At 44.3% G+C, this 72089-nt stretch overlaps 1 long non-coding RNA gene across 1 annotated transcript; it reads left to right on the forward strand.

Annotated features, from left to right (window-relative positions):
- The first annotated feature begins 23388 nt into the window (after window positions 1-23388).
- Window positions 23389-57221, forward strand: LOC144374665 (uncharacterized). Its single transcript, XR_013434015.1, has 3 exons — window positions 23389-24343; window positions 24654-24729; window positions 57171-57221. It is a non-coding gene; the product is annotated as an uncharacterized LOC144374665 (long non-coding RNA).
- Window positions 57222-72089: the final 14868 nt, after the last annotated feature.

Below are 72089 nucleotides of genomic sequence, written 5' to 3' on the forward strand. Positions count from 1 at the left end.
GTGGCTCTAAGTGAATGGATAGAAAATTCATACCTACATCTTCAATAGGGTCTTCTTCATTTTGGGGAGGGAAATATGGAAGGCCCACAGGGAAGTATTATGTGAGTGATGTTCAACTTAATTTACTGTGTATGATTCTGAGATGAGTGAAAATTGTGATTGGCAGCCTGGAGGAGAATAGTTTATAATCTCATGAAACACATGCAGGTCAAATTCACCAAAAGGGTGGCAACAGAATCTCCCCATAACCAGGGTCTCAAGGTGCCGTGCCTATTGTCTCCCTCTTTCAGACTAGTTGACGTAATTCAATGCTGGTGCAGAGACACTGTGCATTTTCTGTGGTGGGATTTGACCTATGTGATGGGACACAGTGTGTGCCAGTATGCTTACCTAATTGAAAAGCCAGACGTGGTGAGGAGTGTCCTATTGAAATGGCCAGTCAATGTCATTGGTTGACTGTGGGTACAGATGTGCCAAGCCCTGGGGGCAGGCAGGGACATGTGCTGCAGATTTTGACTCAGCACAGGAAGGGAGGGCAGAGCCTTCCAGGCAAAGCAACCTGTTGGGCAAAGTCTTGGGGCAGGAGAGTCTGGTGCAAGGTCCCTAAAGGGTCAGGGTGAGCCAGGAGAGAAGGAGGAGAGGCTAGAGCTGGGTGGGGCCAGCGAGGGCCTGGAGATGGGTGCTCTTGTGTCCAAGGGCACTGGGGAGCCCTAGAAAGGTTTTACATAGAGGTTTGAATGGGATTTGAGCAGGGTGGGTGTTTGACTTGGGGATCCTGTGTGTGTGTTTGTGACATAATCAGATACAGCTGGCCCTCTGTATCCTCAGGTTCCACACCCACAGATTGAATGAACTGCAGGTTGAAAGTATTCAGAAAAAAATCAAAATAAAAATTACACAAAGGGCTGGGGATGTGGCTCAGTGAGAGTGCTTGCCTCGCAGGTGTGAGGCACTGGCTTAGTTCTCAGCACTGCATATAAATAAATGAACAAAATAAAGGTCCATCAACAACCTAAAAAACACAAAAATATATTTTTTAAAAAAATTAAACACCACAAAACAGCGAATTGAATAGCTTTTGCATTGTAATATCCATTGTAAGTAATTTAGAGATGATTTAAAGTATATGGGGGATGTGTATAAGGTCTATGCAAATCTTATACCAGTGTACACAGGGACCTGAGCATCTATGGACTTTGGTATTTATTTGTTGGGGCCTGGGACCGTCCCCTCATGGAAATTGTGTTTTGAAAAGAGCATTCTGTTGCGGTTTGAAATTCATCCACAGACTCCCTCCTATCCGTGTTTAGACAGTCCTGTTGGTTAGAAACTGACTCCTTGATGCTATACATCTTTAGGTGTCCCATGATGAGCATGGAGGACCTGAGACCTGCTCCTCCCCCTGTTTCTTCTCCTCCTGGCCTTGTCTTTAGCACCCTTTTCAGGGTGGCCCCCAAAGTGTGAAGCTCAGAAGGAACCCAGAGCAGCGGGCAGGTCTGACGGGACTGTGGTACCACCTCTCAGGCTCCAGGAACTGTGTTTCCAGTGCAGCTAAGATCGCATTAATTTTTTTGGCAGTCAGATCACACTGTTGACCTGCGCTGAGCTTACTGACGACTCCAACTCCCCAGCCTTTTCACATAAGCTGCAACTACACACAGCTCCCTCTTCCTACACCTGTGCCTTCTGGACCCAAGGGCAGAACCTTACATTTGTTCCAATTAAATTTTATCTTGTTAAACCCAGTTCATTACTCTATCCTGTCAAAAATGCCTGGAGCCCTTATTAGGTTTTTCAAAATGTATGCTGTGCTCCCACAAGTTTCCACCCATCAATCTGCGGGAGTCTGAATGCCTTCCCGTGTCAGCTCTGTCCTCTGCACTGAAGGTTTAAAGATGTTTCAGTCTCCGTTGCTACCTTTGGAAGCCCTGCAGACATATAAAAAGGCAAATGTGACACAGTGCGTTGGATGTCATAAAAGGGGCCTTGGGTTTTAGGGTCACAGGAGGGAGGCCCCCTGCAGGGGCTGTGTCCACAGCAAATCCTACTTTAGGAGAGCAGAAACACAGGATGGATGGCATGTCAGGCAGAGGGCAAAGACTCAGGCAAGAGAGAGTGGGCCACTGGGGATCACACATGCCCTTCAGATGGAAGGACCGTAAAACATGGTGGAGAAGGTGAGGCCAGGTGACAAAAGGCTGAAGGCTTGGGACTTTGTCCATGGCCACAGGAGATGGTGGTTTGAGCTCATGTTGAAACTTCACTGTACTGTGATGGTCCTGCTTGGCGAGGGCTTTAGGAGATGATTGGATCCAGGGAGCTCCACCATCATTAATGGGCAAATGCTGTTGTAGGAGTGGGTTAGTTAACACAGGAATGGCTGTGAGCTCTGTCTCATGCTGCTATGTTGTGACACCCCATGAGGGCTCTCTCCAGATGTTGATCCCAAGTACTTGGCTTTCTCCTCATTTATAATCATGAGCCAAATAAACTTCTATTGTTTATAAATTTACCTAGGCTGTAGTATTCTGTTATAGCAGCAGAAACAAAATCAGGAACTATAAACCTCAAGGGATGACCTGTGTGAGTTTGAGTTGAAGAAACACCACGTGGTGTGGGAGAAGCGGATGGGCCTGAAGGCATCTCCACAGGTGCAGAAGGCAGAAGAACAGCTTTGGTTTTGCCTCATCAGGGACATAACATGATCCACTTTGTGATTTGGAAAGATCATATTTGCTGCCTTATGGAGGATGTTTTGTAGGGAGACAGAAGTAGAGGTAGAGAGACCAATTAGGACACTGTTAACAATGGCCCAGGCAAGATACGATGGTAGTTCAACAAGGGAAGTAACAGGGAAATGAGAGAGGGTTTTGGAGGTTGAGCGGCTAAGACACATTTGTGGGTTAGGTGTTAGGAAACAGAGTGATCAAGGATATGTCCGGGTTCTGGGCATGGGCATTTGGATGATGGTAATATTATTTGCTGAGATAGGGAGACCTTGGGGGTGGAGCAATTTTTTCTCTTGGTAAGAGGTGGAACTAAATGGTTTGCTTTTTGCCGAGTTAGATTTGGGCTTTCTCTGTGTCATTCAAGACATTGGGCAGGCAGTTGGAGATCTGAATCTGGAGCTAAGGAGAGGTAGAGGTGTTGGTTTGCAGGTGACATATGATTGTTGTGAGCACATCTGGGTGGTCTTCAAAGCCTCAGGAGTGGATGCAAACTCCTGATTAGAGAAAGAAGAGAAGGACTGCAGGGGATGGGGTTTTGTCAAGAACACTGGAAGGAGGCATGGGGAGCAGACAGGGCAGGCTTTAGGAGGACAGGTCAATTAAAATGAAAGGCATTCATTGGCTTTAGCAGAAGACAAGACAGTGATGATGTTCGCCAGAACATTCTAGTGGCACTGGGGTTGAAGAATGAGTGGGGTGTGAGACCATGGAGGAGGGACTGCACATCTTCTTAAAGAACTTTTACTCTGAAAGGAAGAAGAGAGATGTGGTAGTAGCTAAGAGGGAACCAATAATCGGGAAGGGAGTTCCTTAAAAATAGTACAAATTGTAAAAGATGGCAGCCATTTAAACTTGTTTAAGGGCAGAGACAAAGAACTAAGGGGCAGGGAGGAGCATGCAGTTCAGGGTACTGAGAAGACCACTGGTGGGGTGAGGACTGAGGAAAAGCAAGGGAAGGAGGTTCAGGAAGCACATGGTGGGAACAGCCCCTTATGGGGGAGGAAGGGCTTATCCAAAGGGTGGGGGTAGATGTGGAGGTCACCTGATGGATTATAGTTTTCATGGCTCTATTTTCCCTAATCAAGACTTTCTCTGAAAAGGAGAGATGGGCTTGGGGCGTAGACCGTATTTCCCTGTTCTGTCTCCCCTCTCTGGTTTTGGCTACATCTGGCCTGGTCACTTAAAGAAGATAGTAGTGGTGGACCAAGATCTGGTGCCCAGGCACAGAGCCACTATGGGACCTGTGGGCAGCTTTGATCTGGCACAGGAAGCATCAATCTAGTGGCCACAGTCCTGGCAAATGGTTAGTAGTGAATGCCCAGATCACCGAGGAGGTGGCCATGGTGATGGTGCAAACTGGGGGCCTTGTCACAGCAGGACCCAGATTGGCAGGAAGGTGACTGACATTGGTTAGCAACCAAGGGCTGTCATTCCACAGAACCCTGATAGTTGATTTGGGGTTCAACGTCAGGGTTTATGCATTTGGGGAGGAGGCTGGCCAAAGCAAATCTACAGACCCAAGTCTGAGGGAGCTTGGACCAGGAGTTTACTGGAAGAGGTGTTCAGGTTGAGGAGGGAAGCCCCTCTCCCTCATCTGAAACACAGGGTAGAGTGATGTTCTAAACTTAGATGTGAATTGGGGGCAGATTATGAGCCACCACAGCTGCATGGTTTGCATATGGCACCCTAAAGGTTCACATGTTAAGGGTCTGGTCCCCAGGGTAGGACTGATTGGAGGTGGTAGAGCCTTCAGGAGGTGGGACCTGGTGGGGAGTCCTTAGGTCTTTGGAGGCATTCACTTGAAGGGATTGTGGAACCATGGTCCTCCCTCTTTCTCTTTTATTTCATGGCCACAAGGTGAGCAGTTTGCTCCCTGGGCACTTGTTTCCCCTAATTATCTGGTTCACCACCAGAAGCCTAAAGCAATGGGTTGGCTGATTTTGACTAGAACTTCCAAAACTGAGCCAAAAAAATAAAATAAAAACAAATATTTTTCTCCTTTTGAGTTAATTATCTCAGGTACTTTGTTATAATGATGGAAAGCTGACTGACCAATGGCCTAATAAAGAGCCCCAGGAAGTGAGGGTCGTGCCTCAAAGCAGCATTGTTCTTGGGGCCTGGGGGAGGGAGAGGAGTAGGTAGGGAGCACGTAGACTCCGAGAAGGAAGGCAGAACCACAATACCATGTGCGGCCTGACCTCAAAGAACTCTGTATCTGATGGAAAAACAGATGTGAGGCTAAACTGGCCCAGTGAATTCTGGATGAATCCTTACTGCTTCCTGTTTTAAGTGCTGAAATACTTAACATCTTCACGTCTAGAATCTTTCTTGGGTCAACATGAAGCACACTTGTTTGGAGTTTTCTTGGATTTAGAGGCAGGATTTTGATCTCTTTCTCAGAAAACTGGCAAAAATAAGACATGTTCTCAGGAGGTGGGAGTTGGGGGGATTTCACAAAGGGGATGAGCCAGCTAGTACAGAGTCCCTGGAGGGCCCTGACCCACTACCATCCATGCTCCCCTGCTCTCTCCTGGATCCACCAGGCTGGTTCAGCAGGGATATCCCTGAGTCACCTCCCCAGGCTCCAGCAACCAGAGGCATACTCTGCCCAGCAAGGGGCCTCCAGAAATCTGGACTGATGCTGCCACTCAGTTGGCCAGTGCCTTTGCCTTTGATGTTGTCAAATCAATTTGGATCTCACCTCTGTATCTGGTGGTGTGGAGCTTGGCTGGTGCAGCTGCAGGTCGGCTCTTGCAGCTCTTGTTATTGGCTCAGCACGCTAATTAGTAAGTTCATAGAGTTCCTCTGGAATTCATCCAGCTCAGAGATGTGTGCTTTTAGTGTGCCAAGGTGCTCAGGGAGCGTCTCCCCCTCTGGTTCCTGTTATTCGCTGTTAATTCTGTCTTTTTTGGAACCAAGATTGCTCTGACAGGTTCAAAAGAACAAATCAGGAGATGGAGGGATGGAGGGCATTTCAGGTGAAAGGACCAGAAGGAACCCAAGCCTGGGGGCATTTGGGAAGGGCTAGGAGGCCAGTGTGGACCCTGGGCTTGTAGTCTCCATCCAGAGCAGGCATGGAGATTTGGGGGAGAAATAGTCATTTGGGGTCGAGACAGACAAACAAAACAGACCTACAGAACAGCATCAGGCTGAGGAACTTTGTGTTCGTTCTGGGGCCATGAAGAAGTGGGGAGACTTGGGTGAGGACAGAACGTGAAGAGCATCATGTGTGTGGAGGTGGCTGTGGACCGTGGTGAGGAGAGACTGGGGTGGGGAGGCACTGGGGGACTTGCATACCAGTCCAGGAAGGAAGGGGCTGAAGGACAGACTGGAGGGAAACACAGTGGGGAGCTGACAGCAGCCCTCCTTTCCTGTCACTGGACGTGAGGGACAGCCCCTGACTGATGCTCTTGATAGTTCTGTGCCCCAGGCAGTCCTACAGTACCCTTGGAAACCCATAGTGACTTTCCTTGTGTCGAGAAGCCATCACAAGTTGGCCAACTCCAAATTGTGCTCGAGTTGAAGCTTCTGGTCTTTAATGGTTTATTTAAATGTCCTCTTTAGGGACTGTTAAACGTTCTTGCAGTTTTCTGTAAGCTCCTTTGAGATTTTAGGAGTAAATGCAAGTGTTGTTTTAGTCCTTTACTTAGTTGAACCAGGGTGAGAGCATTCTCTCTCTCCACTCTTTCTTGGGGTCATGTTTTTTAAGAGGGCCGTTCACAGTGATGCTCACACATTGCTCATGTGGACAGCCTGTCCCACATCCTACCACATGCATGACACAGACCCCTGGATAGAGCTCTGGACTTCCTCAGGTCACCCACATGCCATCCCTGCTCCCCCATTCCACCCTTTTCCATACTCAGGTATTTGCCTTTTATGTTTTGGAAAAACAGGGAGGAGAAAGATGGGGAGGAACAGCTTGGGATGATGAGAGGCCCCTGCCCTGTCCCTTTTGAGTGGCCTCGTACTCTCCTCAACATTCTTTCCATGAAAAACTGCACTCCGGGACTAAGGTGATAAGCCCCTGCCTGGATCTCGGGCCTCACTACTGACCTCAGAATCTGAATCTGAACTGGTTCTCCAGGTGCCCTGGAGCATGAGCAACAGCAAGATGGCGGCTCTAGGAGAGTGATTTTCAGGCTCTGCTAAACATTAGAACCTCCTGGGGAAGCTTTGAAAGTTCTAGAGGTCTCAGTTGCATTTTGTACTCACTAAATTACAAATATCTGGTTCCAGGGCCTGTTTAACAAGATCTCTGGTGGTGCAAACATCCGGAGTCCATGGACCACACACTTAGGGGCAAGATCAAAGTGAACGTACTAGTCCCTGATTACTATCAGGGGCCATTAGTTATGCAGAGTTGGGGAGAGTCTCTGTAGCACCCAGCACTCTTTGGTCATGGTGAGGAGGGGTGTCCCAAAGGGACACCCTCAGCACCCACATCAGTTTCCCCATAGGGACAGCTGCAAGGGTGGCTGTGCTGCTCCCTTGAAGGGCATATCAGGTGGGGGGTCCAAGTAGAGCCAGGGCCTCCAGGGCTGTCAGAGCTTACTAGAGCCCCCTTTGACAAGTGTTATTTTTATTTTTGATTAATGTTTTATTCAGCTTTTTCGTTGTTGTGACCAAAAGATCTGACAAAAACTTTAGAGGAGGCTTACTTGGCTCAAGGTGAGAGGTCTCAATCCATAGATGGCCGACTCCATGGCTATAGGCCTTAGGTAAGGCAGAACCTCATGGTGGAAGGGAGTGGAAAGCAGCTCTGGACCTGGCAACAGGGAGCAGAGAGAGCTCTGCTTACCTGGAACAAAATATAGACCCCAAAACACAACCCTGGTGACCCACCTTCTCCAGCCATACCCCACCTGCCTACAGCTACCACCCGGTTAATCCACAGCAGGGGATTAATACACCTATCAGGTTAAGAGTCTCCTAACCCCATCATTTTACCTCTGGACTTTCTTGCATTGCCTCACACAATGAACTTTTGGGGTATACCTCATATCTAAGCCATAACTTGTAAGTTGGGAGAACTTGAATTCATTATAATGTGATCCTGTTTTATCTTTCCTAAAGGGTGAGGTCTGACAGATCAGATAATGATTTTAAAAAATTAACTATCTATCTATCTACCCACCTAACCACCTATCTATCCACTCATCTATCTGTCTGATTGCTCATCTACCCACATGCCTATACACATGGCCTGTCACTGTACTTACAGTTAATGAGCATTAGCTTGCTAATTGCTACTGTCCAGAATAGTCTGGAATTGGCCATGCATTGCTAAACCCTCCCATGAGGAGGCTCCCAAGAAGGCACACAGAAAGGAACATTCATCCTCCATGAAGGAGTGCAATTGTGAGGTTGAAACCTCAGTACCATTAAGAAACCACCCCAAACAGCCCCTCCCTGGAGGCCACAGGGCTGAGCTCTTGACTGTCATGCCCTGAATACTTTAAGAATGCTTGGTGTATTGAGGAGCTACATCTTGCTCACCAGGGTCCTATGTCCTTAGGCCCTGTGGAAATTCATTGAGAATTCCATGCAGACATAATGTTCGGCTATGGAAATTAGAGGTGCCTTCGGTGGCAACTGATCCTCATTAGTGAACACAAACGACCCACGCACGGCCACAGATCAGCAGCTCGTGGGCTCTGTGCAGGGGCAAATTGGCCCCGCTGGAAAGGCGTGCTAGCAGGAGCAGCGTCATGCCGCAGCCTGGAGTCACCGGGAGCCTCTCCCCACCCCAGCAGATGCGAGCCCTGCGTGAGTCCCTTGGCATTCTGCGATGCAGATGGTTTAATGGGCACAGCTGCCTGCACAACATGAGGGCAATGCTGTGGATCTCACCACCCAGAAGAAAGGGAACAAAACGCTCCATGCCCTACCAGCTACTCCCCTTCTGCCAGTGTTATTTCTCCTCCTCGTAGGCAAGAACATCCGCTGGCTCTGACTCTGCTGTCACTTTCCTTCCTCCCGTGGCTGTGGCACTATTGTATCTAGAGGCCTGATGAGCTTTACCAACACTGGGGCAGCTGGGGAACACAGGGTGGCTGCTTAGCTTAGGATAGGGGGTGGGGGTGAAAGCTGGCCTTGCTGCAGGCACCAGGCCTGGGGGCATCCCACAGCCTCCTGATTATCTCTAGATGGGATGGGCTCTCATAATAAGGGATCACAGCAGCAGGACAGCCAGTGTGTGGCTGTGGGTAGGCTCAGGCCTGGCTTGGGGGTGGTCAGGTGGCTTCTGCAGAACAGCACCAGAGCTTGTGGGCCAGACTCTAGCTAGACACATGCCCTGGATCCCCTGGGGGAATTGACCGGAATCATGATCAGAGCTGAGGAGAGGGCCTGGGACTGGGTCTGCACACGGGTGCATGGGGAAGGGGGGAGGGGAAAAGCATTGTGGTCTCCAGGGAAGGGCTGTTTGGGGTGTTTCTTAATAGTACTGGGGTTTCAACCTCACAATTGCACTCCCTCATGGAGAATGAATTTTCTTTCCTGTATGCCTTCTTGGGAGCCTCCTCATGGGAGGGTTTAGCAATGCACGGCCAATTCCAATGCATGGCTGCTGGTTGGGTCCCCCACAAAGGATGGATCCAGGTCTGGTTGGCAAAGAGAGCTGGGGGAAGGGTATCCAGAACAGGAGCTGGGACACAGGGTCCAAGGAATGGAAGAGTGGATTCACGCTAAGACCCCAGGGCAGTAGAGGTCACATGGGTGTCCTGACTTTCTCAAGACTGACTCAAAGCTCTACAACAGCATCAGTTTTTATGTGGACTTTGGGACAATTATCTCTGAAAAGTTGAGAAGCCTGAGTGTGGGACATGAAGTACAGGTTCAGACGGAACCCGTCAGTGAGTTCCGTGACTTTCTGTCCTCCTCATTGCCATGACCCCACTCTGGCAGCAAGCTGAGTACATTGGCTCCCCAGCTGCATTCCTGGGGGCCAGAACAGGGACATCACTAGGGGCCAGCTTTGCCCTCCCAGCCCTGCGACTTAGAGCTGATGATTTAACCTCAGTGTGCCTCGATGTCCCTCTCTGCAAAATTGAGACAATGCTAATGACATCTCTTCGTCAAGATTGATGTGATGATTAAATGACATAATACATTAAAGCCCTCAAGTTAATGCACATTTAGCTGTTGCAGGGGCTGCTATGATTCCTCACCCCGCTCCTTCTGCCTTTCCTCCTTCTCCCTCCTACTCCTCCTCCTCCCTCCTCCTGCACACTCCAGTCCCTCCACACTTCCCTTAGCTGTGCTTTGATCCCACAGGTGGCTCCTCTCCTCTGTCCCAACTGTGGCCACATCACTCCGGTCCTTGTAACCTGGATTTCAGATTGACCTCCTCCCCCTTTTTTGAGCCATTTACACTCTGTAACCAGAGAGTTATTTTTAGAAAGTGTAAATCAGATCATGTCATTTGGTCTCATTTTCAATAATTCTACATTGCCCGTGGGACGAAGTTCATGTTCTGTCTGACCCCGAGCCTTCTCCTGAACTCTCTGTGCACCTTTGCTCCAACATTCAAACTCTTGCTCTTCCCCAAACCCGTCTCCATCCATAACTTCCCTTCTACCTGGAAGCAATAAACGTTTCCTTGATCCTCACTGCTTCTCTTCCTCCTTCCCTCCCTCCCTCACTCATGCCTTCCTTCCTTCTTCCCTTCTTTCCTTGCTTCCAAGAAAACTCTTATTCAAACTTTGAAACCGGCATTGAGAGAAGCCTTCTCTAGCTCTCTCAGTGCTACCATCCAGTAGACAAAGATCCTTAAAGGCAAGAACAGAGTCTTATTCATGCAGCAAACCCCTGGGTAGGAAGGAGATGGGTGACTAGAAAGCTAGGCTCTGCCACACAAGGTGGCATGCCTGAGAGGGAGTCATTGGAAATCAATGGCAGCCAGTGATTGACGACGGTGAGAGAGACTTTTCAGGTAGCACTAAACAGGGAGATTTTCCGTTCTGTCTGTAGTGTCAGTTACCTGGCAACAGCCAGAGAGAAACCATTCCCGATGACAGATGGGTACAGAAGAGTGGAACTCCCTACGTCTCAGCTTTTAGGAACTGTACTCTGTCAAATAGGAACTATGCAAAAGAATCAGGAACAGAGCTGCAGATGAGCTCCAGCTCAAGCTGTTGTATGCTGTGAGCTGCTAGGGACAGAGATCCCAGAATTCCCCAAGGGGAGGATGTCAGGCTTGATACAAAGCAATGGCCAAGTCCACCTGAGTTCGTGTTGGATGTGAACCTTGTGGAACCAGAGATAGGAGTGAAGCTGTGGAGTCTGGGGTGAAAAGGCCCCTGCAGGGCAGGGCCAGCCTGCTCCAAGCCTCCGGGAGCAAGTTTCTGGTCATTACTGCCGCTGCTTGGGCCCTCCCAATCCTTGACAGGTGCTCGTGAGTGTGCCATATTGAGCACGAATCTGCACTTAGACTGGGTTCCGTGGGAAAGGCTTGTCCTTGCTCCACGTGGAGGCAACCGGGAGTGGAGAATCCACTCTGGGACGGTGCCCTTACGTGGGTGTCAGCTGGAGCTCCTGGGGGCTGATGGCCAGGGGATGTGGTCTTCCTTCCCGTGGCCTCTCCACAAGCTGCTGAGGCTTCCTCATGGCATGATGGCTGGGATCTGAGCATCACAAGTGAACCACAGGAAGCAGGGTGTGGGGGAGAGCTGGACGATTGGCCCCTGTGCTGGAGAAGGTCCTGGTCTGTTGATTTCTGTGCAGTAAATACTCCTGCCATGGCTGATTTCAGGCTGCTGAACACAGAATTGGGAAGAGATGTTCACAGTCTGCTCTCAAGAGCTGGTATGAGTATTAGCACCTCCCTGGGTGGAAACAGACACAGCCTTAAAGGTCACACAGTGTGACTTGTGCTGTCGCCTCAGATGTGCCTGAACACAAGAGAAAGGAACATCGACCCCGTGTCTCCTCAGGAAGAGCATCAGTGTCTCCTGGGAGAGCTTGTGGGATGGGAGATAATTTTACTGTGATTTGTCAGCCACCGAGTCTAAATGCAAATGCCTAGAGAAGCCAGGTAGAGAATCTAAATTGGCAGAGGGTGAAGGTGTCAGGTGATAAAAGAGGCTCACCTGGGCCATCAGTGTCAGGGAGAAGTAGTGGGTGGAGGAGGCGCTGGCCAACTGGAGACCACCATCGGGAAAGCCTGATAATTCTGGGTCTGTAGGCAGCCCGCGGGCACTGCAGGCAATCTCAGGTTAACTATTTCTCAGCTCAGTGACATTAAGGAGAACAAATTAATCTTTGTATTTTTAAAAAAGCTTATTAACTTGTAAGCTTGGGTTGAATAAACATAATTCCCTTTAGTTACCATTAAAGAAAGTTGCCTAAGTATTTATACATAGTGGAATAAGATTCAGCCATGAATAAGGATGGAATCCTGTTATTTGCAGCAATGTGGATGGAAATTAAGGATATTATGTTAAGTGAAATAAACCAGGCACCAAGCAATCTCACTCATGGGTAGAATCTAAAAAGTTGATTGAACAGAAGTTGAGAGTTATGCTGGGCGTGGTGGCTCACGCCTATAAACCCAACAGCTCAGGAGGCTGAGGCAGGAGATTGCAAAAATCAAGGCACTAAGCAACTCAGTGAGACCCAGTCTCTAAATAAAATACACAATAGGGCTGGGGATATGGCTCAGTTTTTGAGTGCTCCTGAGTTCAATCCCTGGTACCCCCCTTCCAGAAAAGAAGTCGGCGGGTACTAAGTTATAGTTAGATGTGAGAAATCATATCTGGTGTTCTGTTTCACAGTAGGATGGCTGCAGATAATGATGTGATGCATGTTTCAAAAATAAAAGCTAAAAGAAAATGTTTTGAATGTTTTCAACACAGGAAATGATAAATGTTCAGGGAGACAGATAAGCTCACCCTGATTTGAACCTCTCATATTGAATATGCATATGCGGTATTCGTCACATGTGTATAATCTTTATGTGTCCATTTAAAAAAAATTTTTTTTAAAAGGAGGAATAGAAGGAGGAAGGGGTGGAGGAGGATAAAGCAAGCAAGCCACCTGAAATTTGCTTGCAAGATCTGCTGAGTAATAGCTCATGGAATTGTTCTCCAATTAGACCTCTTTTCTTCTGAGCATATTCAGTAGTTTGAAGGCACAGCAAGTGCTTGGTAGGTGTGAATACTACACATACACACTCCATCTGTATACACACACCCATATACGTGTATGTATAGCTAGCCCATGCCACGTGTTCAGGAGTATCTGGGAATTGAATGGAGTAGATTTGGGACTGTGTATCTGCTCCAGGGTCTCAGAATGAGGTGCTGGCTGCAGAGTCAGCTGATTTAGTCAAGGTTCATACACAGCTGGTGACCGTGAGGGGTTGGCTGTTGCTATGAGGTCCTATAATTCCACTCTGTCCTTTGCCACCGCACCAGGTAGTGCCTCCTGGAACCCACTCACGCTTCACTGTTCCAAGGCTAACCAGCCAATTCTCAGGTCCTCCAAACCCTGGCTTTCCCATCTCCTGCTCATGACACCTTTGGCAAACTTGGTCCCTGCCAGAGAGAAAGGAGGGGTAGGAAGAGCAGTGATAGTCACAGTGGGAAATCTCCATGCTGGCAGGAAGCAACTACTAAAATTAAATATATGGATTATTTGTGAATTTCATTATTCAGTCTATTCCTGTTCCCCACTGACACAGATAATTGGAAATTGACTATCCCAGCTCTTTGAAAAGATTACGGAAACACAGTGAATGATTCATGTAGCTGGATGAAAGGGCACGTGGGTCTTCTGATTTTGTATGTGTGTGCTCATAAAAGTTTTCAGTGTGTAGCTTTCAATTAATAATTACGGGGAACCTTCTCCCTTTAGTTAGGGGATTTGGAGAAGGAGGCCACAGGCCCTGGCCTCTAGGGAAGCAGATCTTCCCATGAGAGGTTATATAGCAAAACAGTGAATTGGTAGCCACTTCGTAGAAGGCTCCGAGCCAGGAATGAGCTAGTGCTTATTTTGGGCCTCTAGGCCAACACAGGCCTGGTGCTTTTGCTCTGTGGTTTCCTGTACTCCTGACAACAATTATGAGACCGGGCTTGTGAACCTCTTTCTCACTGACATAGAAATGGGGGCTTGGAGGTTAAATGACTTGGCCCAGACCCCCTCAATTCGCACAGCCAGGACTCCCTTTCTTCACTACACCCTGCTGTCTGAGTTGTCATCTGTGACGCTCCAGATCCCGTCCACACATATTGGCCCCTGCCTGCTACCACAACTGAGCCCTTCTCTGCCAGCTCCACCCCTAAAGAGCTTGGGAAGGCTCAGTCCTGCATGGGGAATGTTGATATCATGACAGCACAGGAAGTGAGGCAGTCTGGGCTGGGGAGGTGAGAGAGTGATCTAGTCAAAGAGGCTTGAAACATCCACCAGTGGTGGCCACACCTGTCATCCCTGTGACTCAGGAGGCTGAGGAAGGAGGATTCCAAGTTAGAGGCCAGCCTCAGCAACTTAGGCCTTAAGTAATGTAGTGAGGCCCTATCTCAAAATAAAAAAAAAATAAAAGGGCTAGGGATGTGGCTCAGTGGTTAATCACCCATAGGTTCAATCCCCAGTAATACCTGCCCCTCCCCTCCAAAAAATATGACAAGTGGCCTGTGGAAACCATAGCTCAGGTGGAAAGCAGTTTGAAGTAATGTGGGAGGGCTGTGCTGGGCTGGCAGAGCCGAGGAGTAGTTAGGGAAATGGGGTGGGCGGGGACATGAAGAGCCTCCCTGGGGCATAGGGCAGCCAGAGCAACACCTCAGAGCAGGGAGAGGAGGCATCAGGTTGTTGTCTTTGAGATTCTAGTGTTTCGAATTATTTACTTCTTGACCCCAAATGGATTTATTATATTGAAAGATCATTAAAAGAGTACTATTATTTTTATTTTTACAAATAAAGAAAAAAGACAATGTTTGTACCTGGAGACCAATGTAGCTGGGATGGAAAGTTCTGGAAGGTGAGTAATTGGCAAGAGGGTTTGAATAGGTTAGTTGAGTCAGATGATAGTAGACCCAGTAGCCAGCTCAAGTCTCAAAAAGTTGTTCAGGGACAGATGTTATTTTCAGGAAAACAAAGGAATGTAACATGTTTTGCTGAGGCCAAGGTGCTCATATATGAAAAAAATAATGTCAAGTTGCTTACTTAATTTTTTGAATGTGCGTATGTTACAAACATCCAAAAGGTGCAAAAGGTACATAGCCTAAGTTCAGTTTCCTGCCTACCCCTGTCCACGGCGATCCAGCGCTCTAGAGAGAACCCCTGCTAGCAGATTTTGCTAGGAGCTCCTGCTACAGCAACAGGCTAAGATCAGCAGAGCTTTGTGGCACAGAGACAGCCATCTTTACGTGCCCCCTTCCAGGCAGTGCCGGATTTTTCTATTCTCATGCTGACTGCAGCCCAGAGCCACCTCTGTGTTCGAGGAGCACTGGTCACATGAATTGCCAACACTATGCATGTGCCTGTCATACTTGGTACACAAATATACAAGGATTCTTTTGTGTCTCTGGGTTCCAAGGTGCAGAATGTGGTCAAACCAGCTAAACCCAGGGGCAGTTTTGTATTGGAACGAGAGCTCACAGGACCAAGGACAGGCGTCCGGATAGAAGCAGTGTCGTGGGAACTTCGGCTGGGCACCGGCATCACAGGCAGGTTTACGTGGTCCTTCTCTTTCTGGCCGTGTGCTGCTGGCCTGCCTGGTTCTGTCCTTTCTGTAATTAGTCTTTTTTGAAATCTGGCTGCCCATACACGACCTCTGAGCTCCAGTGCTCACCACCCTGATGGCAAGGACTTGTACACCTCCATCTCAGATGTAGGTGAGAGTTGGATTATTCTGGTTTATCTGCTTCAGCCAGCCACCCAAGCCTTAAGTCACACTGGCTGTCTTTGGATCACATCTGAGCTGTTATTTGAGAAGGTGAAGGTGAGGTCAAATGGCAGGTTGGAGGTCATTTCCAGGTGGTGCACAGTCACCCCCCTGGCTCTTTCCTGTTCCCTGTGCTGCGTGGCAGGCTGGGTGAGGACACAGACCCCAAAGGCACCTGGCTGGGTGCTCAACACATCGTTTGATGCTGGGTAACTATTTGTTGGTCTTATTGATTTCTGCCCCCTTGCCATAAGGAATGATCCTTGAGAAAAGATGGAGAAGTCTGCATTTTAGAAATTTATTCAACTGCCATTAAGGAGTGTGGTGAAGCAGATAGGACTCAAAAATTAGTTACTGCCAGGAGGTAATGATTTGGAACTCTGTGTTCCTCTTATGAACAGGATCAATAGATTATTTTCATTAGAAAAACAAGACAAAAAAAATCCCACAGAAGCAGAGCAACTGTAGTCTAGGATGCGTCCTCCAGATAGAATTTAACTATATGTCGACGCGGGCCTTTAAAAGTGTGACAGAGTAATAAACTCTTAATTGGAATATCTTGGAGGGTGGCCAGCCTCAGTGAGTGAAAATTGTGAAATTATGACAAGTGTTTAGCCAAGAACAAGGCCTGCTTTAATGAACAGATAAGAATCATCAATAAGAGCACAATGTTTACATGCAAACGATGCTGATAAAGTGATTGCCAAACATTCAGAGTTAATTTTCTTACTAAGATTAAACATTCCCCCCTCCAATTTTGTTGGAATTGATAATTTGATTTGCAAACATATTCCTAAAATCACTACATATCCCAGATGAGCTGATTTTGAATGTGTGTTTTATTGGTTTAAAAAAATATATTTATGATCAACTTGTGAATTTATAATTGACAAAAAATCGCATTCTATTTTCATTATTTTACTGAGAAAAACACATTATACAAGGGACGTGCGTAGCTGCGTGTGAGGCACTTATGTTCTGCTAAGGTATATGTGTGTCATTTACATTTGGTACATATCAGGAAGTGCCATCTGTTGGGAAGCACAGGGGAATAGGATTCTGGAAAACCAAGTCCTGATGGTAGCAAAGGTGGCCAGAATAATCTCTCACCCCAAGTTCGCCCCAACCCATCAGGATGGGGAATGTTCAGGCCTTTGACTCCAGGTGGGCCCTGTGACAGCTTCGATGATTAAAATGCAGGCAAGTGACTGTCAGTCCTCATACATCCCTTTGCCAGCCTGTCAGCTTCCATTTCTTGCTGCTGCCGTAGAAGTGTGTCTACCATGATGTCCCCACATTGTAAAAAGTCAAAGCCATGTGGAGAAGCCCTGGAGGGTTAGACACCTCTCAGGGAGAGAGGCCGAAGCACCAGGCAGCACGCCTGTGAGTGCATAGGTGCATAGGTCGTCCTAGGAATGACGGTCCCTCCCAGCTGGAGCCGCATGGGGCCAAGACTTCCTGACCCACGGGGGTGATTAGTCCCTTGTTCCTTCTGGGACTTGATTCATCAGAAAAAATGATTGTGGTATCTTTTTCTCCCCGTGGGGTTGGTTTTGGAGTTGGCACAAGGTCCTACTGATAGGTCAAGGATACTAAGAAATGTTCGACAGCTGGCAAGCTTGACCAATGATTAAATGTCTGGTGTAAAATCCCCTTCGGGCTGCCTGTGTGAGATGAATGTGAGACATCAATGAAATTCGGGTTTAGACTTGGGTACCATCCCCAAGATATTTCATGAGGTACATGCAAATATTCTAAAATCTGAAAATATCAGAAATCTAAAACACTTTGAATAAGGAATACTTGACTGTCAGGTGGAACCAAAGACAATAAATGGTTGGCCCATGGAGTGGGCACTGCTAAGTGACAGCTTGGATGTAAATTCTTGCCACCTGAGTCAAACCCAGGCTTTTGTCTTCACCTGACTTCCTCAACTTAAGGAGAAGCATGAGACTGGGCACATAGCTCAGTGTTGGAATGCTTGTCCAGAATGTGTGAGGCTCGGGTCCAACCCTCAGAATCGCAAAAATAAATAAATAACGTAGAGGCCTTCTGGGAATGCTCTGCTCTTCACTTCCGAAGATCACTCTACATTTCCAGGTCTCTGCTTTGAGACTGTTCCCCATTTATTTTCTGCATTCCCCCCCACCCCCGTCCCCCGTTGTCTACATGTTATCCCAGGTAAAGAGTAAGAATTCAAGTTCAAGGTGTAGGACCTGAGGTGCTCACTCTCCAACATAAACAATGCCACTGTCCTCTTCCTGTTTCCTTGCCTACAACCTACACCTGATCCTGGGTCCAGTCTGATATGGTTGTTTGGAGGCAGCCAAAGTGCAGGTCTCTGGGAAAGGCCAGTCACCACAGAGGCTGTCGCCACAGAGGCTGCCAGTGCTGTCTGGGAATCAGCATGCTGAGGAACGTTCTTCTCGCTATTGTGAAGAGCATGCCGTGGAGATCCTTCAAGCATCCTGGTGTCCTGTGACCTGGATTTCAGGATGCTCCCATTGGAAAGACAATTTTACTGACTTTCCTGAGTCGAATGTCCAGGGGCTAGATAGGGCATTTATGATTAGAATTCATTATCCTTTTTCATAAAGCAGAATTTTTGCATTTTAAAAATGAAAATGTTCAAGAAAAGAGTCTTTTAAACCCTCCAGCTCCCCAGTCAGTGCAAGGTATTATTATGACATAAATAGTTGTTTTCAAGTACATTCTGGAATCTGTGTCCTTCAAAAGGGACTAGAAGACGTATTCTCTGTGTCAAAAGGAGTCCTGTTCTCTGGAGAGAGCTGAGGCAGATGAGCTAGTGAGACGCTTTTATACCAGTGCCTTGAGATTCTTGAGACCGTAGGAAAAAAAGCAAAGGTCAACAGGGAAAAGAAGCACTAAGAAAAAAGGCATCTAAGCCATTTCACTCTGTTTTTCCTAAGGCGCCAGGGATTGGACTCGGGGCATTGGACTCACACCTGCTAAGCACATGCTCGACCACTGAGTTATTCCCCAAGGTTCATTTACATTTTTTGGACAGAATTCCTGAACTATTGTTTTGTGGAATTGTGGAAGTATGGAAGATATTTAGATTCTACTGAGGCATTTGAAGTCCTTTAAATTTGAGAATTGGATGGTACGGCATGGCAGTCGGATGGATTCATAAGAAATGGAACATCTGGACCTGGAAGATGTTGATTAATGAATTCATACCTGGGCATCGGGGCTCAGGGGGGCGAGCGACAGGTCTGCTGGCAGGGTGACATCCCAGTCAGTGTTTTGGAACCTGTGGCGTCAGCGTTTACAGAAGGGTGACCCTGTTCACTTTTTTCTGGATGAAGTGCTGGAGCATCTGATTCCTCTTGGGAGGCCTGAGCGGTGGGCTAAACCTAAAAATGTGGAATTTAATTGGAATCAATATGGAGTTGTGTATTTTCACTCGAAATCCGTCAGTTACAGCCTGGGAGAGAGCTGGTCGAGCAGAGTGTGAAAAATTCAAGGGTTTCAGTTGATTATCAGTTCAATATGCGTTGACAGCATGAGGGTTTGCCAACGAGAAGGAAAGGGATACCCACAACGAGGGAGGCAGCCTCAGTTCAGGTTACTACAGGCACCTGGGCTGATGGGGAAAGGCGACAGGCTCGCCCTGGGTGAGTACTCAGCGCTCAGTCTTGGCCTTGCTCTGAACTGTACCTGGTATCATGGGGTATAAACAAGCGAGGGAGCCCCGTGGGTCCTGCCCACTGGGTGGGATGTTCTGCTGTCTCAGCTCCCAGGCAGTTTTCTGCAACAAGGGAAAAAGACTTTTGTCCACTCAGCACATATTCTCTGAGATGCAGCAGAACGTGTCCGGGGCGCATCTGCTTTGAAGAAGTCCATGAAGCTGAGACGTTGAGCTAGCTCCTCTCTTGCCCAGACTTGCATTTGATACTTTCAGGGCCAGAGACTCTGTACTTTTCAGGGAAGCCAACTTCTCAGCCTATAGAACCATGAGCCAAATAAACCAAATGGACCTTTATACTGCATAAATTACTGTCTACAGTATTCACTTATAGCACAGAGAAGGGGACTAAGATGGGTCTGTGCCTGCTCAGGCATCTGTAAATTGACCTACTGAAGGGCCACCGTGAGCTCTAAGGAGGGAATGTTTGCAAAGTGAACCTCACGGTGCCTGCTCTGGGATCATTGCTCACCAAATCTCAGTTTTTGGTGTTATGCAAGTAATAATAAAGAAATAGGTTCATAACTGTCTTAAAATAGCACCTGCTCCCCGACACCTGCTCCCCGACACCTGCTCCCTGTCTTCCACACATGATCTCTTTCAGTGAACACCTGATATGTGCCAGGCAGTGGGTCAAATCTAACAGCCTGGTGGCACTATGTTACTTAGCAAACCGAAGGCAACATATGCAGTTACATACCTCCCCTTATTCTTCCTCAAGTGCTTCTTAATGCCACTTTCAGCACTGAAACATTGGGCCTGGAAGAAACATTGGTCTGAATGGGAGAGGAAATTCTTGGTCATTTATGATGTCACCCATGAAGGCCTTGGACATGTCAACACTTCATTCTTATCCAGAGAACTGGTCTCCTTTCACTTGCTGGTAGACAGTGGGCAGTCGGTCCATTGTTGTGTTCATGAGTGATGTTTTAGTGTTGTTAGCCCTTGTTATTTTACATATTTCATTTGGAAAAATATCTTTGGATACATCCAGCCAGGAATAGCAATTTTATTTGTATTGAAATTAAAAAAAACATGCATAGGAATCACAAAAAAATTTTGCTTAACCTATGGAAAGAATGAAGGAAGGAAATAAAGGAAAGAAGGAAGGAGAGAAAGACTGATTATGCATTTTCCTTCTGCCACAATTCATTCTGGAACTGCTAGACAGCTATCAAGAAACAAACTGGAACCTGGTCTATGGGGTAGAATGGCTCAGTGCTCACAACGGAAGAGGTCCAATTTGCACTGAAATTTGGTAATTGCCCACTGGATGTCCTATCCCAGTCCTCTTGGTACTTACTGGACCCCCTTCACCTCCTTTCCTTATTAGACCGGAATTTGGAGTCTTATCACTATGCACTTTGATTTTTTAAATTTCTTCAGAACAAAAGCTTCTCCATGGCTAAGGAATAGCAAATATAGCTTCAAATTTTCTTTCTTCCTGATCATCCATATGCAGAGATTTCAGTAGAATGGAGGGATAGTTTTTTTTTTATTGGTTGTTCAAAACATTACAAAGCTCTTGACATATCATCTTTCATACATTAGATTCAAGTGGGTTATGAATTCCCATTTTTACCCCAAATACAGATTGCAGAATCACATCGGTTACACATCCACATTTTTACGTAATGCCATATTAGTAACTGTTGTATTCTGCTACCTTTCTATTCTCTACTATCCCCCTCCCCTCCCCTCTCCTCCCATCCTCTCTCTCTACCCCATCTGCTGTAATTTAATTCTCTCCCTTGTTTTTTTTCCCCCTTTCCCCTCACAACCTCTTATATGTAATTTTGTATAACAGTGAGGGTCTCCTTCCATTTCCATGCAATTTCCCTTCTCTCTCTGGAGGGATAGTTTTAAAAATGTTATTCTATAGGTTTTACAGATCCATTGTACAGCATGCTGACCATAGTTAATAATGCAACATATTTCAAAATTGCTAAAAGAGTATATTTTAAATGTTCTTGTCACACAACATTTAAATGGTAAGTATGCGAGGTGATGGATCTGTTAATTACCTTGATTTAATCACTGTTCAGTGTACACATATATCAATACATCATCTTGTACCCTATAAATGATTATTATTTATTAATTTAAAAAGCAGTTAGACTTGTGACTCTAATATAGAAATTTAAGAATATAAATGTTCACAAATTGTATCAAATGTTTTAAAATCTGAGTTATTGTATTTATAAATTTGGTTAATTGGATTTGTGAGTCACTTAAGGACCAAGTGACCTTTCTTGTTGGATTAGTGAATCTTCCTCTTTAAGAACTTGAAATTTTGGGAAAATACTTTCAACAATGCATAAAATGTTTGAAGGAATTTAACTGAGTTTGTGAACAAGATTAATTTTTTGGAAATTTAATTTGAAAACCCTATGAGAGAATGTATACTTAATGTCTAAATATGCCAAATTAATTTTAAATTAATGAAATTGCAAATAAAATGTTTCTCCAAATCAGAGCAGGGGGCTGTTTCCCTTCTCCTCCCCCTTCCTCCCTTCCATTCTCTCCTTGCCTCTCTCTTTCATTCACTCTTTCCTTTGAAACAATGTTGGAGGGAAGTTGAAATGGACATAATGTTTATGCCTCTCCCATTCATGTTGAGATCCTCACCCCAGGGATGATGGTACCAGGAGGTGCCTTTGGACCATGTGTCAGTCACCTGTTGTTGTGACAGACTACCTCAAACCATCAACTTAAAGCAGGAAATGTTTATTTTGGTTCACAGTTTCAGAGGCTTCAGTTCATGGTCACTTTGCCACTGTTTCTGGGCTTGTGATGAGGCACAACCCTGTGGTGCGCCATCAATCGATCATCCACTGATGAGGGCACAGTCCATAAGAGCCAATCGCCTTTTAAAGGTACTAACTCTAAAGACTGCAACGGGAACCAAGCCTTCAACACGTGAGCTTTTGGGGGACATTTCACATCCAGTCATAGCAGGAAGTGATTAGGTGAGGAGGGAGGCAGAGCTCCTGGGAATGGAATTGGTGCTCCTATCAAAGAAGCCCCAGAGACAACCTTCATCCTGCTGCCATGTGAGTCACAAGGAAAAGATGCCTTCCATGAGGAACTAGCCCCTGCCAGCTCCTAGATATAGGACTTCCAGTCTCCAGAACAGTAGAAAATTAATTTCTGTTTATCAGTTGCCCAGGTTATGGTGTTTTGCATAACAGCCCAAACAGATGAAAACAAGACTGAGTCATTTGCTTTGACATTTATGAAAAGAAACTAATACACAGGAGATGGGGACAACCTGGGAGGAGGGGCAGGCCTGGGTAATCCTGTTCCCCATTGGAGGTCTGCAGGATGTTCCCTTCTAGTGCTCTTTGGGGTTGGCTTACCAACTCCCTTTGACCCACTGACACAGCTCCTACGGGTGGCCTAGTGGGTCTACCAGGTCCTGCAGAGAGGCTGTAGCCGAGCTGTGGAGAGGCCATGGGGTGGGCTGCATTCATGTGAGCTCGCCATACAAGCGTAGGGTCCGAGGGACTGTGGGAAAGGTGCCCACCTTCCACGTAGACAAGGTTGCTCCACGCAGCCGCGGGCAGAGCAAAGACCATCCACTGACCTCAACCTCCCACTTCCCAACCTGTGCAGAGGAAGTGGAAGCGGGGCAGACCTGAATGGAAGTCCCCACTGGAGCTGACCAATAGCGTTAGAGCTTCCAGACCCTAATTAGCATAAGTTTGGACCAGTAGCATTGGTGCTTCTTTCAAACCCTCATTAGCATCAGATTGGACCAATAGCAGCGAGCCAAGTGTTATATAAACCCTTGGAGCCTCGCATTTCGAGGGAGAAAAGTTGCAGTCGGGTCTTCTCCTGTATGGAGGGTCTCCGGTTCCTGTTGTTGGGTGAATTCTGGTCTCAGGCTCGCTTGTCTTGGGTTGTGTATTTCATTTTTCAAATTCAGGCGACAAGGACCCTGACAGAGGAGGGAATTGTGGGTGGGCTTCTGGGGTTTCCTGCCACACTGGGGGCCATGCCACCTGCCTCAGAGGCCGGGAGTCGCATTTCACCTCAGAACTCGTTTTCACTGTGGTGGTGGAAAGCTCTGTGTCCACCAGGTAAGTGAGGAAGCGCTGAGTCCCCCGGCGCTCCAGCTGAGACCCCGCCTCGGACCCAGAAGTGGGAAGACGAGAGGGTCAGGGAACCGCCGGGCAGCGGTCCAGGCAGAATCCCGGCGGCCTGCTTAGTTGGGTCGCTGGACTGTGCATTCCCTTGGCCTCAGGTCTCCTGAAGCCAACAGACAGATATGCCTTCCACTCACCAGGGTGCGGAGGTTTGGATGTGAGAGTCCCCCAAAAGCTCGCTTGGGGGATGCAGGAAGGTTTGGAGGAGAGATGATTGGGCTACAACCTTGATGTAGTCCATTAATGAATCCCTGGTGGGGTTGATTGGAACCTGGTGTCCCTTGGGGGCGTGGCAGTGGGTGTACAGTTCCTGTCTGGGAATTGGGTTCTCTGCTCCCTGAGCGTCCTGTGAGCCGCTTCCCACTGCCATGCTCTTCTGCCACGACGTTCTGACTCACCTTGAGCCCGGGGAATGGGGGACTGAAACTGAACCTTCGGATAAACTTTTCCTTCCCTCTAGTTCTGGTCACATCTTTTGGGCACAGCAGTGAGACAGTTGACTAAAACACAGGGTGAATTACCCAGGGCAGGTTGGGTGGGTGTGGCCAGTCAGGCATTCCCTGGGAGATGGGGTTGAATACTTTGGGGGCTGGTACATGGGATGATTTGGCCCCAGAGCCTGGGAAATGGTGGCAAGTGTGCCAGTGAACAGGGACCTTTGTCTCTATGCCTGAAGAAAACTTGGGGTTGTTGCCTTCTGGGAGAAGCCATTTCCCATTGGCTTTCACTTATCCTTAGACTACTGTCCTTGCTCTCCTCTCAGATGGAGTGTTGGTGACATCGACAGGGCTGCTGATTCAAGTTCAGACTCTGCTTGTTACTGAACTGTATGAATTTGGAGAGTCATTTTCCTCCTAGGCTATGCTTTCTTCAGGTGATATAAAAAATCCCCGAATCAGGGCTGGGGTTGTGGCTCAGCGGTAGAGTGTTCGTCTCCCATGCATGGGACCCTGGGTTCAATCCTTAGCACCTTGTAAAAAATAATTGAGTGAAACAAAAGTATTGTGTCCAACTATAAAATAAATATTTTTTTAAAAATCCTCGAATCCTTGTCTTCCCTGCTCACTGTGGAGTTAAATAAGCTGAAAAACTTCACATGTTGTGCTTGAGGCCATTCTTGGCAATTCTTGGTAAGTAAGAGCCATTCACATCATTGTCTTATGTGAATTTCTTTCCTTGTTTAGGTTGAGGGGTCCCTCCCACCACCATAAGAAAACACCAGGGAGCATGCTGTGGAAAACTGGGATGACTGCTAAGAAAGTAAGTTGAGGATACTGAAGATGTTTATGTTTATTCCTTCTGCCTGTTTATTTCCCTTGCAAGAAGGAGCTTGCCTCTTAGATCATTAAACCAAAGAGGAACCAAAATCGCCTAGAGGTCCCATTACTGAGGCCCTGATGTTGCAATTCATCGTCCCCCCCCCCCCGGGGCTAACCACATGCTGGGACCAGTGGTCTTCCCACCTACCCAGATAGAGAGCTATGACCAGGGGAAATGGGACCCCAGTGAAATCATGGGGAGGGAGCACCAACATTTTAAAAAATCACTGGGGAATAAGTAGCCAAAAGGGAAAGGATGGTAGAGTGCTCAGAGAGGCAACATGGATTTCGAGGAAGAAATACTATGGCCTCTATGGCATGCAGAATGGTGGCCTCCAGAGAGACCTTCTCTCTGCCTCCTCTCAAACTGTGAATATGTTACCTTGTGTGGCAAAGGGGACTTTGCAGACAAAATTAAGGATTTTGAGATGGGAAGATTATTCTAGATTGCCTAGTTGGGCTCAGTGTAATCAAATGAGTCCGTATATGGAGAACGGGAACCATAGACCAAGGAACGTGGGCAGTCTCTAGAAGCTGGAATAAGCAAGGAATGGATTCTCTTCTAGATCCTTGAAAGGAACCAGCTAATGACTTGATTTTAGCCCAGTGAGACTCCAACCTCCAGTTAATGAAGATTTATTTATAATAAAAATAGCAAATTTGCATTAAGCCACCAAGTGTGCAGTAACTGAACATAGTAGCAGGAGAAGGCCGACACAGGGGCCCAAGGTATAAAATGCCCCAGGAAGGAAAGAGTGGTTGACTGTCCAAAATCCCAGGCACACATGTGGTGGCAGAATGGACATCCCTCTAATCAGGGTAGGATGTGTAGTTTTCAAAGAAAGGTGGAAATGACAGGTTGTGAAGATGAGGCTCAGGAAGAAAGGTGACACTTCAGTGACCTGGGAAAGGAATGATAAGAAGCCAGGATGGGGATGGAGCAGGCTTTCCACCTAGCTGCAGAGATGTCAGGGGCAGATAAAGAATGGGGGAAATTCCTAGATGCTGCCCAGGCTGTATAAGTAGATGGGCAGTAGCCAGTAACAGGGCACTTGGGAAGCTGTTGGCCGTACCAGCTGGACATTTCTGAAGGCTTCCAACATGAAGCAGGCCAAGTCACTGGCTAGGGTGGGGTTGAGTCTAAGACGGAACTGGAATATCAAATAGGTGACCAAGAACTGTAGTAAAACAGCAGTTAAAAAGGTGAGAATCCAGGGTGATACTGTTTTGGGGGAATAAGATACAAATCTAGGTACCAAAATAGGTTCCAGAGAAGGGGAGGAAGAGCAGCCTTGGCCTTGGGAGGCTGAGGCCAGACATCAGGATACTGACTTGGAGGGGTTAGCTCTCTTGGTACCATTAGGTGTGGCCTTGGCAGGAGGGGAACAAACAGAGCAGCAGAGCTTGGGGTCAGCAGGACCCACTGTGGACAATAGAAACAGGGTCAAGGGCTGGGGTTGTGGCTCAGTGGTAGAGCGCTTGCCTAGCATGTGTGTGGCACTATGTTCAATCCCCAGCACCACATAAAAATAAACAAATACATAAAGGTATTATGTCCATCTACAGCTAAAAAATAATTTTTAAAAAAGGAACAGGGTCAAGATATTGGAGTAGGCAGTAAGAGCAAAGCATAAATAACCAAGGGTGAAGCTCTTCCCCATTACTCTTCCCACATTCCCAGTTGAGCCCCCTAATCTATAAGAATGGAGCAGATTAGAAGGTCAAAGTGAGGAGGAGGGAAGGTGGGTGGGTGAATGCCACCAAGGGAAAGCCATCTACTTCTCTGACGACCTTGTTTCAAGGTGAGGATGCTTGCCCAGAGTCCTGATGCTACTAAGTGGCAGAGGCAGAAATGGCTCCGGGTCTCTGCACTGCCTGGCTTGGGCTGTTTCCCTGCATGGAAGCCAGCTCTTCGACAAGGCCAGGGCATGATTTGCACTTGGCCTGGGCCCACATGTGAATAGTTTACAAGTGAAAAGCAATCTTGGCTCTCCTTCAGCAGGGAACATTCTATTTATTTGAATACTTGAGAACTGGACACCAGGTTTTGTAAAGCTGTTGCCTTTGCTGTATTGGCTGAGGGTCAGTGGGAGTGGAGATGAGGTGGGAAAGGACTGGCAATAGAGCCAACAGGTCCTGTGGAGATTTGCCTTCTGCATTTTCTCTCTGTTTTAATTCAAATGAAATGTCCTCCCATGGAATATTCTGTGATGAAAACCTCTCCAAAGTAGAAATCATTCACTCTCCATTATCACAGATGGTAGAGTGAGATGCAAAAATAAATCAATCTGCAAACCAATATTTGTTGAGGAGCTGTTGTTCTGAATGGGGTCACAGCTAGCTCACATTTGGTACTATTGTCAATCACACACTCCAGGTCCCATCTTGAGACATTCTGTTGAGATAGGTTTGCATGGGGCCCCTTGGGCCTCCAATGGCCTTTCTGATGCACATTAAAGATTGAGACCAACAATGGTAAGATTTTTGTCTATGACAATGTCACTTTTGGGGGTTTGATCATCCTTGCCTCTACAGCATTCTAGCTTGCTGAAATTGCACAGAGGCAAGAATGAGACACCAGTGAGCCTAGCAGGCTGCCCAGAGTTTGCACACTGCTTGCTAAGTCTCTGCTTGGCTCTGCCTCATTAAGGGTATGGAGTTATGCTTCATTTTTTGGAGAAATGATATGCTGGCATAGAATTCATGAATCTGAGCATGTGAATGTTTCCCTTGACAGTGTTAAAAGCCTATCACCTAAGTCTTTCCAAGTTCTCTCTCGCTTATGTGCCACATGTGGGCTGCACTTCCAGAATAAGTCATCCTCTCTTTGAACATGTGATTCCCATTAGCCTGCTGGATTCCTCTGATGGGGTTGCTCTGGGCGGTAAATGAACCTCCCTCCTCTTGTTTTACCTGTTTGGCGTAGGGGAAAGGAGCAGGCACAGCTTTTGCTCTCTGATGATGGTGGACTATTTCCAGATGCTAAGTGTGTAATCCCTTTGGTTCTGCTGTGCCTGCCAAGTGAGAGCATAACAACTGCGTTACAGAACAGAACAGAGAGTAAAACAAAAGTGTGACAGGACAATTCTCTGAGCAGGCTGTGCTCAAGGAAAATGAGCACAATGTCATTAGCGTGCATGCCAGCCCAATCTTCCCCCTCTATGTGTTTTAAAAGAATTCTGAATGAGAAAATCATTGAGGGGAAAGGTAAGTTATGGCTTGATAGTGCAAAAAATATCTATGTGTTTCTCTAGCTCCAAAGCAAGGAGGCCGGATTTCTTTGAAAATTGTTGCTCAGTGAATAGGCAAGCATTTCCCCCAGAGGTGGTGGGGCAGAACTTAACGATGCCCTGTCTTCTGTCTCTGCCTTCCTTGTGTTGCCTCCATGGGGGAAGCTTTCTGGAAAGTGGGAGGTGATGTGTCACATGCAGAGAGGTGTGGGGGAGAGAAGTGAGCATCTCGTGCTGTGTGTAATGGAGTCATTTCATCTCAACTATGGATGGTCTAGGAATCCTTCAAGGTATCCTGAGCCCAGCACTCTGCCTCACTCTGAAAGTTGGCCACTTGGCGGACTTCTCTGCTCTTGGGCTCTACCTTTCCAAAGGACCTTTAAGGGTAGCTCATGGATTGCCACCTGCATTCCAGCCTGTCGCCTGCCTCGTCACATTTCCCTCCAACTCTCCCTGCCACTGTTGATCTGTTTGTTCCTGGCTCTTGGTCAGGTTCAGCCCCAACCCTTCAGGCTCTGGCGGTATCCCCAATCCTGGCTTGTTTGGCCTCCATTTTACACTACCCTGTAACTAGTGAATGCTTGATCCGCATGGTTTCTGTCTTCACAGTAGTCATGAAACAGTTCTGGGAACCTGGGTTTGGGAACTTTAAAGTATGGTTCCTGACTGTTCCCTGTGTCAGTGATTTATCCAAGAAGGAGACAGGAAGTTCATCCTTATACCTTTGCAACTAGGTGGACCAGATAGTCAAGGAATTAACTGATGTCCTGGTGTCTTTATTGAGTCTGTGTGTGCTGTATTTTCAGGATCTTAAACCTCTCTGAGATAGCAGGCATCCTCAAAGAGGGACTCGAATGTGTGGTTCAATTTGGAGTGTGCCTAGGATGTTTCAATAGTATTTTAGAATGTCATCTGTTTTGAGTGAAATGATGTTGTTCAAACATCTCACTTCCATTTGTAGTATCATAGTCTTCTGCGTTATAAATCCACTTTGTCAAGTCATTAGGCAAACATTTTTGGAGCCCATTTTCACTTCTGTCCCAATCTTGATAACTACTATTTGATAGTAAGTATGGTTCAAGGGTAAGAAGAGATGACCAGCATTTCTACAAGTTGGAAATGCAGCCAAATGCAAGGTGACATGCAGGGGTGAATTTGTATGTTGGAAGGAAGCATATCAAGTCTGGGGTTAAAATAAAGTACCAAATGTACCATGTAAATAAGGGCATCCTTTCTGTTCCACTTTGGCTAGAGGGAGAATAATTGATTTTGAAATCACCTATGTTAAATTCTTTGGAAAAGTTATGGCACATTTCAAATATTCTCTTTGTTTTAAAGTTGGAGAAATACCCCTGTAATATTTTAGCCTGCACCTTTAGTGAAAATAAAACTGGCAACTTATAGAGTTTATCCCATTAGTATTCAATTATATTTCCCAGATAAACAGCTGGAGGCCATCTCTTCAGTGACAAATGTGTTTGATTTGACTTAATCACCACCACAAGGCACATCATTTACTAACATTTGCTGTAGTACAATTTTAACAAGTAGGGTGATTCACCCTGGGAGGAGAGAGAGAATGCAGAACACCTAGAGGCGATGAGAGAGGCAAAGGCAAGCCTGGGGTTAGAAAGGTACTTGTGCTTCCAGCATAACCTCACTTTTATTGAATTGAAACCTCCATGTAGAAGAAGCACACTGATCTCAAGAACTACTCCTATTTGAGCACTTCTAGCACCCAGGTCAAGAAATGGAACATTGCAGCAGCCCACAGCCACCCTTCCATGCCTTCCTCCCCTAAAACAACAAGGATCACTCTGTGTGTTGACCGATGTTTTCATGGCTAGGGTGTTAGATTTGGGGGACTCTGTCCTGAAGTTTACAAGTGGCCAGAAGTGGAACCAAGGGATGTGAGTCCTTTTCCTTGCATGTCCTGGGAAGCCACAGGAGTCTGTTTCCTTCTGCAGTTCACCTCTTTGGCTTAGACATGGGCAGACACCTGATCTGGGTCCTTCCTGCCTGGGTTGCTGCCCGGCTCTAATGACATAATGGATGTGAAAACACTTTGAGCAGGATGAAGCATTGTACAATTATTGCACCCTTTAACTAGTGTAGTGCAGACACAATAGTAGCATGGGGAGTTACTCTGAAGAGGAGGAAGTTACGTGCACATGTATCCAAACCCAAAGAGGTATGGAGCCTAATGGTTATAAGTGGCCTTGAATATTGCTCTGAATCTGGAGAAATGCCATTAATTTAGCTCTTTAGGGCCTAACCCTAATGAGTCTAGAGTCAGGGAGTATTCTCCATATGATCTAATGGAGTTTCTTCTGTTAGATAGCTGTTCTGCTTTCCCAGCTACGTCTACTTTATCAAAAATGGGAACTGTTGGTTATTCATAAAGTGAATCATAACCTAGCAGATTATGATTAGATGATCAGGACAGGAATTAAAATATATTACCTCCTAGTAGAGGACCATCTTTACAGGGAGGGTGGCATCTCCGTACCTGGGCTGTGAAGCAGCAGGTCCTTGTGCTTTCTCTAGAGGCCTGTGGAACCTGGGTTGGTACTGCATAGCTCCTTCATTCAGCTCTGGCTATGTCACAGAATAATAGCAGTGTCCCCTGCCCAAAGACATTTCTAATTTCTCAGAAATGTTTTCTTATCTCATTAAATTCCCTGCTTATTTTGTTATGTTTTCATCACAGTCAGTTCTCCTGGCTTTCCATTCCTGTGTCAAAAAGGTTGGTTGTTGCCTACCAAGAATACGATTTCTAAAATATTTATGTCAGTGATTTGCTCCTGCTGAGTCTAGGCAGGGAAATTCTTTCCCACTTGTTCTGCAGTGGCATTTCTTTGGGCTTTCTATTATTTTTACTGGTATTTATTAATTTGGTGGTGGTGTCTCCTTGCTTGTCCTCAGTGGAGGGAACTGTGTCCAGCTGTGGCATTTCCTCATGGCTGGATATGTGCTGGTCTGCTGCAGGCACTTCTGCCCTGGGCCATGGTCCTTTCAGAGTCCCCAAGAGCTGCATGGAGCTCTGGAGACCAGTCCCCAGTGTGCGTGTGCGGCAGATTCACGCTGGGGAGAGATTGGGTCTTTCACTATGTGCCCTAAGGTGCTGAGGCCTGTGGATGTGAAACCCTGCCTCCAGCTCCCAGGGTGCAGTGCTGCAGGGGTTGTCTTCAGTTTTACCTTCCCAGGTCCATCATACTTGTGTGCTACCAGCCCAGCCCATCTCTGGGAGTGGCAGTTTCTGACTGAGTGTTGAAAAAGAGTCCCCAGTTGGACAAGGAGAGGGGGAGTTGTGGGGGAAAGTGTTTGGATTCTGATGGCCTTGAAAACCAGCGTTCCTAAAGGAGAGGGGTTGTTCTGCTGCTCCAGTTTCCCATGACATAGACCGTGAACTGGAGAGCAGATGTTGGAGAAGGGAGAGTGGTTTGTGTCTGCGTTCAGCCCAGGCCAGCCCTCAACTCTTATTTTTCCATCCTGTTCCATTGGCTTCCTAGAGCAAAATCTCCCTAGTCTTTCTAGAATATGATTATCCTGGTTTTTCATGGAGTTGTGATTTTTTTTTCTGTTTTCAAAGGCATTTTAATTAAAAGTTGGGAAAGGCTGTTTTAGGACTGCTAAGTACATGACATATAAAACCAGGAGCTGAATGCAGCCTATTACTGCTTAATGTTATAATCGTTATATTTATCCTTTTCCTTCAACCTGTCTTCTTTTCTGCTTAATGAAGTTCTTTGTTTTTTCCCATCAAAAATATTATTTCTGTTAAATAATTGGAGCTTTTCTATTTCCACTTAAATATAATTGGAAGAAAACTTTTCCTATCAGCCTAATATTCTTTTGTAATTAAACCTATTTAACTAAATCAAATTGTGTATTCTGTTCTTGACACATTTGGACTGGCAGCTCTGTTCTGAGCCCTGGTTTGGTGGTGGGTTGGAGAATCAGCACTGGCTCCCTTCTTCCTGATCTCCACTGTTATACTTTTGTATCTTGGAAGCTTAGTGTTTTTTTTCTTCCTTCTCTGTAAACCTTTCAAATAAAAAAAGACACTGTACAATTTTTAAATTACCTATTTTAGGTGCATTTCATTTTTTAATGGGTGATTTGATACAGTAGGGCCAACATGATAGTTGGCCCTCTGTATCCCTGGATTCCACATCTGCATATTCAATCAACCTCTGATTGAAAATATTTTGAAAAAATATTGAACCTGTACAGACTGTTTTGGTGATTATTCCCTACATATTCCAGTAAAACAACTATTTACATAGCATTTGCATTGTACTAGGTATTATAATTAATCAAGGGATGATTTATAGTATATGGGAGCATTGCGTAGGTTATGTGCAAATGCTATGCCATTTTACATAAGAGATTTGAACCTCGGTGGATTTTGATGACCAAGGAATGGCTGTTTCCTCCTAAAGTGGTCTTGACAAGTGATACTAGTAGGTGTTGGGCTTCTCCCAGTACTCAGTAGCCTCCATGCATCATGAACCCATGGTCAGTCTCTATCCCAGTCTCCCCTGAAGTCCAGGCCTGTGTGTCTAGCCATTTGGTTACCTCCTCTTCAAAGTTGAGCGGTGTCTCCAATTAAAGTCACTTGGCCATTCTTCTTTTCCTGCCAAGATTGTTCCCAATTTATATCTTTTTGTCTTTCCATCTCAGGGGCCCCAATCCACCAGTTGTCTAGCCCCAAACTTTGGAACCACTGTGGACTTTTCCTTGTCACATTGTGTTCGATCCATCAACAGGTACTACTGGCTCTAATTTCCAAATACATCCTGAGTCTGTGCCCTGTTCACCACCACCACCTCTGCATTCCTGTTTCTCCGTCTCTACCATCCCTTCTAACTGGTGTTCTTATTTCCACTTTTACTTCCTGCAGCACGGTTTCCCCCACCTCCAGCAGCCAGAATGATCCATCTAAAAGGCAAATCCAATTATGTTCCTCCTCTTGCATCTCCCCAGTTCATTCAGAATGAGATGCACGGTCCTCTGTGCTGTGTGATCTTGCCGTAGCACCTCCTCTCCTCCCTCGCTCCACCTTACTCACTGTTCTTCATGCCTGTCAGAACAGTATTCCACCTACTATGTGCACGGCTCAGCTCCTCCATCCCTGTTGTGTATCCAAACATCACTTTATCAGAAAAAGTCTTTCCTAACCACCTGTGATAATGACAACCTAACCACCCCACCTTTTGGCCCCACTTCCTGTCTCTTGGTAGCACTTGACACCATGTGTATGTGTTAGTATATGTGTTGACTGCTTGTCTTCCCTCAACTTTGTTCACTGCTCTCTCTCCAGTGCCTAGAATAGCTCCAGGCACAATCCATAGATGACAAACCGATGAATGAATGGACTTCAATACTTTAGGATTGTGCTTCTCAGTTTATTAAATACCTTCATCTGGTTAGTAGTTTGCAAAATATTTTTCCACTCTATAAAATTGTCTACAAAGTCTCATGAAGGAGAATAATAATGTACAGTGGGTATAATCGGAGCTACTTAGTTCAGCGGAAGGGGCAGAATGAGGGCAGAGCTGCACTCTTCTATCTCCAAGCTCCTCTCAGCCCTTCCCTTCCCCATCAAAGCCCAGATATGCTTAAAATCTGCAAGTATAGGTCATCTCACTCAATCCCCAGAACTACCATAGGAGATGGACAAAATCACCCTGCTTTCATAGATGAGACAAATTGTGGGATGGAGGAAGTTAGCCAGGATGCTGTGGTCACTTAAGCCATATGGCCACGATGTGGCAGAGCCCAGTGCCAAGCCAGGTTTGTTACCTCCAGATTTCGATCTCTTCCCTCTGTAATACTTCCTTGCTCCCTTGATTCTCTCCCAACTAATCATCCTTTGTCTTCATCCTGTTTTCTTTCAATATCTTTCTCTCTATACTATATTACATGCTTTGGGGCTTTTCTTTTATGGACATTCTTGGCCAGAATCCTGAGAATTTTTCTCTCTTTCCCTCTCTCTTTCTCTTTGCTGAGATCTCTCTAGATCTGGGAAATATTTTTTTCAGTTATTTCCTTAATTATGATTTCAAGGTTACTTACCTTTCCTATTCCTTCAGGGAATTCTATTATTCAGTTTGCATAATTTAAATCTATTTTTAGGGGCATCAAATTTTCCCCTAAAACATGGAGGGGTGTTTGTCGAAACCTTTTGTTTTGACACAGAAACCATTATAGTAATGCCCCCTTATCTGCAGTTTTGCTTTATGTGGTTTCAGTTATCCTTAGTCAACTGTGGTATAAAATATTAAATGGAAAATTCCAGAAATAAACAACTCATAAGTTTTATATTGTGCATGGTTCTCAGTAGCAAGACACAATCCTGTGCTCTCTTCTTTCATCTCATCAAGGGTGAAAGTCACCCTTTTCCAGTGTGTCCACACTGTATATACAACCTGCCTGTTAGGCACTGAGGAGCTGTCTTGGTTATACCTGACTGCAATGTGCAGTGGTGTGATAGTGCTTCTGTTCAGGGAACCCTTGTTTTACTTAATACTGGCCCAAAGGTGCATGGATGGTGATAGTGGCAATTTGGATTTGCCAAAGAGAAACCATGAAGTGCTTCCTTTAAGAAATGAAAAGTTTATCACAGGTTTGTATGTATAGGAGAAAACATAGCATGCATAGGGTTTGGTCTTATCTGCAGTTTCAGGCATCTACTGAGGATCGTGAAACTTACCTTCTAGAATAAGGGAGATTGCTGCATTTGCTTTTTATTGTGTTTTCTTTCTTCTCTGAATTCTTTATTTTCTCCACTGAAAGTGTAGCCTGGGAAGCTCCACCTCTATCTTCAGTCTTCACCTGTCACCTCCTGGAGGTGTCTCCACGTGTGTGTGTGTGTGTGTGTGTGTGTGTGTGTTTTCAGATAAATAGGATAATTACCCTTCAGATAGAAATTGTTAACACAACTAAATTTTCTTTTTTTCAAACAAAATAAGTAAAATTTTCTTTTTTCTTTTCTTTAAGAGAGAGAGAGAATTTTTTAATACTTATTTTTCAGTTTTTGGTGGATACAACACTTTATTTTATTTTATTTTTTATGTGGTGCTGAGGATCGAACCCAGCGCCCTGTGCATGCCAGGCAAGTGCATTACCGCTTGAGCCACATCCCCCGTCCATATATTTTCAATTTTAGATTCTAAAGCAATTTTTAATTTTTTATTCTTTAACTGGCAAATAAAAATTGTCTATAATTATGGTATGCAACATGCTGTTTTGATATGTGTATGTTTTGCAATGTACTACAGAGTTGTAGTAATCAAAATGACACAGTGCTGGCATAGTTGATTGTCTTGTCCAAGAATTGTAGCTTTTCTTAATTGCTGCTGATGTTTTGTGTAGACTCATTCTTTTGAAAATATTTCTGTATTTCTTTTGTAGTTTTGGTCTCTCAGAAAAACCCATGCCTAGCATATGGTAACTATCTTTTTGAATAGGATGAGAAGAAAATTAACCTACACATGATCACATAATTTAAGGGCATAAACATTTAAACATTTTAAGTTGGTAAATCATAAACTTGAGAGCTCATAGTTTTTAGAAACATGATTGGCATCTCACCACAAAAGCTCAGACTTCCCAAGATTTTTTCCAGTGTTCTATTGTATAAAATTTCAAACTTGTAGCCAAATTGGAAGAATGTTACAGCGATGCTCATGTTCCCACTACTTTGATTTTACCACTAGCATTTTATTCTGTTAGCAAGTACCTATCTACTCACTTTGAAGATGAGTTTTAAGCACTAAGAATGACTGATTTTTGATAGAAGAGGAACTGAAGTTCTTATGAGTAAGTTACTTCTCACTGCCCCTCAAAATTTCCTCCTCTGTATAATAAGGGTTTGTAGTAAATGGTGGTTTTTGATCTGAGTTTCAAGGCACCTCCCAATTCTGTGGAAAGGTCTGACACAGGGACACTTGGGAGGCATCCCAGTTACTATCACACACCTCCTGTGGGGGTGGGAGGGAGAGTATTCAGGAATGAGGGCCCTTTGAGCAGCCCAAACCCCAGGATACACCACGGCTTCAGTCAGAGCAGCTAGGCTGGGTTTTAGATTTAGTGTTTTTGTGTGTCTTAGTCTGTTTTCTTTTTCTATTAAAGAACACCATAGACTAGGTAATTTAAAAAGAATAAAGATTTGCCAGTCTCATGGTTTTGAAGGGTAGGAAGTTTGAAATTGGGCAGTTGCTTTGGTAAGTTCCTTTGAGCTGGTGGGGAGTCTCTCCCGAGTGCTGAGGACATAATGTGACAAGAGGGCATGCATGTAAGAGACAGAGCCAAACCAGTGGTTATGGTAGCTCCACTCTTGGGAAAATCCACAGACCCACTGCCAGTCTCTTCATGAGGGTAGAGCTCTCCTTGCCCAGTCACCTCTTAAATTTCTCACCTCATAAGACCTTAAAATGGAAACTAAATTTCAACATGAGTTTTTATTTTTGGGTTGGGGGGCATTCAAGTCATAGCACCATGCGTTTGCAAAGGGGAATTGTGCAGCTATTTATATTTTGAAAACTCGGGATAGCATTATTTTAAAACTCATTTTCTGCTCACTGAAAGGATGTGTCTGGTCTAACTATCTTATACATTTTAAGAGAAGATAAATAAACTCATATTTGAGATCTTTGTATGTGTCAGGTATTTTGCCAGATCTTTTTTCATTGCTACTGCATTTGCATCACATAGCAACTCAACAAGACAGGGATTGTTAACCTTACTTGAGAGAGGCCACAATCTGGGGCTTAGAAAGTGACTCACTCAAAATCACTTGTCCTGCAGTTGGGGGAATTGAATTTATAGTGGTGCACGGGGCCTCCATCTGGTAATGAGAGGCCCTTATCTGTTGGAACACTGTAACCATGTGAGCATCTCACAGTACTATCTCAAGGTAGGTCATTTAACTCTTGGTCAAGAGATCTTCTGTGTTTCTGCCTTGGTAGGCTGTGAATACAGAATTATCTTTTCAACTACAAAAGTTGTTATAGAAAAAGCCTGTGGCAGGAGATTCTGAGGCTGAGAACTCTAACTGTGAAAAAATACAGCAGGATGGGAGAGGCAGGGTCAAGGTCAAAGCAAATCTCTGTTATCTCTTTGTAGAGATTTTTGCAATCTTTGTTTTTGGATTCTGGCATCCACTCCTATTTCTTGTTGGAGAACTCTCTCCTTCATTTGATGTTGGACGATCGCTAGCTTCAGAAAAATGAAGGCTTCCATCTTGGTTCCTTGGTGGCCATGCTGTGGTGTGTGACCTCTGATCAGACCATTGGGTGCCTCCTCCTGAGTTTTTGCCTTGAGAAGTGAAACAGGATAAGGACCAATTAGAATTTATGCTTGGAAGCCTCTGTGGAGGTTTCTAATGGTAGCTTCAGCAGTGACCTCAGTTAGCAGTGAGGTCTGATTATCCTCTTCAGAGATGGCTATTTTATACTTCCTGATCCTTAAACATATTGTTTTCTTTTCATCTTAAGATGCACAGTGGGTTCTGCCAAAAGTAACAAAACTTACTACTGCAGAGTTTTTGCTGTTCTTATGTTCTGATATGAAACTGGGGAGAGTGCCCACTCATCTACTCTCTTGTGTTGTGCTTTGTCTTCTAGTATGAAAAGAGCACATTTCTATTTTACTGTCCCTTTGTAGTCTTTATATCAGTTAGATTATGCTGCAATAACAAACACAACCTAAATATTAGTGGGCTTAAACAACAGTGATTAATTGCTCCCTTGCAATTTGTCCACTAATGATCAGCAGAGAGTTGCTCTGTTCATTGTAGTCCATCAAGGACATAGGCAGGTGAGACATAGACAGTAAAATAGAACAAGGACATAGACAGTAAAATAGAAATACCTGCAGGTTATGAGGAAAGAGGGCCTGGGTGGGTCTTCACCAGGAATTAAATGCTCAACTTGGAAGTGATACACGTCTTTTCTATTTCCACTTCACTGGCCAATACTAATCACATAACTCCATTCAAACACAAGAGACCCAGGATTACAATCTACCACATGCCTGTAAGTATTTGTGGAACACAACCTTCACAATCTTCAGATTCTGGCCTTTTCTGTAAAGACTTAAAGATATTAAGGAATGGCCAGTTTCCATATCAGTCTCTTCATCGTTCTCCTTTCCACTCATACGTGAACTTGTCTAGAGTTTCTTCCTCTTCCTGTCGAGTTGCACTACACAAACACTGCTTTATTCATGGCCCTTTGGATGTTCATTTTCCTACCTCACTCCTGTCACAGAATTTCAAAGTCTTTCAAAAGAATCCAACTTCTCAGAATTTTGAGAAGCAATACAGACTTGAATGAAGATTTTGGAGGCGGAATATTGGATGGTATGTTGCAGAGATGTCTATGTACCTGAATTTGGTCTTTGTTTTCATAGGTAGATCCCACTTCAGGACCTGACTTTAAAATTTCCTTTTACCCATCAAGTCCCACATGACTTGTTTTGGTAAATTTATGTGTTAGAAGTGAAGTGATTTCTTTATTTAATTATCTTATTTCGTGGTCCTGGAGATTGGGGCCTTGTGCATGCTAAGCAAGTATTCTACCACTGAGCTATGCTCGCAGCCCAATGTATGTAATTTCTGAGCATAATTTTTAAAAAGTGGTGTGCCTTCCCCAGTGTCTTGTTTACTTTCCACCAGCTGAAAGAAAACCCTCAAAGGCCTTATGTTTGGCACATCCACAGGATAGAAGCCATCAGGATCTCTTAATTACCACATTACCGTAACTGACATAGGGATTCATATCGTGTGACACTCAGCCAAGAGTTTAAGAAACTCTTCTTAGTGATTTTCCTTCTCAGAAGTCCATATCTGGGAAAGCTGGTAACTCTCCCCCACACCCAGTCCTTTGCTAGGTACAACACAAGCTTCCTGTTCTATTCTTGGTTTTCTTCCTTCCCCCTGGACTATAACCTTCCAGTGGAATTGCATTTTTCTGACCAATCTTTTAAGTAAAGCTATTCTGTCACAGTTCCTGAGCCTGAATTTTATTTCTGTACTCAAGAAAAAAAACTCAGAAAATGTCCATTTATCAAGATCCATTATTTGAAGAAATTTGAGAAACCATCTTGAATTCCTCGAACCTGACTTTTCAATTTAAAACTGTTCTAAAAGAATCATCAACTATTTCTTCCTCACATGTGACCTGTTGACCCCAGTGGCATTTCTGGTGAGGGTTTTGTATTCTTCATCTGGTGCATTTTCTGATGTGGAAGAACACATACGCGTGGAGTGACAGACACACCACCAACCAGGGAACTAGTGGACAGGGCTCTAGGCCCAGCTCAGCCCCTTAGCAGCCCTGTGGCCAGTGGTGGGCCTTCCTCTTCTCTGGTTTCTATTTACAAAGCTGAGACCAGCAGAACTCTTTCCACTCCTGTCCTTCCCACATTTTTCATGTGTTCTTTGTTTGTAGCATGGCCGACACTTGACCCTCTCCTAGATCTTTTCCCAAACACCAAAAGGACATAATGCTAGACCCAACTTAAGATGTGGACTCACAGAACATGGTTATGTTGACACATATCAGCTTTATTGCTTTAAGAGGAACGTGCAAGGACACTTAAGTTTTTTTTTTTTTTGTGTGTGTGTGTGTGTGTTTTTTTGTTTTTTTTTTTGTTTTTTTTTTTTTAGTTTTTGGACCTTTATTTTCCTCACTTATTTGTATGTGGTGCTGAGAATTGAACCCAGTGCCTCACATGTGATGCAAGCACTTTACCCCTGAGCCACAGCCCCAGTCCACAGTCCCCAAGGACACATTTTTTTGTTAGCTTTTTAAAAACATGCTGAACTTTCCAGGTTCAGCATGTTTTCCCAGGTCTCAGTGCTTTCTTCTTTCCAAGTCTGAGTATTCCACCATTGTATGGATGGACTCCATCTTGTTCATCCATTCCTCTTTAAAAATTTTTTTTTAGGTGTCTTGGAGAAACAAAACTAGAAAACTTGTCTTTGTATATTTCTCTCTCCTTTGCTCTGACACACACAGGCTGGCTGCCTCTGGTTTTTGTTAATTTAGGCATGCTTTTGGTGAGTGACACTGATACTGAATGGGGCTTCCCAAGATAATAGGATGAATGAAGTGTGGAAAAAATCACAGAGAGAGAAAACTTCTCAGAAAACTTCCAAGGAAAAAGTTGCTGCCTCACTTGGGCTGTGTGCTCCTGCCTGTGGTGGCCACTGCAGGGAATGGTCTTAAAAACTCTGGAGAGACAGAGCCTCCTGAGCACGGCTGGCATCAGTGAGACACCTACAGCTACAACTTCATTTCACAGCTTGACAAAAATTAAACATAAAAGACTCCTCCTGCTCCACAGAAATAGAAATGTATGCTGTTTGGAATTGAGAAGAGCTACCTCTAAATTGAATCACTGACTTCCAGCCCTGACTTCTGAGTAATGGTCCACATACCACATTGGAGGCAAGATTCAACACAGCTCCTGGTGCATCATATGGGATCCCTGCTTGTCTGCATGACCCCAGGAAGGCCTCTCACCACTGTGGTTCTGACTCTGCAGGGAGTCGTGTACTCCAGTAGTGGGGCTTTGTGATCCTGGAGCAGATCTCTGCAAACCTTTTTGGCCTTGTAGGGTTCTGCCCAAGGTGAACTAGCATGAGACTACATGGACAGGAGTAAGTAGAGATGGGCTCCTTCCTGTGTGCTTCCTACCTGATTCCTATGGGTCCCCCCAACCCCTGCTTCCTCTGGTTTTCCTCCTTGAGTCCTGTGGACTTCCTTGTTTTCTATAGACTTCCTCCCTGTTTTCTGGGAACTTCCTTCTTGATTCCTGTGGACTTCCTACCTGCTTCCTGTGTACCAACTTGCTCTCTGGGTTTCCTACATGCTGCTTGGCTTTTGAGCTATGCATGCTGCCACTTCCAGGCTGTGAGGTCATGAACTCCCTGGACACTGATCCAGGGCTGCACGTTTTCTTTATTCTGATAAAATAGATATAACATGAAATTTACCATTTTAACCATCTAAAAGAACAAAGTGGGAGCATTCAGCACATTCACAGTGCTGTGCAACTCCCATCATTCACAGCTCCAAACCATTTTATCATTGTTCAAGGATATCCCATACTTACTAAGTAGGCACACGGTTTTCCTTTGTCCTCCCAGCCCCTAGTAACCACTAACCTGTGGATCTGCCCATTTTGATATTTCATGCAAGTACGATTACACAGTATGTGGCTTTTTCTGTCTAGCTTCTTACCCTTAGCATGAGACTTTCCAGGTTCAGCATGTTTTCCCAGGTCTCAGTGCTTTCTTCTTTCCAAGGCTGAGTATTCCACCATTGTATGGATGGACTCCATCTTGTTCATCCATTCCTCTTCAGGTGGACACCTGAGCTGTTTCTGCCTTTTGGCCATGGTGAATTGTGCCTCTGGGAACATGTGGGTACTAGTTGTTGCTTGACCATGTTTTCCATTCTTCTGGAATAAAAGCTACTGGAATACAAGGGTAGTTTAGTGAAGAACCATCCAGCTGTTTTCTCTAGGGTTACATTTTGGTTCTTGCTTCATTTCTTACCTCGGTCTAGGGCAGGGTATATGAAATGGAATCAACCAATCTATGCATGCATCCTTAAAGGCATTTATTTGCTTGACTAATCTTTTTCCCTTCCTACCCCTTTTCCCCTCTTTCACTCATACATATTGAAAGATTTGATTATAAAGCTTTTACAGTTAGGATTTATATAGAAAATAATAAATTTTGTGGTGCTTCCTCGCTCTTAAGTCATTTTATTTGAGTCATTAATTTGAGATTTAAACCAAACACTTATATAAACGGAACGAGGCTGCTGATAATTCTAACACCATAATACGGTAACAATTTCTGCTTTTAAATTCTGTTCCAGTTGGTCCCTATGCATACATTTTATAGACTTACAATTAGAGTGTATATATATATATATATGTATATGTATATATATATATATATATATATATATTCTACATTTTTTAATTAATGCTTTTCCAGAAAATTTCCATGTGATATGGTTTTCATCATTATTTTAATGGCCCTGTGGTACATCGTCAAGCTGATTTCTCATAGCAGACTTAGCTATTCCCACAACTTAGATATTTTGATTGTTAGCAATTTCCCAATATTAGAAATAATTCTGAACTCTTTATTTTAATGCACATAGTTTTTTTTTAAATCTTAAAAGTATCTCTTTAGGAAAAAGAATCCCTTGAGTGGAATTATTGGGTTAAAGGTATATTTATTTGTGTAACTTGTAGTGCACAAAATGTGACATCTTACAGAGTATTCGTGCCAGTGCAAAATGCTGTTAGCAGATGCTTGAGAGCCCTGTTTCAGCACATTTTCATTAAAATCATCCTCCCTTGCTCCCTCCCTGCTGCACTTGGCTGTTGCTGTCACTAGCAGCCCGTATCACCCCCCTCCCCGCTTCAGAGATGCTGTTTATTTCCAGTCCAACCTGAGATGAGGAGGTGAGGAGATGAGGAGATGGCCAGGTGGCAGGTGGGAAGATGGGAAGGCTCCTGCAAACTGTGCGACGTTTAAGGGGATGTGAGGGTCATTGTCACAGAGGCAAGAGAACACAGCACAAACCAGAGGATGATAGGGCTGCCTGCTTCCCATCCAGAGGGTGCCCTTCTCATCTGCCCTGCCAAAACAAAAGCTAGAAGGAAGACGGGGACTTCTCATTCTTTCAGATCCTGGTTTTCATCAGGCTTGAAGCAATTTTTTGTTGTAGTTTGAAGTGATTCTTTTGTTAAGCCTGAAACCTGCCACCCATTCCTCTGCAGGGTGAGGAGGACCAGAGGGCCTGCGGTAAGTTAGACGTGTAGGAGCCTTACTCCCAGGCTAGTGTGAATGAAGGATTGGGTGACAGGCAGTTAATGAGTTGCAGCTGCAATTGCTGAATGCAGGGCTCTGCCTCCTAAGAAGAGCAGCTCTACAGTGTAGCTCCCTGACCTGTGTGACTCTGCCCAGGAGTGCAGAGGATAGGGCCACACACAAGGGTTTGTATTCTGCTTCATCGTAGGTGCAAACTAAAGCACTAACTTCCATCTCAGTTCTTCTTTTTTAGTTGTTGGAAAATATACAAAACATAGTTTGCCATTTTAGAATTTTAAGTGTCAATGCTTTGAACACACTGACACTCCACCGCCATCTCCTCTTCATCCCAGACTGAAACCCAGGTGTGCACTGATCAGCACTCCCCATCCACCCTCCTCCAGTCCTGGTAACTGCTCTTTTACTTTCCAGCTTTGAAAGTCTGACCACTCTCGGTTCCTATGTCAGTGGAATCATATGGTTTTTGTCTTTTGTGGCTGGATTATTCCTTGGCATAACATCTTCATGATTCTTTCATCTTGTAGCACAGGTTAGAATTTCCTTTCTTTTTAAAGGCTGAATAATATTCTTTTATATATGTACACAGGTTGCATGTGCATGCATGTGTTTGCATTTACACGTTATGGTTTAGATGTGAGGTGTCCTCTAAAAGCTCCTGTTGATTCAGGAATGTTCAGAGGTGAAATGATGGGGCTTATGAGGGCTGAGACCTAATAATTCTCTACTAGTGTGAATGCACTGGCTGGGAAGTAACTGTAGGCAGGTAGGTCCTGGCTGAAAGAGGTGGGTCAGTTGGGATATGCCCTGGAAGGGTGCATTTTCCCTGTAACTACTACTCTCACTGCCTCTCTGTTTCCCGACTTCGCCATGAAGTGAGCAGTTTTCCTCCTGTGGGCCCTTCCACCATGATGCTCTGCCTCGTCCCTGGCCCAGAGCAATGGACTTGGCCATGGATGGACTGAGATCTCTGAAACTGAGCCCCAAATAATCTTTTCTTCCTCGGAGTAGTAGTTCTTGGATGCCTTGGTTAGAGTAATGGAAAAGCTGGCCAAAAATATGTGTATAATATTCTGCATGTGTATATACACATGTTCACATACATGCACATGCATGTGCACCTAGACATATACATGTATATATGTGTGTACACATACACACATGTATAAACTTACATATACTTCATGTGCATACATGTGCCCAACACCAATTATCCCCTCATTCACTGGTCCATGCTTGGGGTACTTCCATGTTTTAGCTGCTATGATTAACACTGCTGAGAAAATAGTGTGTGAATCTCTCTTTGGGCTTCCTGCTTTCAGTTCTTCTGGGTGTACCCACAAGTGGAACTGATGGCTTACAGGTGATTTTTTGCCTAACTGCTGTACTGTTGTCCATAGAGCTGCACCACTTTACATCCCCACCAGCACCTCACAGGGAGCTGCCAATTCTGAGCTGCTGGGAGGATGTACATATGGCCCACAGGAGGAAGCTGGCCTTCAGGTGGCTTTTGTGATTAGGAGTAAGGAGACTGCCCACAGGCAGAGGTGACAGGCCGAGTCAGCTGGGTCAAAAAAACTGATGAGTCTCCACAAAATTCCAGAGCAGAGGTGCCTGCAAAGCAACACTGTGCTTCTTATTTGACACTCGCACAGTGGGGAAGCAAGAAGAATCTGTTACAGAATGCTGTGGTTTTCAGAGTGTTTTAGTCTGTATATCATGGTGAATTAGCTGGGACTATGAGGAATCAGGCCTTGTCCCTAGCTCTGGATTCTAGTGGCTTCTGCTACAGGCTGGGTCTGGTATGTCCCCAGAGGCCCACGTGGTAAAGTCTGTTCCCTAGATGATGCTTTTGGGAGGGGTGGCGTCTGTAGGCTATGTGGGCCTATGGGAGGGCTTTAGTCCACTGGGGACATGACCTCCCTGGGGGCAGTGGGACACTAGCTGCTCTCCCCTCCCCATTGCTGTTCCTGAGGTGAGTGCTTCTGCCCTTGCCCACACTCTTGCTATGCTGTGCTGCCTTGACATGGGCCTAAAAGCAACAGGGTCCATCACTCATGGAATCAAAACTGTGAACCAAAATAAACCTTTTCTCTTTTTAAGTTGGTTGTCTTAGAAGTTATTATAGAGATGGGAAACTGACTAGCTAGCATAGTGGCCAAAAGCGTATTTTTAATGATTACTTGTTCAGTGAGATTATAAAAATAGTGCCCGCTCATACTCTCTATCTCTGCTTCATCTTCCTGAATATTTTCCCAAAGTATGTTCCTTAGAACACCAGCTCTCCAGGACATTAGTAGACTGTACATGTAAAAAAGGATTTGGTTTCAGAGATTTTTGTTTAAATATTCAAATGCTTATGTGGTTTTTAAAATGGCTTTATTTTTGAGCATTGATTCAAAGTCCTAGTATTGTGTGGGGCCTTTTGAGACACATTGTTCCAGACAAATGAAGCTTCATATATTCTAATTTTTCCTTCTATGGAAATTGACGTTCTATGGGGGAGCAAGAGGACATGTTACAGACTGGGCGGAAGCAGGTCCAGTTCTCCCTCAGCTGCTAGCTGCACGCATGTGGGGACTTCTGCAGTTTCTTTTTATTTATTTATTTTTTTAGTTGTTGATAGACCTTTGTTTTGTTTATTTATACACGGTGCTGAGAATGGAACCCAGTGCCTCACACATGCCAGGTAAATGTGCTGCCACTGAGCCCCAGCCCCAGCCTCTTCTTCAGTGTCTTTAAGCTTCAGTTTCCTCCTTTGTGAAACGGATGAATCTTAACTTCTTCAGCATTAAGTGAGATGTGGACTCACCTGCTGTGTGCTGCCTTGTGAATTGCAACCTGCAGAGAGCATTGGGGTGCAATGCTTTGTAGTTTGTTGTTAGAGACAACTAACCCCTTTCTTGGATTATACTTGTTTAAGTTTCCAAACCTGTTAACTAACCGGCTCAGTCCAGGCGCTGTCAGAACAGCACTCATGAGCTGGAGGGGTCCTGTCCATCAAGCTAGCTGCCCATCAAATGGCCTACTCTAGAGAAGTCTGTGGTTGCTTTCATCGCAGGCTGCTGACTCTTACACAAGTTCAGTGCTTTGCCTCCCCATCAATCCTGCCTACTCGTATCTGATGTTAACTTGTAAAATCTGATTTCCAAGTTTATTCTGAAGACATCAGGTGTCTCCTGCTATGTGGATCCAGGATCTTCTCTCTGCTACGTCTTGCCTGCCCATCCCCCAAGGGCTTCGTTGATCACTCCTGATTTCTCCTTGGGCCCTTCTTAGGCCCTTCTTCTGCTCCCTGAACCTCTCTGAGTGTTGGCAGCTTGTAGAGACCTTGCTTCCCCTGCAGACAGGCCGGGACCCATCTGTCCAGGTACGGCCTTGCCTTGCTCACTGTTCTTCCACACTGTGCCTCTACATCCTCCCGAGTTCATCTGACAAATACTCAACTGCGTGCTCCATGTGGCAGAGGGCTGCCAGTGATGGCCACCAACACTTTCTACTCTCTCTGAATGTCTGCACTGCTCCCGCCTACCAGGAGTGGAGCGTCCCCTCTGACTGGGTCTTTGCCAGTGGTGACTTGGTCTGAGTTGAAGTGCTGCTGTGCAGGTCCTAGGCCTGGAGCTTGAGGAGCTTACTGCTCCCCCTCCTCCTCCTCTTCCTCCTTCCCTTCCCTCCCCCTTTTTCCTCCTGTTCCTTCTCTTCCTTTCCTCTTCCGTCTCCTCCTTTCTTCCGCCTCCTCACCTTCCCAGCAAACTTTTTCTGTAAAATGCCTGATTGTTGATAGTTCCGGTTTAGTAGAAGGGCACTGTGGTTTTCAATTACTCGTCTCTGCCACTGGAGAACAAAGGCAGCTGTAGATAATTTGTAAAAATGAGTGTGGCTGTTTCTCCCCCCCTACTTTTTCTCCTTTTCCTTCTCCTCCTCCTCCTCCTCTTCCTCCTGATCCTCTTTTCCTTGTCCCCCAACAACCCCTCGGTGGTGTTAGAGATGGAACCCAGGGCCTCTCACGTGCACCTTAACCTATGACCAGCCCTGGCTGCTTCTGGTTTTGCTCTCTTGGAAGTTTCGATAAGGAAACTTGTGATGGGTAACAAATGATGAAAGGCTGAAGGTGGGACAGAGAGAGAGAGAGACAGAGAGACAGACAGACAGACAGACACACACACACACACACGCTGGCTGAGTGCATGGAGGAGGGTCCAGATGCCATAGCCAGCTGCACCAAAGCCCAGACTTGTGAGCGAGATATCCTAGTGTTCTGGTGCTGGCCAGGCGCAGATGAATACAGCCTCATGGGTGAAATACACTAAGCCAGGGATCAGCAAACTTCTTTGGTACAGGGTCAGATTGCCAATAGTTCCATCTTTGCGGAATGGCATTATGGTCTTCAACTACTCATCCCTGCCACTGTAGAACAAAGGCAGCTATAGATAATATGTAAATGAATAAATGTGGCTGTTTCTCATAAAATGTTACTGACATGACAAGCTGGCAGGCTGGTTTTCTGACCCTTGTGTTAAGCCACTAATTTCTGGGGTGTCTTCAGTGATGTGATAGATAACCAAGAGTGCCTACTCATGAGCTCCAGGTAGTCCAGTTCCTCACCAGGCTTTCCAGCCCGAGTGCATCCTTGTTTCAGTTGGCTGAATCCCTGTTCATTAGCTCTATTTTCACACTAAATTTTGGGGCTTTATGAGCCCCCTTGCAATCCTTATCAGCTACCACCAGATTTCTCCAGGACATCATTTACCCTGGGGTCAGAAACATCTGGTCTGGTGGTCTCCACCCTTATTTTCTCACTTTATCTTCTTATCAGGAGAGGACAGCCTGCCAGAGTCTTCACTCTGTTTATCAGAGTAAGGGGAAGTCATTGTCTGAGGTCATACTTGAGGGTTTCAAACTGGAGTTTTTAAAATGGAGTTGCTTAGGCTCAGGCCTAAGGCCATTCTCACCATTCACCCACTTGATTCACATTGTACATCCTGGGGAAGGGGTGCCTAAGTTTGGCACTGTGAATCATCCATTCCATTGGCCAAAGGCCAGACTTCACATATGTCCAAAAGTCACTTCTCATTGTGGTTTTTTGCATTGTTCCATAACCACCAATAGTGACCATAGTTGAATTACATCTGGTTAAAACCAAAGTGTTTGCAAGGTACCCAGGGATTGAAATGATAATATAATCAAAATCAAGTGGTATGATAGGGTTGAGACATTTATAAATTTGTCTTGCCTGTAAGTTCCAATGAACTAATTCTGTTACATTGTCCCAGTTGATTCTTATAGTCACTGTAAGGCTCTCAAACTCTCTGAGATACATTGAATCCAAATATTGACTAAAATACAAAAATGAGGGTGGTTCCTGTAATTATATATACATAGGCATTGCAATTCCAACTTCCATCATTCTGTGTTTATTAAAAGTGGGACTCTGTCCTCAAATCACCTCCTGGGAATGATGTGGGCAGAAAAACAAAAGATGGAGTTCTCACTGTTCCATTATAAGCTCAGGATTTAGATCTCCAATGGCTATTTTTGCTTAAAAAATAATGTGACTTTCCAGTGTTTTGTACCCTGTGAATGACTGTTGCAGGCTTTCAGAAACTGTGAGAACATGGGTCTGTTTCCCAGTCCAGCCACATACACACCCCACAGCCTTGGATAATTACTCCAGCAAACCCCCTGCTCATTCCACATCTGCCAAGTGGGACTTATGCAGTTCTGTATCCTATGGTGGAATTGGGGATCAAAGAACAGGCTGTGGGGATGAGTGGGAGACTCCACATAACCGGAAGCCTTGTAAAACCAAGGTATGCCTGGGAGGATTTTGGGCCTGAAAGACATTAGTTTGCCATGCCTGGCCCGATTGGCTTCTGGGGGGAATTTAGCAGGAAACCTACTCTGCATTTAACATGCTTGTTTTGGTACCAGTAAACTCATAGAGAGACAAAGGGGCAAGAAAAATCAATAATAAAAGCCAACATTAAGTTCTAGAAATTGCTCTAAACCCTTTAAATGCTTCATATCATTCTATAATACCACACTGGTGTGTAGGTGCTATTTTAGTCCCAGGGGATAGAAGAGGAAATCAAGGCCTAGAGAAGCAAAGTAATTTAACAAGATCACATAGCTTATAGGTGGCAGATGATCCCAACAAGGTCCCTAACTGCCACCTTCCAGGGTTAGTGAGGATCAGCTTGTCACACGGAGGTCACAGTATGTGTTTGCTGTTGTTATTGTAGTGGTGGTGGCTGTATTAGTTTGCTAGAGCTGCTGTAACAAGGATCACTGATTTTTTTCTCTCTCTTTCTTTCCTTCTAATTGAATGACTTAAACAATCAAAAGTCTGAAATCAAGTGTTGGCAGAGGTAGTTTCTGCTGAGTCCTCCCTCCTTGGCTGTCTCCTCCCTGTGTTTTCACCTGATCTTTTTTCTGTTTGTGTCTGTGTCCTCTCCTTATAAAGATACCTCTCCTATCGAAGTATGGCCCATCGTCATGACTTTTTTTATTGTTGTTTTTCCCAGAAATAAACTTGCTTTGTAATCAATGTAATTTATGGACCTTGGAATCTAACAAGACACCTGGAACCCAAAGTTCCCTGTGAGTTTAAAACTGTGCAGGGGATCAGGAGAGACCCAAGGCAGGTGTGGAAAGAAGGAGGAAGTAGACTTTGGAGTGATGAGTTCTGTCCTGAGTGGGGGTGGGTAAGTGGAAAGGGAGGAGAAGTGTGGGCACACCTGTAATCTCAGTGGCTTGGGAGGCTGAGGCAGGAGGATTGTGAGTTCAAAGCAGCCTGAGAAACTTAGTGCGGACCTAAACAACTCAGTGAGGCCTTGTCTCTAAACAAAATACAAAATAATGCTGAGTGCCCCTGAGTTCAATCCCTAGTACTAAGAAAAAAAAAGAAAAAAGAAAAAAAGGGAGGTATTCAGCCCTGAAGTGATTTAGCCCTGAGAGTGGGGTTGGCTATCCCCTAGAATGTATGGAGAGTCACATGCTCAGCAGTCACCAGGACACAGTAGTAGAGGCAGAAGTGTCCAAGGAACATCAACTGAATAGCATGGGGGGAGTGGCTCTTGTTTCATGTACCTGTGGCAGAGGAAGCGCAGCTAGTCCCAGGAGAATTAGAGGGTTGTAGAGGCCTAGGGGGAAGTTGGAGGCAGCTGTTCTCTTCTACACTGCCCAAATGCCCACCCTCTGAGCTTTTTTACTCAACTTTAAAGATTCTGTCACCAAATACAGTCACATGCTGAGGTACTGGGGGTTAGGACTCCAAATAATGAAATTCAGAACAGGTATCATTTGGTCCATAGTGGTGAAAAATGTGATTTCCTGTTACCATGGCAGAGACAGAGAAGGAACAGGGTGGAGGACAGACAGCAGCTGCCCAGATGCCCCCTTGGTCCTGCAGGCCCAATGGTCAACTCTGCAGAGCCAAGGAAGTCTGAACACCATATCAGGGCCACCTCCATGAGGAAGAAGCCTTTGGGGTAGAGGCCTTCACACATCTGGGCCTAGGATGGAAGTTCATGCCCAGCACTTTGGGGATGGTTTCCCTAGTCCTTGCCTGTCCTCAGGGTTGGACAGGGTACCGGGCTCCACCCTGCCAGTCATGCTTTCTCCCACAAAGTTGGACCAAGAGCATGTCTCACAGGCCAGGAAGCCTCCTCCTGCTCCTGTTCTTCCTCAGGAAGTGCTTTCTTAAGGCTCCCTGGGGGAGAGGGCGGCTCAATGGTAGAGATCTGGACTAGCAGGTTTGAGGCCCTTGGATTCTTCCCCAGCATCAAAAAAAGAAAAATGCTGCCCCTGGAAGGAAATGAAGACAATAAAAAGGTTTTTCCAACCCCCTCAGGAACCCTGGGCTCTTCAGCCTTGGTTTTTTACCATCTTACACCAAACCTGGTTTTGGACAGCCTAGGAGTGTTGGCTGAAACACTGCCCTAGTGTCCCACCAGCCACAGTGCTGGCCCTGGAGACTTCTTCTGGAAGGAAAGTCCTGAAGCCAGTATAGCCAGGTCTGGGCTCATCCTAGGGTCTCATGTCTCTTTTTCTCCCAAAGATATCTCCTTCCTTCCAACTAGCCACCACCTCCCTAGGGCTGGCTGCCCCTGCTTTCTCCTCCTGGATGGTGTCCGGTCTTCTCCTGTGGATCAGCTACCAAACAGCCAGCGGTACCTTCTCAACATACACCTGACCATTTTGCTCTGCTAGGAGCACAAAGACCAGGGCAGGAGGAGGCTGGTGCACCTTTCTGGGCACTGGGGATGGAAACCAGGGCCTCGGGGGTGCCAGGCAAGTGCTCTATCACTGAGCCCCAGCCCCAGCCCCAGCACCAGGACTACACTTTGTTCTTTTTTCCCTCTCCACTGGGGACTTGGTCAGAGTTCCTAAGGGCCTTGAGGGCGGGTCGTTTCTTTGGCAAAGCAGGGATTAACAGTGAGTGCACCAGAGTCTATCTAAAAAGAAGAGATTTTTAAAAAATAGAAGAAAAAACAACAATAAGTGCAGCTATTTGTTCTGTGGTATGAACAGCCCTGGGCTAGATGTTGTTCTGTGTAACCTTACCCCAGAACGGGGGCCAGCTGATGGGCAGACAGTCGCTAAGGTGGTATTATTGCCTGAAGTCCAGACCAGGATGGTGGCCAACCTCGTGTCCTTCCAAAGGTAGAAAAGTTTGGGCATAAATGCACAGAAGGTGAAATAATCACTGAGGGTCAATAAATGTTTGAAAGAAGGGAAATTCAAGGAACACGGATATCTGGAGAGGCTCAGAGCAAGAGAGGACAGTCAATCAGAGCAGATTCCTGAAAAGACAAAGCCATTTGACAAGACCCCTTCTGTTTTTGGAACCTGACAAGATCAAATGGAAGCCTGCAAACCTGGTGACCTAGTTCTGGGAAACATTTTCATATGTCTGAAGGGTGGTTGAATGAACTAATTAATAATGATTGAATGGACTTCTAGTAATACCCATGTCTTCTGAGTTGTACATCACCTTGCAGTAAGGAATTTGTGTTTGAAGTCCACTGACTGTGATATTGTGGTTGATAGATTGATTGATTGATTGATTGATTTGTGTAGTACTTGGAGTTGAGCCCAGGGGTGCTCTGTCACTGAGTTACATTTGTGGCTCTTTATATTTTATTTTTATGAGGCAGGGTCTCACTAAGTTGCCAAGACTGGACTCCAACTTGGTATCCTCCTACTTCAGTCTTCCTTAGTTGCTGGGATTATAGGCAAGCGCTACCTCTCCCAGCTGACGTTATGATTTATAAATAAAGAAAATATTTTGGAGCCATGCATGGTGGTGCACACCTGTAATCCTAGTAACTCCAGAGGCTGAGACAGGAGGATCCTAAGTCCAAGGCCAGCTTCAGTAACTTAGCAAGATCCTGTCTCAAAATAAAAAAGTACTGGGGGTATAGCTTAGTGATAGAGCACCCCTGAATTCAATCCCCCAGTACTATAACTAACACACACACACACACACACACACACACACACACACAACACACACACACAAACACACACTCATTTTGATCTTCATACCCAGTTCCTGGCACAGAATTCCTAAAGGCTTACAATTTTCTAGGTGATAGTGGTGTCTTTTGCTTTAATGAAGTGACTTTCTTGGTAGTTTTCTGGATGGGGACTGGTCACCAGCATGATCTAGCCATAATTAGAAATCTGGATCTTTCCATGTCAGTCCTCATCCTCTAGGGAAGGGAGAGGGGCTGTAGATTAGGTTGAAAATAAAGCAGGCCTAGGGCTGGGGTGTAGCTCGGTGATGGAGTGTTTGCCCAGTGTTCAAATCCCAACTCTGCTCAATCAGCCAGTTGGTCATACCTCCAGGATAAAACACTCCTAAACATTCTGAAATCTGGGGACTCAGGGTATTACCAGATTGGTGAATACCTCCATGTGCCAAGAGGGTGATGCATCCCAACACCACAGGACGCAGCTCCTGCCTGGAGGACTTGTTCAGAGCTCTAACACCAACCCCCCAGCCCCAGCCCCAGGACTACACTTTTGTTCTTTCTTCTCTCGCCTTTTTTATTTTTGGCTGTTCATCGATGTCTTTTATCATATCGTTTAATGAACCAGGAGGCAAGTTCCCCTGAGTTCTCTGAGCCCTCTTGTTTAGTTATCAAACCTGAGGTGGGCACCGTGGAAACCCCAATTAATTATAGCCAGTTGGTGTGACATACAGGGGACAACCTGTGACTTACAAGTGGCACCTGGATTGGGGAGTGGGCAGGCTTGTGGGGCTGAGCCCTTCACCTTTGAAATCTAACTTACCTCTCAATGGTGTCTCAATTGAGCTGAATGGCAGGTCACCCAGCAGATGTCCATTGGAGAAATGTGTGGTGCAGGAAAGCCACCCCCACACATGGCCACAGAAGTCCTCTGTGCTGGCCGTTGAGAATGCAGGAAGAAAAAAAAACAGTTTGCTTTTTCTGTTATATAAGCACTAAGTGTGCTCTCACTTGCTGTCAGCTCCTTCAGACTCCCAGGAGCCCTCCTTCTCCAAGGGCTTTGATCATCTCTGTTTTCTGAGCATACATGCCAAGACTGACCGTGGGCCAGCATGCCCACATTCCCAGCATTCTCTGTAGCTGGGCCTGGGTCTTTAGGACTCAGTTGGTGGAGAAAACCTATCTCTTGTGTTCACACCAGGACTTCAGAGAACCATGGAATGATTTGTTGAGCCTAGACACATCTGAGCTTCAAGGTCTCCCACCATTGAGCCACACTGGCTACTTGAGAATATTTTAGCCAGAACTTGGGACTGAGCCTATGGCAGGGAATAGGGGTGTGACCACTCTGCCCAGAGACTCACACCCTCTGATAGGCTCAGTTTCCCCCAACCCTCCCTGGACACCACAGTAGCCCCTAGCTCTCCTCCCAGGGCTCATATTTCCTAAAAGGAATGGTCAAAGTCATTGTATTAGTTTCCTGTTGCTGCTGTAAGGAATTTGCACAAATGAGGGATTTAAAGCAACACAAACTTATCTTACAGTCCTGAAGGCCAGAAGTCAGAAGTGGGCCCCAAGCTCCTACTCTGCCCTCCAGTGTTGGCAGGGCTCCATTTTTTTCTGGAGCATTTCCGGCCCTTTCCATGTCCTAAAGGCCTCTTGCATTCCTTGCCTTGTGGCCCCTTTCTCCATTTTCAAAGCCAGCATCTGCAGATCTCTTCCCTCCTCTCCTCTTCTGCCTGCTTCTGCTACTTCAATGGACCCTTGTGATTACACTGCCCCCGACCCCCAGTGTAAGAAACCAAGGGCATCTTTTTATCTTGAGGCCATCTTAGAGAAATCTTGATTTTATCTGCAACCTTAATTTCCCCTTGCCACTTTATATAACTATATTTACAGACTTCAGCAATTAGGTCATAGATGTCCCTGGGAGGCCATTATTCTGTCTACCACAGCAAAAGACACCATGCCTCCCAGCACTGAATAAAAAAGAAAAAAAGAAAAGAAAGTGAAAAAAAGTCATCATGCCCCAGTTAGAAGGCACAGGTGGCAGTTAAGATAGTTGGCCCTGGAGGCACTCACCTGGGTTCAAGTTCACCAGCAAAGTGACCTTGGGCAAGTTGCTTCTCTTCTCCAAAACTCAGTCTCCTCATTTTTAAAATGGAGGATAATGTGATACATCTATACAATGGAATACTACTCATCAGTGAAATGGAATAGATTATGACTATATCATAGCAGGGTGGACAAATTTTTATGAGTGAATGAAGCCAGATTTTTGTTAAAAGCACATATTACAGGATTTTGTTTATATATAATTATAGAAAATGTAATCTATTTTATAGTGTCAGCAAATTGGTGGTTACTTGTGCTCAGAGGGTGAAATTACAGGGAGCATAAAGAAATTGTTGGGCAGAGTACAGTGGTGCACGCCTGTTATCCCAGACACTTAGGAGGCTGAGGCAGGAGGATCATAAGTTTGAGGCCAGTCTGGACAATTTAGTGAGACCCTCAGCAAAGACCCTATCTCAAATCAAAAAAGGTAAAAAAAAAATAAAGGGGTTGAGAATGTAATGCATTGGTAAAGTACTCCTGAGTTCAATCCCTGGTATCAAAAAAGAAAAAGGAATGAGGATGATGAGGTGATGGAGAAGTTCACTATCTTGATTGTGTAGATGGTTTTGTGGATGTATATAATAAATTGTTCACTTTAAAATATGTAGTTGATTATCTGTCAAAAATATGTATTTTGGGGGCTGAGCTTGAGGCTCAGCAGTAGAGCACTCGCCTAGCACGTGTGAGGCGCTGGGCTGGGTCCTCAGCACCACATAAAAATAAGAAAACAAATAAAAGTAAAGGTATTATGTCCAACTACAACTAAAAATAACATTTTAAAATATGTATTGTTGATTGCACATTGTTTAACCCTCAGTAAAGCTGTTTAAAAGTGAATTCTGGGGCTGGGGATGTGGCTCAAGCAGTAGCGCGCTTGCCTGGCATGCGTGTGGCCCGGGTTTGATCCTCAGCACCACATACAAACAAAGATGTTGTGTCTGCCCAATAACTAAAAAATAAATATTAAAATTCTCTCTCCTCTCTCTCGCTCACTCTCTCTCTTTAAAAAAAAAGTGAATTCCACTATACCAACATCCATTAAATCCCACAATGTAATTATGTGAATATCTTCCCGATACTTTGGTCATGTAGGCCAGCACTGGCCACAGTCATTCATTCATCAAATGTAACCTCCATTAAACAGCCCCAGTGGTAGGACATAAAGATGGACCTGCTGGGTGCCTGGTCTGAGGAGAAAAATGGATGAGGACACAGGTCCACATGGTGAGGAATGGGCCCCTGAAGACCCACACACAGGAAGCCCCCAAGGCAAGGAGGAATCAGGGAAGGCTTCAGAGAGGAGGAGGCAACATTTTTATGAGTCTTGAAGAATGTGTAGGAGTTTGCCATGAGAAAAAGAGTTATCTATTGCTGTGTAACGAATTACCCACCACTTACAACCAACTTCAAGGAACCATCTTATTATGTTCTTAAGAGTCTACAGGTCAGGGGCTGGGGCTGGAGCACAGTGGTAGAGTGCTTGCCTTGCACATGTGAGGCCCTGGGTTCCATCCTCAGCACCAAATAAAAATAAATAAATGAAATAAAGGTATTGTGTCCATCTACAACTAAAACAAAACAAAACAAAACAACAGTCAGTAGGTCAGGAATGTGGGCAGGGCAGAGTGGAGGGAGCTTGTCTCTGCTCCTTGGAGTCTGAGATCTCAGTAGGAAAACTAGAGACTGGAGCAACTTAAAAACTGGAGGCTGCAATGATCTGAGATCTCCTGTGTCTGGCCAGGATGACCCAGAGACTGGGAGTGTCAGCCCCTCTCCCACAGATGTGCCATGGGCTCTTTCCCATCAGGGTGCCCCGGAGAGGAAGTATTGCACTGGAGAAGAGGCTCTGCACTGCCTTGTGTGACAGCCTTGGAAGTCACAGGCAGGACTCCCCCTGCATTCTATTGGCTGAAGCATCCTAAGCCCACCCAGATTCCAGGAGCTCGGATGGGGGAACTGCTCCACTGTGTTCAGGGAGTGTCGCTGATGATGAAAACATCTGATGTATCCATGGAGCACTTACACAGGCCAACGCCATTCTGAGCACTCCTTATGCAGAAACTCATGGAGTCCCCCCATCATCCCGAGGCATGGGGAACTTCTACAAAATCAGAAAGTGGGCAAGCAGGAGAGCTGAGATTTGTACCCAGGCAGCTGGCTCCAATGTCCAGGCACCAGCCATTATACCACACTCCCTCCTATTAGCAGAGACCAGCGTGGCTGGACCATGTGGCGCCAGTAGGGAAGGCTGAAGCTGCATCTGTAGGGGGACAGGGGGCCAGGGCCTGAAGACCCCTGCCAGACACATGGAAGAGCTTGGAGTTCAGGCCATGAACAGTACGGAGCCGTGGAGGGGACTTCTGCAGAAAAACAGTGTGACCAGATCTGTGTCTCAGGTTGAGCCCTGCAGGGATGGGCAGAGCGGGAACTGAAGGGGCCAGAGCCAGAGATGGTGGGCAAATCAGCAGTTGTTGCAAGGGCTCAGGGAGGACCTTGAAGTGGGGAAGAAAGAATGGGCTCTATGAGGGGGTCAGTAAGCGCTGTCCTTCGCATGGTCTGCAGTCGTTAAATATCTTGCATTTGAATAAAATTCTTTCTTTCTTTCTTTCTTTTGATGCTGGAGATTGAACTCAGGGGTGCTCAACCACTGAGCTACATCCCCAGAAACCCCCTTAAAGACGTTTCTTATTTTAAGACAGGCTATCTCTATGTTGCTGAGGATTTCACCAACATGCGGAGGCCGGCCTTGAACTTGTGATCCTCTTGCTCCAACCTCCTGAGTTGCTGGGATTATAGGCATGTTCCACTGTGCCTGGCTGGAAGAAAATTCTTACAATATATATACAATTAAAAAAATCTAAATAGTACAATACATTTAACATTTTAAAACATGTGAAGTATAATAAATAAAATGTTTATATATTATGTAACAATACATAAATACAGTAATGTAAATATACAAATAACATAAATATAGAACATAATATTGATGCATAAATAATGTATAAATATGTAATATATATATAATATATATGTATATATGTATTTGTGTGTATTTGTGTTATAAAAGTTATATATATATATAATTTTATGGTGCTGGGGATGAACCCATGGCCTTGCTCATGCTAAACGTGTGCTCCTCCACTGAGCCACACCCTCAGCTCCTAATTTATATTAATTATAAATTATAACAAGTTAAATTATAATCTATATTATTATGCTTTTATAATAATATGTATTGTATATAAAATGTGGGATATAAAATTTCTTACAATGTATTTTAAGCCCAGCTTAAAATAGAAACCTCAAACTGTACTCTAATTTATTTCCTTATTATCTATTTCTTTATTTTGGTGCTCTCAGGAAGAGCCTTAAGTGTGCTGAGCAAGTGCTCTACCATTCACTGATGGACATCCGTCTCGTAATCTCAATTTATTTTATTTTATTTATTTATTTTGGTCCTGGGAATTGAACCCAGGGGTGCTTTACTACTAAGCTACACTCCCAGCCCTTTTCATTTTTTTAAATTTTGAGAAAGGGTCAAACTAAGTTGCTGACACTGGCCTTGAACTTGCTGGTTTTTTGGTGTATTGCTGGGATTACAGGTTTGTAAAACCACATCCAGCACCTTGATCTTTATTTATTTATTTATTCATTTTTGTATTTGTGGTACTGGGAATTGAACCCAGGGAGTGCTGCACTGAGATACATCCACAGTCTTTGGTTTGTTTAAAATGTACTTACCTCCTGTGCAGTTTACTCTCCTCTGACCTCTACCTACTCTCTTCTCCTCTCTCTCCTCTGGCATTCCTAATACTGCAGATCCCCTCAACTGGAATCTTCTCTCTTGGTTGTTCTTAGTACCTCTAGGTAAGGCGACAACTCCTGGTGGCCCTCCTGCCACAGCTCCAGCACTCACTGCATTCTGGCAACACCCCTTCTCACCCCCCAAATGATACAACTACACATACACACATACACACACACATAAATACACACACATACACACACACACACAGGTCTAGATGGAAACACTTCAAATTGTAAATAGCACTTATTTGATTATTTTTTAGTTGGACCCAATAACTTTATTTTATTTATTTATTTTATGTGGGGCTGAGGATTGAACTCAGGACCTCACACATGCTAGGTGAGTGCTCTCCTCTGAACCACAATGGCAGCCTGGTATTTTGCATTTATTCAGATGGTAGGATTAGAGGCATTATGCTATAATTTCTGCTTTTCTAAATTTTTTGCAATGAACTCCTATAACTTTCATAACTTAACAAAATAGCATTCTGGAGCTGGGATTGTGGCTCAGTTGTAGAGTGCTTGCCTAGCATGTGCAAAGCCCTGGGTTCCATCCTCAGCACCACCCAAAACAAATAATTACAAAAAGTCGTCATGTCTCTTCCTCCCGCTCCCCTCTCTCTTGGATCACTGGCTCTGGAGGAAGTCAGGGGCCCTGTCATGATGACACTCAAGCAACCCCATGGAGAAGTCAACATAATGAGGAACTGAGGCCTCCTGCCAACAGCCCAGAGAGCGAGCCACACCGCAGCAAATCCTCCAGCCCCAGTCCAACCCTCAGACAACTGCGGTCCTGCAGCCTCATGAGAGACTGATCCAGAACCACCCAGCTGAGCCACTCTGATTTCTGACCCAAAGCCTATGTGGAAGAGGAGTCAACATATTGTGTTAATGCCACTTTTAAGTTCTAGGGTCATTTGTAACCGAGAAACGTCACTAATAGAGCATTAGGAATAGATCCCTGGATTACAGTTTGCATGTTAGGTTAGATGAGATTCAAGGCGGGGAGCTGTCATGGGGAAGAGGGTAGTCTCCATTTGGAGGACGTTGAGCTTAGGGGTCTTGAGTGAAGGTGGCCCATGGAACATGGGTATAAAGGTTTGAAGGTTAAAAGAGAAAGATCAGGAGATGGAGAGGTGGGAAAAGAAACTTAGGGAAGAGTTCATGGAGCAGAGAGATTACAGGACCAAGGAAGGCCCCAAGAGAAGACGACAGTGGAGGGGGCTGAGGAGAAGCCATCAGAGAGGCAGAAAGAGACTAGGAAACAGGGTAGTGTTTGGGAGAGGGAGAGCTTTGGAAAGCCATGGACTGAGAGGGGACTGTGAAGTCCCCAGGGGCACCATGGTGGCCTTGCTGAGAGAGTAGCTCCAAGTTTTCAGCCTTCTAAGTTCTTCTGGCTGAGGGCTTTCCTCAGTGAAGTCACTCCTCAGTATCCTGGACACCCTCCCTGTCCCCACACGGATAAAAAAATCCCTGGGTGCTCAAGTCCCTTAAACAAAATGGCGCAGTATTTCTGTGTCACCTGTGCCTTCTTCCTGTGTACTTTCAACCACCTCTAGAGGACTTATAGTGCTAATTCAAGACACATGCTATGGAAATCACTGTTATACTGCAATTTTATTTAAATCATGTTTTCTTGTTGCATTTCTATTTTTAAAAATCTTTTTTCTCCACAGTCCAATAAGTGCATAAGGAACCTGAAGGTTGAGCCGACTGTCCGTCCTCCCACAGACAAAGGACAACCCACCCTCACCCTGGACCAAGAATGTTCAGGCAAGTTTCCAACCCTGGGAAACGAATCACCTGGAGCTTGTGGGAAGAGAGGCTCCTCACATAGGTGGCCCCTGTTCCTTGTGCTTACTCTGTTGGGAATGGGTTTGATTTCTTCATTTTTTTTCCTTGTACCTTTCAAGAGCTTTCTCAATTTCCTCTTCCTCTTTCCATGATCCTGTCTGGGGAATGAAGTGTTGAGAAACCCAACTCTAAACATACACTCCACAGAAACACACTTACGGATCCAAGTTGGAGGGGGTGGTTCCTCTTTAGATCTGGCCTCTTCCTGAGTAATTTCAGTGGTGGCAACTTCAAGGGGAGGGAAGGCTACTTCAAAACTCCAAGCAGCATCCATGTGGGACCAACTTGCCTTCCCTGGGTTCTCAAAGCCCAAGTTTCTTAATTTAATCCAAGTTTCTTAACACATAACATTTTAATTTGCCTTTTCAATACAGTCTGCACTGTAAAACTGTAACAAATTTAATAATATCAGAAGTAAGGATTTCATATGTTAATTACATTGCTCTACATCTTCAAGAAGCTGCATCCATTTGGGGGGTAACCCCTGTGGAAAAGAGATTGCTGCAAAGAGAGACAGTCTCTGGTCCTTCCTTCACCCATCCCCAAATCGCTGTATTGAAAGAAATCCAATAGGAAAAAAAATAAATTTTTTGATACAAAAAATGAGCTGAAATCTCATGTTCTCCAGTGTCTCTGTGTGGGTTTCCCCAGAAGCAGAGAATGAGCTCAGGGTCCCGGTGTATGATGTTTACTTGGAGCCAGGGTGTCCTCGAGAGGAGAGGGAAATTAAGGGGAAGAGGAGCCATCAGTAAAAGATGTATTATGGATCCTGCTGCCCATCCTGCTGGGAACTCTGGGACCCAGTACAGAACATGTCCCACTTCAAAATTATCACCGGAGAGGGGAGGGTCTCTCAATCATTGGTTAAGAGCTATTTTCAGGGCCATTAATTCCCTGGCAGTCCACTGCATGGTGGCAACATTGGCCCTAGTTCCCAGATAAAGCCACAGACAAAGGCAGGCAGGCATGGGCAGCAGAAGTCGGGCTGGTGAATGCTTAAGGGATCAGAGTGTGGGAAAGGGAGTGGGCACAGACATCCCCAGGATGATACAGCACAGACACAAGTGCCCCTCGTACAACCTCCAGTGCCAGCATAAGCTTGTTAGTTCCTGGATTGTGCCAACATTCAATGCAGCTCTGAATTTTCCTGGGCCAGGAGAGATTCTCAATCTTCAGAACTAAACCAGCCAGCAAACAATTTTGAGCATTTATAAGGCACTAAGTAGATACTAGTTAGGTCTGGAGACTCAGTTATGAGTCTTGATTTTTGTTCTGTACATGCATACAGTGTGCAGACTGTCACATAGAGGTGCCATGTGAACCTCTAGTGGCAGACAGGGTCACTCTAGGGGATTGAATAGATTAAAAAAATGTGGTTAACACCAAACCCGGGTAAATATTTGCCATAAAAAAATAAAATTCTGACACACGCTCTAACATAGATGCACCTTGAAAATGTTATGCTAGGTGAAATAAGCCAGGCTCAGAAAACAAAATCATGGCAAGATTCTACCTTTCTTAGGTATCTCGAGTGGGAATATTCATGGAGACAAAGTAGAATAGATATTACTGGAGGCTGTGGGGAGAAGGGAATGGAGTTATTATTTAATAAGGACAGAGCTTCTGTTTGGGATGATGGAAAGTTCCGGAGATGTGTACAGGGATGGTTGTGTAACTTATTGTCACTGGAACCTGGAGTGAATGATGGTTAGGGGCTGAGGAGGCTGCTCAGTGGTAGAATGCTTGTCCAGCCTGCACGAGGCCCTGGGCTCAACCCCTAGAAACACACACACACACACACACATGCACATACACACACACACATGTGCACACACACATGCACACATACAGACACGTGCACACACACACTCATATGCAAACACACATGCACACATGCATGGTTATTGTGGTAAACTTTATGTCATGTCTTTCTTACTACATTAAAAAAGTGTGAGCAAATGAAAACATTGATCTAAATAAAAATACCAAGTAATGTACACGTGGCAGCGCCCTGTGAAAAAGGATGTTTTAGGAACTGGCAGGTGAACCTAGAGAAATGACAGGTAGGTGGCTGGACAAAGGGTCAGGTAGACTCAGGAAGCAGATCCAAGAATTTGCCAAGGAGAAGAGGGGGGAAAGACACGGAAGGGGACATACTCTCACGCCCTGGAGACAGCAGTGCTCTGCTCTGCTGGGGAGGACGGGGCAGAGCAGGTGCTGGTTGTCCCACTGGAGGGGTAACACAGCTGGCTGCAGGCTGTTCAGGGAGTATAGCTCTTACCCACTTCTGGTCCAACTCATGAACAATGTCACGGGGCCAGAGAAAACCCCTCAGAAGTCAAGGGTTGGCAGCCTGAGGCCAGGAGATGGGCACGCCCACATGGTGAGTGCAGGGGGCGGGGCTATGACAGGTGCCGACCGTTTCTGTGACAATAGTGCAGCCCCAGGCCAGGAGTGGTGGTGCACACTTGAAACCCAGCAGCACAGGAGGCTGAGGCAGGAGGATGGTGAGTTCAAAGCCAGCCTCAGCAACTTAGTGAGACCCTGTTTCAAAATGAAAATCTGAAAAGGGCTGAGGATGTGGCTCCGTGGTTAAGCACCCCTGGGCTGAAACCCAGGTACAAAAAAATAAAAATAAAAATGTGGGGTTCCATCCTGGTAATGTTTTATATTGCGACAAGTTCTTCCTGATGTATGGTGGGGGGAGAGAGGAAAACATTGTTCCAACACAGGCTGCTCTGCCCACCATGCTCTCCAGGAGTAAGCCCTACCCCTCCTACCTTCTTTGGCCATGGGCCACCTGAGACCGGTCCCTGCATTGAGGATACTGGTAGTGTTTCAAGATGTATATTCTTCCTTCCCCTTGATCCCTCAATGCAAAACATAAATATCACCCTGTCCTAACTTAAAGACACTGGCCATGTTGGTTTGTTGGGAGACACCCAGGGCAGGTAGGGAAGGGGTCTCCAACATGATACCTACTTGAGACATAACAGAAGCCTCCTTTGGGGTGTCTATGCCCCCATACTCTCTCTTGCTCTTCTGTGACCCTGTCTCATTTGTCATCACTGACCGGATGGTCCCACATGAGTCACCCTACGACATAGAGCTACTGAATATATATATTTTTTTAATTTTATATTGTTTTGGGAGCTATCAGGGATTGAACTCAGGGGCACTTGACCACTGAGCCACATCTGCAGATATTTTGTATTTTATTTAAAGAAAAGTTCTCACCGAGTTTCTTAGCACCTTGGGTGTTTTTTTTTTTTTAATTTTTATTCTTTAGTTTTAGGTGGACATAATATCTTTATTTTTTTATGGTGATGAAGATGGAACCCTGTTCCTCACATGTGCTAGGCGAGCGATCTGTCACTTGAGCCACAGCTCCAACCCTTAGCACCTCGCTTTTGCAGAGGCCAGTTTTGAACTCACAATCCTCCTGCCTCAGCCTCCTGAGCTGCTGGGATTTCAGGTGGGCATCACTGTGCCTGGCTTTATCTTATGTTTGAGGTGAGGTCTTGCTTAAGTTGACCAGGTGGGCTTCCAACTCCTGGGCTTCAGTGATTCTCATTGTCTCAGCCCCCTGTACAGCAGGGACAGCGGGGACTACAAGGTCATGCCACTATGACTGGCTTCTTATTTTTTAAACAAGGCTGTTCTGGAGCTGGAGCTGGGTCTCAGTGGTAGAGCTGCTTGCCTAGCTTGTGTGAGGCACTGGGTTCAATCCTCAGCAGAACATAAAAATAAATAAAAAAGGTTAAAAAAATACAACAACATCATTTAAAAAAACAGACAAACAACCAAGATTGTTCTGATATCCCAATTTTACAGAAGAAGCCTTGGAGGCTGGGGCTGGGTAACTTGCTGTAGCAGATGCTATGGGTGCTCCACCCATGACCCCCTTCCATCCCGCTCAAGGCCCTTACTGTGAGGGGGTGGGGGGGGACAGAGAGCCGAGTCATGTTATTGGTAGAGGCTGGGGCACATATGCTGGCAGAGGCTCAGCAACTTTCCTCAGTTTCCCGACTTGTCCTGGGGAGTTTGTGTCTTGCAGCATGACAGATGAGCCATGTCTCGTAGGCATGGTGGACTGTGTGTGGACAGTCAAGGGGGTGGGACTGGAATGAGGGTGAGAAGGAGGAAATAAGGTCCCTGTGGCCCCCAGAGGGAACCTCAGTTTTCCCACTGTCATTACTGGGTTTGGGCATCCTAAGCCATACTGTGTCACAGAATCAGAGGCCCAGGCCCAGCACCACACTTGCCATCCAAAGCAATCCTCCCTGGGAAATCTCCAGTGTGATGTGCCGGCTGGGATTTTTATTGTTTTGGTTTGGTTTGGTTTTTCAAACACAAAGCAACTAAAACAAACACATAGCAATTAAAACCTCCAAGTGAGGGCAGCCACTGTCCTCCGGCAGAGGGTGGAGCACAGTGGGCCCCTGGGAAGCTTGCCCTGTTGTTCCTCAGTGGAACATGCTGGTGGCCAGTGGACTTGTCTCTGTGTCAAGTGTCGATGAAAACAAGTTGGTTACAATATAAAGTTAATAAAAATATTTTGAAAAAAATTTCATGGTTCTTTTTTATTAAAGAGAGAGAGAGAGAATTTTAGTATTTATTCATTTTAGTTTTCGGCAGACAAAACATCTTTATTTGTATGTGGTGCTGAGGATAAAACCCAGTGCCACAAGCATGCCAGGCAAGTGCACTACCGCTTGAGCCACATTCCCAGCCCCTATCATGGTTCTTAAGAGCTTGGGGGGATGAAACAGGAGGGACTTAAATGCAAGACCAGCCTCAGAAACTTGGCAATGGCTTAAGTGACTCAGTGATATCCTGTCTTATTAAAAAAATTGGGATGTAACACAGTGATAAAGTGCCTAAATAAGTAAAAATAAATAACAATAACAATTCTTGGTTTAAAAAATGCCCTATAACCCAGTAATTATAATTCTAGATAAATATCTAAAAAAATTGGAACACTTTTGCTAATGAAATTACTTCACTTCCATTTTTATTGTAGGTTTATTCACAGTATCTAATAAAAGGAATCAAATGAAGTGCCTTTTAAATGCAAGGTATTGATGAAAAGGTTTCTTCCAGCTGCAGATCATCCATCTACTTGCCTTAAAGGCTGCATACTTATAATTCAAACTGCTCCCTAAAAGGCAAGACTCAGATATGGATTCTTCTGAGTACTCCAAGAAATTTTGGTACCTCTGGACAAATTCTGTAAGATTTTTCCATAACTAAGGAATAGGTAAATTTTGGAGTTTGGAATGTGGACAACATACAGTAAATACCTCAAGAGGGAATCTTAATTCAGACACTGTGATAAGGTGTCTGGTCTCGGGAAGAAAGAGGAAGTAAAATCAGAGTTTAAGATAAAACTAGACTTTGCTTCACTGATTTCTAGGTTATTGATTTAATCCAAACAGATATTGTAAAAGGGTTAAAGCTACTAATTAAAATTTATGTAAAACAGGTATTTAAAAAGTACCAGTAAAGAGGTGAAGGTGTGGCTCCGTGGTACAGTGCTTGCCTAGCATATATGAGGCTGTGAGCTTAATTCTCAGCACCACATATAAATAAATTAAATATAAATGAATATTAAAAAATACCAGGTAAGGATTTAGGATTGTTGCTCAGTAGTAGAGTGCTTGGCTAGTATGCATGAGGCAGTATGTTTGATACTGGACCCACATTAATAATAATAATAATAATAATAATAATAATAATAATAATAATAATAATAATATTTAGTTCATCTACAACTAAGAAAAAATCATTTTAAACAAGTACAACAGTGATATGGCCTGTAACCTTCTAATTATCTGTGTTCTAATTAAGCCCTTGCAATTGAACTTTCTTGTTATTTAAATTAAAGTCAAGTTCCACTTTTATTTCCTGCCACACCAGGACAAAGGAGTTTTCTTGAATATTAGGAATAGTTCTAAATGTCATTTTAATAAAGTTGTCTTACATATTTAAATACTCAGTCAAAAGCAAACTTGGTGGCACAGGCCATAACCCCTGTGGCACAGAAGAATTATACACGGGTATCATGCGTTCAAAGCTACCCTCAGCAAAAGCAAGGCACTAAGCAACTAAGTTAGACCCTCTCTCTAAATAAATACAAAAAAGGACTGGGGATGTGTCTCAGTGCCCCTGAGTTAAATACCTGTTACAAAAAAAAAAAAAAAAGAAAAGAAAAGAAAAAAAATTTAATTGAGGACAAATGCATTAAACAAACAAACAAACAAACAAAACCCAACCTTAATTTGGACAAATTACCTACACTATTGTGAGGATGGCTTAGGCTTGGCCTAAAAACCTCCATTTTAAAAACTTCAGTTTGAAACATGCAGTCTCACCAGGCATGCCTAAAGAAGCCCTGCAGTATTTCCCTCAGACATAAACAAATCACTTCCCCTCACCTTGATAAACAGAGTGAGGCCTCTGTCAGGTTGTCCTCACCTAATAAAAGGGAAGGGTGAGAAGACCAAGGTGCAGACCACCAGACCAGATATTTCTGGCCCTAGAGTAAATGATGTCATAAAAAAAATCTGGTGGTAACTAACAAGGATTGAAACAAGGATAAAAAAGGTGCAAAATTTACTATAAAGAGTAGAGCAAATGAACAGATGTTCAGCCAGCTAAATAAAAAATGCACTTGAGCTGGGGAGGATGATGAGGACTTGGAATGACATCTCATCACTACTCAACGTTTGTATTATCCTCACCACTCTTAAACTCTACAGCCACACCTTAGTGAGAGGGGGGGAAATATAAAAGATTATGTGATGTTTTTCTTATGTGATGAAACTTAATTTCAGTTGGGAGAAACCCAATGGGGAAAATAAAACCAAGTGGCAAGATCTTTCACACACCCCAAATATACACTTTTGTGAATAAAAATTTTATCAAAATTGCTTTAAAATTTCATTTAACTTTTCTGCTGTCTGGTCTTATGAGAAAGCAAGTTTTATTTTAAACTTCTAATCAATGTCCTAAGGCATTAATATTTTCCCAGAGGGAAAAACAATATAATGCACTAGTATAATTTAAAAATTTTTAGTATTCATAATAAAAATTAAGAAGGACAGCTTAAATCAATTTAATAACTTAAACCACTATATCCAAAATATTATTATTTTTTAATATATAAATTGACTAATAACTAAATGTATTTTTCAAGCTTCATCCTAAAATTCACTCTTGACCTCTCAGGGATATCTATGTTCACCACAGCTCTATTCCATATTTGAGATCTATAAATATCCTGACCTCAGCAAGGTGAAAAAAATTGACAACTCAGTTCTGTGTCATAGGTTCTGGAATACACATACCAAACAATATTCTCTCAGGGCCAAAAAACAGGAGAGACTCTGCACTTTGAGAGAACAGCCATCTACAACTCAGAAGTGTACAAATGTGGACACTGTTTCTCACAGGATTCTGGGCACAGATCCATTTTCATTTTAGATATCATACTTTAACCAAAAGAGATTGGTATCACTGGAGAGAAGACTCTAGGTCATCAGATCATCAGTAACCCAGAAACTAGAGTCTAAACATTTTTTTTGATTTATTTTGCAGTTTTCTCTTTAGCCTAATGCAGGGTTGTGATTTCATTTTTCTTCTTTAATATGGGGTAGTCTGAGAATATCATCAAACATAAAAGGCATAGAAGTCTACACATATTTCCATATAATTCAATGAAGCCTGTCAAGAGATTAAAGTTTAAATTTAAATTAATACAAATTTAACCAGTACCTATAAGGCACAATATATTTTTCACATAACTTCTGTTCCACATGTGATTGAATCCTGGCATTCAGCCCATGTTTAGTGAATTAGATATCTATCACTGAATAAGAAGAAACCATATAAAAATTATTGTCTCAAGTGTGGGCTTATTATCAATTAAGGCTGGGTTCATATGGGATATTTTTACTGCATTAGGTGATAGTTGGTAAGGTTACTGAACTTCAGAGGGAGATGTGGTTGCCAAAAAAGCACCCTTCTTCTCAGAATCAAATAAATTAAGGTTGGCTCATTATCATGTAGGTGACAGTGTTATGAAAGTAAAAACGAAGTATTCAAAATGTTTCCTGACTAATACACTTTCATAATCACAGAATAAGTCACACACACACAAAATAAGAGCTCAGATCCAAAATTTGGGAAATATACTCTGCACTTTGGCTACAAGAGGAGTAAAAACACATTGTCAATTTTATGTGTACAGATAGGGCTAAAGAATTGCTAATATGTTGACACTCGGTATCATTCTGCTTTTTGTAATGGATGATATTTACATAGCTGTTCAGTGTGAAATAATATTTGAAAGGTCTCCTGAATATTAAGCAACTTTATTGGAATTCAGGATCAATTTTATGTGACCCCAAAGCCACAACTCACATCCTCTAGACTACATGAATTATCAATCATTCATTATTGTCTTAGAAGTTAGATAGTGGCACAAAAAAGCAGAAAATTTTTTTGTACGAAGGACTGGACTCAGAACACTTTATCACAAATCTCATCTCCAGCCTATTTGTTTTTAAAGACAAGCCAAGTTCTCACTAAGATGCTTAAGGCCCCACTGTGTTGCTGAGTCTAACATTGAACTTAAAATCCTTCTTCCTCAGCCTCTTGAGTCACTGAAATTACAGACATGCATTACAATATAGGCTCTTGTTTCCTGCTTTATGAATAGGCAAAATTGAAATGATAAGCAGAGAAGCAGCTGTTATAATCACCCTTTTATTAATTCTGGCTTACGTCCTAAAGTTTAAATATTGAAACCCATATTTCAATGTATACTGAAGGTAACATTATCTATTACAGTCAACAGTCTGTTGATCTCCATTTTATCCAGACAATCTTTTACTGCCTAAAGTTTGATTTAATTTGAAAATGTTACTCAATACGTTTGAAATTCTGGTTTTTTCTTCTGGCATTATCAGGATACTAGGTTCAAACCATACAGCCTATGGGAAATTATGCTGTGGTTATAGCTAAAGAGAAGACTATATGATAAATAAAATTTTAAACCCATGAGGATGAGGTATTTTCTTTATTTTTATGTATTCTTGGTGAATAAGATACAGAGTACACAGCCAAACCTTAAATCATAAAAAGCAGGCTCTATCTCTAGTTAATAAAGAAAAATATCAAATACAAAAAGTTGTGTTGCAAAATCACATAGCATTTGGTTTGTTATCAGCAGCACAGGAATGGGTTTCTGCCATATTCAGTTGAATATATGTCCTAGATCACAAAATCATATCAGTATGACTTCAATATATATGATATCTTTAGATGCAGCCACACAGCAGTTGATCAATGATAAGTTGCAAGAATGTTAAGCTTGTTTAGATACCATCTGGAGATGGCTTTTAGTAATCCCAGACAGGGGGATTGTGTTCTAGTCATATCGCAAAAGAGCATATTTTTTGAGGCCTGTGGATACAGAGCTCTTACCTCCTTGCTAATAGATCATTGCAGAAGACTTCAGGTGTGTAGATTTTTTGATGATGAATTCTATAAGGGTGGATCATTGGAAAGGCCAAACATGGCTATAGCTACTCTGTTGTTGATGCTTCCAACAGGTTACTGTTATTATTATGATGATGATAATTAATATTATTATCATTTATTTAAGTAATAAATACCTGGATTTAGTGTATGCATTCATTGTCATAAACATTATCTTCTGAGCATGTGTTCACTATGTAAAATATTGATCATGCACCTTTGTTTTCTGGCCTATATATGAAAAGGCCTATGGAATGATGCAGGAGTCTGAGGGCTGAATGCTCTGGGATACCTGGGAGCTATTGTTACCTCTGCATGAGCATGACTACACTGCCAACTCTTCCTCACATCTCTCAATTGCTAGAGACCAAAATTTTACATCCTGGATCTCAACACCCACACAGCAACTCGCATAGTCCATGGATATTTGCAGGTGAGAGATATCTCAGTCCTTATAGATTAATGGAGATTTTTAGAGGAATAGTGGCACCTATGGACACGAAGAAGCATACAACACTTAGTTGCCTCCGTCCTATTACAGTTAACGCCTATGGAGAGCTGTGACATAATGAGATTAGTTCCTTGTAAACAGAAATAAGGATTCTGACTGCACTGTGTGCAAACATGAACCTTGGAAGTTGAACTATAAATGAATTACTGAAGTCCAGGTCCCAGCCCCTGGCCAAAGAAAAAAGTGGCAGCAGTGGCATAAATGATTTGTAGAAGTAGTCAAATGAGTCATGTGCAGCTGCTCTGGCCATTGGATAAATAGTTTTTATAGATATGACAGCAAAAACTGATGCAAGTGTATGAAAGACTACCAGAATGAGAAATTGCAAGATAATCAAGAAGTATAGGAATCCAAACAAAGTATATCCAGTAGAGAAAGATCTCTGTATTTTGAAAATACCCATCAACCTTCCCCATTGTGATGATTGAGTCTGGGGAGAAGAATTAGGATAAAGGCCTTCAAGTCCAGACAATGGATGATTCATAAAATGAAACAACAGCAGCCAATGGCTCCAGTGAACAACTGGCATGGCCAGCCCAGGCATCCAAGTTTACTCCATTATACCCATTAAGCAGAACTGGTGGACTTAAAAAATAATTTACCCAGGTGGCAAAAGAGAAAGGCTATTATTTTTTTCTGTAAGAATTAGAGATAAACAGCATTCTGTGTTGCACCTTAAGAATGGAGAGGTTATCATTGCTCCTTATAGTAGAAGTTGTAAAATGCTCAATGCCATGAGGCATTTAAGGACAAAAAAAGACCAAGTATGTTAGTACCTGGCCAGGCTTCCACAGGGCTGTATTTTTAGCGACTAGCCAAGGTTATAAACACTCATATTAAATCTATGTACTCAAGGTCAAAAATATTTGTTTGTGAGCATGCTCTTACATCAGTAAAATGTTGTTGATGTGCCTTCTTTGTCTGACCTGCATAAAAAAAATTCTATTTAATAATTTGGAGGGCTGAGGGATAGAAGCTAGAGGATGGTTATGGGCTATTGCTGCCTTCAAAAGTAGCATGCCTACCATCCCAAAAGTTCCTCACATCTTCTTTCAATTGCTTGAGCCCAAAACCTTGCTTTTTTGATATGAGCCCCTGCACAACAGCCACAGATGTGAAATCATTATTAATTTGAGACTATCACAAATACTCTGCTTTATGCAAGGAGCATTGTGTTGTTTTGTAGACATACACCCAGATAAAATTCATATAGTGGAGATTTAGTATATTATTTATTTCAAATTACACATATGGCCTTAATTTTGTCTCGCCCTCACTTTTTTATGTAGTGTTTCATATTCTTCATTTACAAAACTTTTGTGATACAGATACAGTTCTTTTGCTGCAGTTTCCATAGCATCCTGCATTTTCATCATAACTGAAATTAAATATGCCTATCTTCAAATTTCTCCTGATAAGAAATTAAAAAATATTGATTGTTCTTGATTTTTCAATTCAATTTTCAACAATTTCCCAAGTTTATTTTGAATCCTTGCTATAAGCTTAAAAGTTTTTCTCAAACTTATTATCCCCACTGAATAAAAAGTTCATCAGATGTAAAAATTTTGTTTTTCTTTTTTTATTCTTTCTTTTTATAAGGGGTGAGGAATGAATACATAACCCAGGGTAGTTCTCCTAAACCCCTGTATCACCAGGCTTTTTAAATTGTATTCTATTTTATTTTTAGTTTTCACACAAAGTCTTGCTTAGTTCTTAGGGTTCTCTTATATTATTTAGGCTGAATTTGAAATTGTGATTCTTCTGCTTAAGTCTCCCAAATTATCAAGATTGCTGACGTGAGCCACATAGGTGCATAACCCCCCTCACGTTTTTGAATAAATGTCACTACGTAAAAATGTCACTACTTAAAAATAATTATTAATCATGGCTTTTAAA

The sequence above is a fragment of the Ictidomys tridecemlineatus genome, unplaced genomic scaffold (genome assembly GCF_052094955.1).
Source record: "Ictidomys tridecemlineatus isolate mIctTri1 unplaced genomic scaffold, mIctTri1.hap1 Scaffold_81, whole genome shotgun sequence".
Classification (NCBI taxonomy): Eukaryota; Metazoa; Chordata; class Mammalia; order Rodentia; family Sciuridae; genus Ictidomys; species Ictidomys tridecemlineatus.